We start from the raw sequence: 72,089 nt of genomic DNA, 5'->3' as shown, positions 1-72,089 counted from the left end.
GGATTTCAAATAAAGTAAAATAATTTTACAGTGAAAAGATTTAGAAGTGTTACTTGTATTTGTGTCTTTAATTAAACTTTGTGGCGTCTGACTCCAGTTCATGCCTCTGCTGAATAAGAAAGGAGGGTTTGACGTTGACCAGACTGCACTGCCCCTGATATTTGTGAGCTCATCCTTTATATTCAGTGGTTTCTCGCCCTTTGATGGGCTGCAGTGTGGCGGATATCACGTTGGCCTCACACGCGAAAGGTCCCCGGTGGATCCGTTTTCTCTCACTCAAAGTTATCTATTTATTGGTTAAATAAAGAGCAATTCAGGATTAAGGGAGCCCTTTTGCCAGGAGAATAAATAGCAAATAAAAACAGCAAATTCTGCAAATCTCAGCAAATCAGGCAGCATTTGCCAGGAGACTCAACTCGCCTCCGATTGTTCCCATTTGGCAAGTTTAAACAAAATGTTTCTGCCTGGGATCGAACCAGGGACCTTTTGCGTGTAAAGCAAACATGATAACCACTACACTACAGAAACCACTGGTACAGCAGCCCCAACAGAGGGGAGTTGACCAGTGAGCTCCCTCTGCTGATCGGGAATGAGGAGGCTCACCTGAAACAACTTCTGTCCCACACTGCAAGTTCTCAATCCATCTCCTCCACTGCCCTTTACAGAAATGTCACGGATCACCCAGCCACCGTGTTCACTTCCACATCCTCACAGTGGGGCCACAGAGGCTCCTACCGTCTCCCCGCGATCAGTGAACTCACCCAGTTTGTATAATTAAACCCGGAACACGTGCCCGGCAAAGGGCAGGAGAAGCCAGATAGTCTGTAAGCTCGGTCTATCGCAGAAAGTATTGGTATTCATGGTGCTTACAGCAATTATTAATCGTCTCACAGACCTCAATTATTTTTATGCGATGAATTGATCGAGTATCGTTACCACGTCAGTGCGGCAGATCTTAACCCCTCGACCACCAGGGAACAGTTATGATAGATGTTGATATATTTATATATATTTATATAAGAACCTGAATATCAACGGCTAGCTACCTTGACCTCATGGCGAACAGCAGTGCATCTAACTTTGAGTGAAGTAAATTGTTCCACAATGAAACCCATTTCATCTTTTGTTCCCTTTTAAACGCTAGAAACTGAGACAGGGGGAATACATAGAGAAATAAAAGCACCGGGATATAGACAAGAGGAAGAGAGAAGGGGAAAGATACTGTCCCCACCCAGAACTAATGCAGAAACCCCTCTGCTGCGCTCGGGGTGGCCACCCGCAGCCTGGATACACTAACGGGAGAACACCAGCGGCAGGTCGGGGCCATAAAAGGAACGGCGAGCGGCCCTGGGAGCAGCTTGGAGGTCCCGGGAGACTGCTCCAGGGAGCAGCGCGAGCTGGTGCAGCAGGGTGGCGGCAGCGAAGTGTGATGTCATCAAGGTCCAGGTCAGTGATTGGAGCGTGGGCAGATACAGCAGGAGCGGCGAGATCGGGACGAAGGAGCGGCGAGAGACTGTGGAGGGATGTGATCGGGGCCCAGGGGAGGCATGAGTTCAGGGCCAGGGGCCCAGGGGCCCAGGGGCAGCACAGACCAGCCCACACTGTGATATGTGTGCACACTGGGTCCGTGCAGCAGAGCTGGTCTCCAGTCGTCGTGTTTAACCCTTGCCACTGGACGAAAACTTCGAACTGTCAAGCCCGTGTGATGGCTGGGGTGCAACGGCCAGCACACGTTAAAAAAATCCACGCACAGGCATCTTCCACCCTTCAATATACATTTCAGGGCCTGGAATATTGAAACACCTGTGAACTCATCCTTCTTTGGCGAGGAAGCAAGTCATCCTCTCTTCGAGGGACTGCCTATGATGATGATGAACTGGATTTGCTGCAGTCCGCGGGCAGCAGGTGATGAAAGCGGGCGTGAGAGGGTGAGTGACAGGTGGGCACTGCTTCTGATGCTGTCTGACCCACGCTGGGAGTGGCCGGGGATTTTAAAGCCCTTTCATTGCACCAATGCAGGGTAAATGAAACTGTGTTTCAGGAACCTTCATGTTTCCAAACATGGACATTTTGCACTGTAGACCTCGTGGTGCAACGGTAGTGTGTCTGACTCCCGATCAGAAAGCTGTGTATTCAAATCATGTTGGGATCATTGTTCTTCAAAAGTTGCAAACTTCTTTGCTGTTTGGCAATAACCTGACACTTGCTCCAATGTTTTTTTCCCTGGTGTCAGTCACAGATATGCCAGATGCCTTCATTTACTTCATGTCACAAGACACAAAAGTTCAAAATTTAAATGAACTTACAGTCTGGATGGCCGAGCCGTCGAAGGTGCTGCGTTCAGTTTGCAGTCTGCTCTTAAAGCGCGGTTTCAAATCCCTTTTCTTATTTTTAGTCATTAAGCAAAACTCATTTGCTTGGCACCACGACCAGCTCCTTAAAAGTGGGATTCAGCAGTTCACCTGCTCGCTTAACATTTCTGTCTGACCGGGTGCTGAAAGTGGCGATGTTTCCGCAGTGTCGCGGTTAACACGTTCGCCTCACACGCGAAAGCTCACCGGGTGGGAATATTTTCTGGAGCTTTCTCCTCATGCATGCTCAGGGCGAGATTGTTCTCCTGTGAAAGGTCATATGATCAGAAACATGTAAGGATTAGGAGCTGGAGTAGGCCATTCGGCCCCTCGAGTCTGGTCCACCATTCAAGAAGATCCTGGCAGTTCTTCGACATCAAGTTTAAACATCTGGGGCGGAGCCAACAGGCGCCTGGCTGCAATCAGTGACAAAAACGTTTGCTTTAGCAGAAGCACAGCGAGCTCAGTTGATACAGCGTGAGATTTTTAATATCAGATTCTCGGGTTCGAACACCAAGTTTGTTGATTACTTTTTAACTACATTTTATGTTGCTTTCACGGGAATACATCGTTAATTAACCGATGATCTTCTTTTGCACAAATAAAGAAATTCTAACTGAAGGAGATTCCATAATTGGATAATTTATCTCTGCTCTGCAAGTTAACTCTTAAACCATAAACCATTTTACACACTGCTTTCGGGGTCTGGTTCAAAATGTTCATTGCTGGTAACATTAACAGGAGACTGGGGAAACAGTGAGACTGACTTTAGAGCAAGGGTCTGGTTATTGTGAAACACCAAAGAAAATATACATTCTGAAAGAATAACATCGAAAGGAAATGACACCCGACACCCAGAAAGAAGTGTTACGACAGAAGATGAAATGCTGCATCCCTTTCTGCAAAAAATTCCTTTCACAAACATTTCTCTGACCGAAGCTGCACAAAACAAAAATGTTCGTTTCCAAGTCATTAAACTCCCGAATTTCCGCTTCACCAGAATCTCCTGAATCAGATGCCTCTAGTTTTGCCGACTCAATCCATGTCCCTTTGCAATGTTCTGCTTCCACCCACACTATGAAATGTGCCGCTAACTTATAGAATCATGGAATGGTTACAGCACGGAAGGCCATTCGGCCCGTCGAGCCAGTGCCGACTCTCAGCGAGTCCCACTCCCCCGCTCTTTCCCCATAGCCCTGCAATTGTTTTTCCTTCAGACACTTATCCAGCTCCCGTTTGAAAGATAAGATTGAGTCTGCCTCCACCACCCTTTCAAGCCGTGCATTCCAGATCCGAACCACTTGCTGCTAAATGGTCATCTCCTGTTGCTATGTGTAATGTCTGGGAAACACGAGATCAATTCCTGCCACACTCACAGACTTCCTAAATATAGCACCGTCTTTCTATTCTCATAAAACCAGCTCCTGAAGTGTAGGCCAGCTGTGTAGGTGAAAGCTCTGGTTATGTTCCTAACATCACTTCAATTGCAGTGTTTCCGTAGTGTAGTGGTTGTCACATTTTCTTCACCCGCGAATGATCTTTGGTTCGAAACTTGGCGGAAACATTTTGAAAACCCGTTTAATTAAATATTAGAAAAAATGGATTTATTCGTATTAATGTTTCAATATTAACAAAACACAATGTCCCACAGCCTTGTTAAATTTTCTGATATCTATGTTCAGTTCTGTATACACTCAAACTCGACAGTTCAACTGAATGCTCATAAAAGTATTGGAGTGGGAACTCACTGGATAACAGCACAGCTGGCAATGTTTGCAGAATATATTCGTGACACCAAAGCACACAATGACAAGCTGGAACTGTGCGGCACAGTATCCTCGGGGAAAACAGTTGAAGTCCCTGAGAGGGCTTAAACCACCAACTTTTTGGTTAACACCGAACACCCTAACCCATTGCGCCACAGAGACTGACACAAGTGCATACTGCAAGAAACCCCAAACCAGGGCGTCCGTCAGTTAAAGCTTCAGATTGCTCCGATCAGTTGGAACTTGTCCACTCTCAGTTGCACTTTTCCCAAATAAAGGGTGGGACATTCATTGTGGATGTGTGGAAGCAGTCTGATCCCGCACACTGCAGACACTTCCATGTCACTGCCAACCAGCTCTCCCGCAACCGGTGTGATCTACCTTCCAGCCTTCTGGTGCCTTGTCTGTGACAAAGTATTCTGATTGTCCCGAAGCCTTATTAGGTTTGAATTCCTTTTCAGCTCCTGACTGCGGATATTCCTGTGATTAAACGGGAACTAAATGCTTGCAGGGACAGTTGGATTCACCATTTCGTTGCTTGGTGAAATTTCAAAGATTGAAAGTGACGCACATCAACCCCAAACCTCGTCACCTACTCGCTAACCGCTACACGCTGCTCCCGTGAGATGGAAGCCCAGTTGCTGTTTCAAGCTTGAATGCAGGTACAAGCAGAACTCTATCAAAGAAAGTCCAAGTCCCTGAGGCACCTGATTATTTGCACCAAACTCCTTTGTAAAGAGTTGAGGTTCGTGTGGGGTGATTTGGGCACATCTTTCCCCATACTACAACACTTCAAACATAACTCAACGGCTGTAAAGCGCTTTGGGGCGTCATGAGTTCCTGAAAGGCACTGCAGAAATGCAAGTCTTCCTTTGCAAAATTTCTATGCAATTTCAAAACTCGCCGGCAAAATAATGGACTCGTCCAGGATTGGAACCCAGGACTTCTCACAAATTTCATTTAACTTCGACTCATCTAAAGTCACACCTTTAGATCAATGAACCAACTGCTTGACAATCATAACGGTAATGTATAGCCATTATAAAAGCAAGTTTTTGTGTGTGGCTGCTCTTGATTAGAGAAGCACGTGAGACCGAATCAGTGACTTTGCTTTTTCGACCTGTCTTCTGAAGCGCCGCACGATCCCACTCCGACAGTCAATGAGCTGTTGAGACGTTAGTGTATCCAGGCTCTGGGTGGCCACCCCGAGTGCAGCAGAGGGGTTTCTGCATTAGTTCTGGGTGGGGACAGTATTTCCCCTTCTCTCTTCCTCTTGTCTGTATCCCTGTGCTTTTATTTCTCTATTTATTCCCCCTGTCTCAGTTTCTAGTGTTTAAAAGGGAATAAAAGATGAAATGGGTGTCACTGTGCAACAATTTCTCTCGCTCAAAGTTAGATTCACGACCGTTGTGCCATGAGGTCTAGACAGCTTGCCGTTGACATACAGGTTCATATATAAATATATATTTTTATATTTATACAAATTATCGAAGCTGTTCCCTGGTTGAGTGGTTAAGATCCCGAGCATTAACCCTTTCCATTCTCAATCAGTTCATCGCAGAAACATAATTGAGGTGTGTGAGAGGATTAATGATTGCTGTAATCGCCGTTAATAACCCCACTACTATCTGTTACAGAATGAGCTTGCACACTCTCCTGCTTCTCCTGCCCTTTGCCGGACACATGTCCCGGGTTTAATTTTACAAACTGGGCGAGTTCGCTGACCGCGGGGAGACGGTAGGAGCCTCTGTGGCCCCACTGTGAGGATGTGGAAGTGAACACGTGACATTTCTGTAAAGGGCAGCGGAGGAGAAGGATTGAGAACTTCCAGTGTGGGACAGAAGTTGTTTCAGGTGAGCCAACACATTCCTGATCCTCCTCTCTTCTTAGGTAATCCCGGAGTCGAGGATGACTTGCTTCCACATTAAAAATCAGTGGTGATCAGCACAGAGGGAGCTCACTGGTCAGCTCCCGTTTGTTGAGGTCCATGTGCCAGAGGTTTCCCTAGTGTCGTGGTTATCACGTTTGCTTTACATATGCAAGGTCACCGGTTCGATGCCGGGCGAGAACATTGTGTTGAAATTTCCTATAGGGGAACAATCGGAGGCGAGTCTTGTCTCCTGGCAAATGCTAACTGACCTGCTGAGATTTCCAGCATTTGCTGTTTTTATTTGCTCTTTTTTGTCCTAGCAAAAGGAATCCCTTATTCCTTAATTGCTCTTTATTTCACCAATAAATAGATAACTTTTAGCGAGAGAAAATGGATCCACTGGGGAACTTTGGCGTGTCGGAATAACCGGTGCTGTTAAATTTGACAAAAGTTGCACCAGATTCCTGGTGTCGCCAGCGATGAGGATTTTGAACCAGACTCCTAAATCACAGTGTGTAAAATGGGATATGGTTGAACAGTTAACATGCAAAGCACAGAACAAATGATTGAAGTATCGACTGTCCCTCAGTCAGCATTTCTTTCATTGTACAAAAGAAGATGACGGGTTAATTAATGATGCTTTCCCGTGAAAACAACACAAAAGTTAAACAAAAACATACGGTGACTGGCAGGTGAGCGCTTCTTCTGATACCTGGTGGGAATGGGCAGGGATTTTAAAGCCCCTTGTATTGCGGAATCTTCATATAGACGAACATCTCACACTCCCTGTGTAGACCTTGTGGTGCAACGGTAGCGCGTCTGACTCCAGATCAGAAGGTTGTGTGTTCAAATCACGTCAAGGTCACTGCTCTTTTGGGTAATCCCGGAATTAATATTTTATTTGCTGTTTGGCAAGAACCAGACCCTTGCTCCAAGGTCTGTCTCACTGTTTCCCCGGTGTCAGGCAGAGAAACACCTGTTGCCCTCATTTATTTCTTGTGACAAGACACAAAAGTTCAAAATCAACCTGCAGGTGGCCATACACAGCACTGGATAGTCAGGACAGCCGAGCGGTCTAAGCTGTTGTGTTCAATCTGCTCTGAAAGTGTGGGTTTGAATCCCACTTCTAGCACCTTTTATTTTTAGTCATTAAGCAAAACTCATTTGCTTGGCACAACGATCAGCTCCTAAAAAGTGGGATCCTGCAGTTCACCTGCTCGCTCAGCATCTCCGTCTGACCTGGTGCTGAAGGTGGAGATGTTTCCGCAGTGTGGCCGTTCACACGTTCGCCTTACTGTCATGTATCTCACACCACTCTACAGTTCTAAGTCATTTTGAACATCTCTTTCAGCCAGGTGTGGGTACCTTCAAAGGGGCTAAAGTTAAAATCTACATCACACAGGATGCCAGACCGGTCCATCACAAGGCTAGAGCTGTGCCTGATGTGATGAGGGAAAAGATTGAACACGAACTGGACCTGCGGGAAGGCATTATCTCATCCGTGGAATTTAGCGACTGGTCAAGTCCCATCATCCCCGTCATGAAGCCTGATGGATCCGTACAAATCTGTGGGGATTACAAGTCTACCATAAACAGAGTCTCCCTGCAGGACCAATACCCGCTGCCCAGAGCAGAGGACCTATTTGCCACGTTGGCTGGAGGAAAACTTTTTTCGAAACTAGATGATACATCTGCGTATATGACGCAAGAACTGTCCGAAGAGTCTCAGCTACTCACCACCATCAACACACATCGAGGCCTTTTTATGTACAATCGATGCCCATTCGGCATCAGGTCGGCAGCTGCTATATTCCAGCGCAACATGGAGAGTCTGCTCAAGTCCATCCTGGGGACGGTTGTGTTTCAAGATGACATACTCATCACGGGCAGGGACACCGACTCCCATCTCCGCAATTTGCAGGAAGTACTAAGTCGATTGGATCGAGTAGGCCTAAGAGTTAAGAAATCCAAGTGTCTGTTTCTCGCGCCTGAAGTTGAATTTTTGGGCAGAAGGATTGCCGCTGATGGAATCTGCCCAACAGAATCAAAAACCGAAGCAATTCGTCTGGCACCCAGGCCCTGGAATATCTCGGAACTGCCTGCCTTTCTCGGGCTATTCAATTACTTTGGGAACTTTATACAGAACTTGAGCACGCTGCTGGAGCCTCTCCACATGCTACTCAGAAAGGGATGAGATTGGTTTTGGGGGGACGCCCAAGAACGCGCCTTCAATAAAGAACTCAATCTTCTATGTTCCAACAGTGTTTTAGCCTTTTTTGACCCAGGTACAAAGTTAGTTCTTACATGTGATGCGTCAGCGTACAGGGTCGGGTGCGTTTTACAGCATGTCAATGATGCGGGTAAATTACAACCCATTGCTTATGCCTCCAGGTCACTTTCGCGGGCGGCGTGCGGGTACGATATGGTTCAGAAGGAGGAACTCGCGTGCGTGTACGGTGTCAAAAAGATGCACCAATACCTTTTCGTGGCCAAGTTCGGGTTAGAAACCAACCATAAACCCCTCACGTCCCCGCTACCTGAGTGCAAGGCAATAAACGCCAAAGCCTCGGCACGCATTCAGCGGTGGGCACTCATGCTGGTGTCTTACGACTACACAATAATGCACAGACCAGGCACAGACAACTGTGCCGATGCACTTAGCAGGCTACCCCTGGCGACCACAGAAGGTTCGGACGAACAGGACTGTGAGATGGTCATGGCAATCAGTGCCTTTGAATCCACAGGTTCGCCCATGATGTCGCACCAAATCAGAGCCTGGACGAAAGATGCATTTTAACTGGTGACTGGGCAGAGAGCCGCGATGCCTGCCCCGAGGAGATCAAACCTTTCCATAGGCGCAGGCATGAACTATCACTACAGGCAGACTGCCTGATGTGGGCAGCCGAGTAGTTATGCCCTTGCGAGGCTGAGAGGCGTTTGTCCGGGAGCTCCACCGCGAGCACCCGGGGATCGTCCTAATGAAGGCCATAGCCAGATCCCACGTCTGGTGGCCTAGCATTGACGCGGACTTGGAGCTCTGCATCCGTCGGTGCACCATTTGTGCCCAACTCAGTAATGCCCCCAGGGAGGCCCACCTAAGCCCCTGTCCCTGGCTCACAAAAACCGTGGTCGCGGGTGCATGTAGACTATGCGGGCCCATTCATGGGCAAAATGTTCCTCGTAGACGTTGATGCATTTTCAAAATTGATCGAGTTCACCATTTTAAACTCGAGCACTACATCCACCACTGTGGAGAGCCTGAGAACCATGTTTGCAATGCACGGAATTCCTGACATATTGGTCAGTGATAATGGTCCGTGCTTCACTAGCGCAGAATTTCAAGAATTTATAGTTGACCACGGCATAAATCACGTTAAGACGGCACCGTTAAAGCCGGCCTCCAATGGCCAGGCGGAGCAAGCAGTGCAGATCATTAAACAAGGCATGCTCAGAATCCAAGGTCCCACGCTGCAGAGCCGCCTGTCGCGACTGCTGCTGGCATACAGATCTCGTCCACATTCGTTGACTGGGGTTCCCCCCGCGCAACTATTGATGAAATGAACCTTAAAGACCAGGCTCTCGTTAATCCTCCCAGACATACATGAAATTGTTGAGGCTAAGCGACGGAAGCTAACTGAGTACCATGACCTAAATTTTAGGGGGAGGTGGAATGAGATAGGGGACAAAGTGCTTGTGCTAAACTATGGCAGAGGTCCCAAATGACGTACAGGGACAGTAACAGGCAAGGAAGGAAACAGGCTACTGGTTTTACAAATGGACAATCGCCAAACCTGCCGGAGGCATGTAGACCAAGTAAAAAGTAGATTCACCAACAATACTGCAGGACGAGAGGCAGACTACAGTATGGAACTCACACCACACCTGGTGGACAGACAGAGGGAACAACCTGTGGAAAGGGCAGTCTCAACAGACAGCCCAGTCGAGATACCAGCAATCACACTGAAAGAAAAACAGGCACCAAGGCAAACAACTGAACCACAACTAAGACGCTCCACGCGAGAGCGTAGACCACCTGAGAGTCTGAATCTAGAAAGACAATAAGACCTTGGGGGAGTTTGATGTCATGTATCTCACACTACTGTATATAACTGTATCTTACCATGCTATACATGACTGTAACTAGATATGACCTGTAACCACAAGCATACGTTACCACCAGAGGTGCACTTGTTGGAGACACTGCATACCTGTTCCACACAGGTATATAAAGGCAGGTCTCAGGCAAGTGTGGCACTTGAGAGCTGTGAAATAAAGGTGCAGGTCCAGAGTGACCTTGACTTCAGCATGTGCCTCGTCTGAGTCTGTACTGCAGGGTCAGGACTTTACACTTACAAGCGAAAGCTCACCGGGTGGGAATATTTTCTGGAGCTGTCTCCTCATGCATGCTCAGGGGCGAGTTTGTTCTCCTGTGAAAGGTTATAAGATCATAAACATGTCAGGATTCGGAGCCGAAGTAGGCCTTTCGGCCCCTCGAGCCTGGTCCGCCATTCAAGAGGATCCTGTCAGTTCCTCGACAGCAAGTTTAAACATCAGGGGTGGAGCCAACAGGCGCCTGGCTGCAATCAGCGACAAAAAGGTGCATTTGACAGAAGCCCGGCTCGGTCAATCGGTCGAGCATGAGAATCTTAATCTTGGATTCAGGGGTGTGAGCCCCACGATAATTGTTAAAACATGTCCCATTTTACACACTGTGCTTTAGGGAACTGGTTCAAAATGTTCATTGCTGGTAACATCAACAGGAGACTGGGGAAATAGTGCAACTGACTTTAGAGCAAGGGTCTGGTTATTGTGAAACAGCAAAGGAAATATCAATTCTGGAAGAATGACATCGAAAAGAAATGTGACCCCGACACCCAGAAAGAAGTGTTAAGGCAGAAGATTAAATGCTGCATTCCTCTGTGCAAAATATTCCTTTCACAAACATTTCTCTGACCAAAACTGCACAAAACAAAAATGTTCCTTTCAAATTCATTAAACTCCCGAATTTCCGCTTCACCGGAATCTCCTGAATCAGATGCTTCTTGTTTTGCCGACTCAATCCATGTCCCTTTGCAATGTTCTGCTTCCACCCACACTATGAAATGTGCCACTAACTTATAGAATCATGGAATGGTTACAGCACGGAAGGCCATTCGGCCCGTCGAGCCCGTGCCGACTCTCAGCGAGTCCCACTCCCCCGCTCTTTCCCCTGAGGCCTGCAATTGTTTTTCCTTCAGACACTTATCCAACTCCTGTTTGAAAGATAAGATTGAGTCTGCCTCCAGTACATTCCAGATCCTAACCACTCGCTGCTAAATAGCCAGCTCCTGTTCCTATGTGTAAAGTCTGGGAAACACTGGATCAATTCCTACCACACTCACAGCCTTCCTAAATATCACACCGTCTTTCTATTCTCGTAAAACAAGCTCCTGAAGTATAGTCCAGCTGTGTAGGTTACAGCTCTGGTTATGTTCCTAACATTACTTCAAATGCAGTGTTTCCGTAGTGTAGTGGTTGTCACATTTGCCGAACACGCGAAAAGTTCCTGGTTCAAAATTGGGTGGAAACATTTTGAAAACTTGCTCAATTAAATATTGGAAAAAATGGATTGATTCATATTCGTGGTTCAATATTAACAAAACACAATGTCTCACAACCTTGTAAAATTTTCTGATATCACTGTACAGTTCTGTATACACTCAAACTCTACACTTGAACTGAATGCTCATAAAAGTATTGGAGTGGGAACTCACTGGATAACAGCACAGCTGGTAATGTTTGCGGAATATGTTTGTGCAGTCAAAACGCGCAATGACAAACTGGAACCGTGCAGCACCGAATCCTCAGGGAAAACACAGTTAAAAACTTCGCTTCTGGGTGGGCTTGAACCACCAACTTTTAGGTTAATAGCCCAACGCGCTAAACCATTGCGTCACAGAGACTGACGCAACTGCACACTGCACGACATCCAAAACCAGGGTGTCAGTCAGTTAAACCTTCAGATTGCTCCGACCGGGATGGAACTTGTCCACTCTCAGTTGTACTTTTCCCAAATAAAGGGTGGACATTCAGTGTGGATGTATGGAAGCAGTCTGGTCCCGCACACTGCAGACACTTCCATGTCACTGCCAACCAGCTCTCCCACAACCAGTGTGATCGACCTTCCAGCCTTCCGGTGCCTTGTCTGTGACGAAGTATTCTGATTGTCCCGAAGACGGTATTACGTTTTAATTCCTTTTCTGCTCCCGACTGCAGATATTCCTGTGAATAAACGCGAAGAAAGTGCTTACAGGGTCAGTTCGATTGACCGTTTCTTTGCTTGGTGAAATTTCAAAGATTGAAAGCGACGCACATCAACCCCAGAAAATGCTGGAAACACTCAGCAGGTCGGGCAGTATCTGTGGAGGTGGGGAAGTGGGAATAATCGATGGGTTTGTTTGCGGCTTTGATCTGCTGCTGGGAAGTGAGGCAGCGCTGCAGGATGCTTTTTTTCGAGGTGTAAGCAGAGATTTCCGTCGTGTAACGGTTATCACGTTCGCCACACATGTGAAATATCCTCGATTTGAGCACGGACAGAAACATTGTTTTGGAGAATATTTTTCTGTGGAATACATTTTTTAAAAGTAGCCCCAGGTTCCTTGTATCATGATCGATGGGCATTTTAACTCACTCTCCTAAAATACAGTGTGTGTAAAATCAGATAGGGGATAAAACTTCATCAATGATTAAAGTTCCTTAACTCATTAATGTTCAGTTCTTGAATTTTCCATCAATTCATTTCAGAAACATAATTGAAGTGTGTGAGAGAATTAATAATGGGCTTTAATCGTTAAGGACCCCATTACTTTATGTTATACACCCAGGTTACACACTCTCTTGCTTCTGAAAGAGTTGAGGTCCATGTGGGGGTGATTTGGGCACATCTTTCCCCACATTACAAGTGTGTCAGGAAACCAACCATCCAAAGCCCTTTCATTAACCACAGGGGTTCCCGCAATTGTCTGGTCTCAAAGCGGTTTTAGTCCTTGTCAATATCTCTTGTCCATTTCCCGATGTTTCCCGATTCTGTCGGTCTCCCTGGCTCTCTTCAATCTGTGTGTGGCCACCTACGGATTGGATTTCAATGAATACCTGTGTTTGTGTTTTCAATAACAACAGAAAATGTTTCTTATATATTTCTTATGTTCTCTCCAAATCCTCGATATCCTTCCTAAATTGTGGTGCCCAGAACTGTAAACAGGATCCAACTGAGGCCTAAGCAGGGATTTATAAAGCTTTGGTGTAAGTTCCTCACCAGTGTAATCTATTTCACGTTATAAAGCCAAGGGTCCTGTATTCTTTTTTAATAACCTTATCAACTTGTCTACCCACCTTCAAATATTGCTGTGTGTAAATCTCTCGGTCACTCTGTTTCTGCATCCCCTTTAAAACAACACCATTTAGTTGAAGTTTCCAAAGATCACCACCGTGTGTTTCCCAGACCTTACACAGAGGGACATAGGAACAGGAGGAGACCATTTAGCCCCTCGAGCCTGTTCCACTATTCAGTGAGATCATGGCAGATCTGATCTTGGCCTCAGCTCCACTTCCCTGCCATCTCCGCCTAACCCTTGACTCCCATTACGTTCAAAAATCTGTCTACCTCCACCTTAAATATATTCAATGACCGAGCCTTCACAGATCTCAGGGGTAGAAATACAAAGATTCACGCCCCTCTGAGGGAAGAAATTCCTCCTCATCCCCATTTTAAATGCGCAACCCCTTATTCTGAAACTATTATCCCCTCGTTCTAGATTCCCCCACGAGGGGAAACATCCTCTCTGTATCTACACTGTCTAGCCCCCTCAGAATCTTACACCTTTCAAAGATATCATCTCTCACTCTGCTAATCTCCAATAGGTAGATCCCAACCTGTTCAACCATTCTTCATAAGACAACCTTGTGAACCTTCTGTGAAATGCCCCCAATGTAAGTTTATCCCTCCTGAAATGAGGAGAGCAAAACTGTACGCAGTACTCCAGGTGTGGTTTCACCTGTGCTCTGTACAGTTGTTGCAGGACTTCCGTACTTTTATATTCCATCCCCCTTGAAATAAAGGCCAACTTTCCATTTGCCTTCCTAATTACTTGCTGTATCTGCATGCTAACTTTTTGTGATCAGGAAGGCCAATGGTATCTTGGCCTTTATTGCAAAGGGGATGGAGTATAAAAGCAGGGAAGTCCTGCGACAGCTGTATAACGTATTGGTGAGGCCACACCTGCAATACTGCATGCAGTTTTGTTTTCCATATTTACGAAAGGCTATACTTGCTTTGGAGGCAGTTCAGAGAAGGTTCACTAGTTTGATTCTGGAGATGAGGGGGTTGACTTATAAGGAAAGGTTGAGTCGGTTGGGACTCTACTCATTGGAATTCAGAAGAATGAGAGGTGATCTTATCGAAACGTGTAAGATTATGAGAGGGCTTGAGAAGGTGGATGCAGAGAGGATGTTTCCACTGATGGGGAGACTAGAACTAGAGGGCATGATCTTAGAATAAGGGGCCACCCATTTAAAACTGAGATGAGGAGAAATTTCTTCTCTCAGAGGGTTGTAAAACTGTGGAATTCCCTGCCTCAGTGAGCTGTGGAAGCTGGGACATTGAATAAATTTAAGAGAGAAATTGACAGCTTTTTAAATGATATGGGGATAAGGGGTTATGGGGAGCTGCAGTGAAATGAAGCTGAGTCCATGATCGGATAAGCCATGATCTTATTGAATGGCGGAGCAGGCTCGAGGGGCCGTATGGCCTACTCCTGCTCCTATTTCTTATGTGCTTCTGTAAAAGGACTCCCAGATCCCTCTGCTCCACAGCATTTTGTAACCTCTCCCCATTTAAGTAATTATTAGCTTTTTTTGTTTTACCGACCAAAGTGGATAACCTCATATTTCCCACATTATACTGCAGCTGCCAATTTTTTGCTCACTCACTGACCCTAGCTATATCGCTTTGCAGATTGTTTGCGTCCTCATCACAACTTGCTTTCCCACCATATCTTTGTATCAGCAGCAAATTTGTCTACATTACAAACATACAGAGCCCAGAACAAATTATTTTGCACCCTGGCGATGTTTTCCCATTGCCTTTGAAGGCGTATATCGCAGATTACCCAGAATGAAACCGTACATTTAAGATTTATACTATGAGGGAAAATTGCACCTTATTTTATTAGTTCGAGGTGTTTCATTAATTGATTTGACATGCTGTATTTGTTTGAGGTGCTGTGGAAAAATGGATCCTTACTCATTGCTGACTCTAAGTTAGAACAAATGAGTGTTCGACAGTAAAATGAGCACTGCACTTTAATTGAGAATTACATATCCAGAGTTATAGTAGGTAGCCGCATACCGCAGTGAAGTAGAGCAGACCCGAGAGACTCAGCTAACATTTGGAAAGTAATCACTGAATTAACACAGAAGAGTGCAAAACATTCATCAGAACAATATACAATCAATACAATGTGTCTGATTGTGTTTGAAGGAACACGGCCATTGGAGAGAGAGCATCATTTCCAATTACATTATATAATAAGTCTGATCAACATTTTCCAGTTTTGGGACGTTTAGCTTCAATTTCGGAATTTTGCATTTAAACATATTCTATGTCATGAGGGACTTAAATCAGCGGCCGTAATGTGTTTGTTCAAACAACTGAAACTAATTTCAACTCTGTTGCATCTTGACTGTCCCAGTGGGGAGCCCATAGATTATAATTGAAAGGCTCCAGGAATATTTCAGAGTTTAATTCAGAGAGATTGCCTAAAGCATGAAGAGGCAGCATCGCTTTACACAGAAAATGCCTGATACGTCCTTACTACAGAGTATAAATACACATGAGGCCCATGCTTGAGAGAATGTCAGTCTGTGACCTGTCCTTTATTCCTTCGCACTCAAGTGATGAAGGTGGGTGGAGCTTCCCCTTTTATACCTGAAGGTCCAAGTTAGGAGTATCTCCCACCTAGTGGTCAGTGTTCTCACGGTGTACAACTTAGGTCAGTTTATACATGGGTTACAATGCTGGTTGAATACATGACATCACCTCCTACTCCAACGTCTTATTGGGATCACAGTTTGAGTCTCTCTAGTGGTTTACGCTCCCTTGTAGAGCGCCTGAGTTGGGGCTCCAGTTGTTGGGCGCCGACCTGAGCGTCTGCTGTTTGCAGTGCTCAGGCCTGTCCGGACTGCCCACAGTGACTGTGCTCTCCTCCCTTTGGTTCCGGTGTCCGGTCACCTGTGGTGGAGTGAACTCTATATCGTTCTCTTCCTCTGCTTCTTCTATGGGGTTGCTGAACCTCCTTTTTGTTTGATCCACATGTTTGCGGCAGATTTGTCCATTCGTAAGTTTAACTACCAGAAACTTATTTCCCTCTTTGGCAACCACATTGCCTGCGAGCCATTTGAGCGCTGCAGCGCAGTTGAGGATAAAAACAGGGTCATTTACATCAATACATCATGCCCTCGCATTCCTGTCATGGTAGTAATATTGTGACTGGCGCCTGCTCTCGAAAATTTCTTTCATGTTGGGGTGTATAAGGGATAATCGGGTTTTGAGCGTCCTTTTCATCAGTAGCTCTGCGGGTGGAACCCCTGTGAGCGAGTGTGGTCGGGATCTAAAGGCCAACAGGAGGCGTGACAAGCAGGTTTGTAGGGAACCCCATTGGAATCTCAGCATCCCCTGTTTGATTATCTGCACTGCTCGTTCTGCCTGGCTGTTTGAGGCTGGCTTGAACGGTGCCGTTCTAACATGGTTAATTTCATTGCCTGCCATGAAGTCCTGGAATTCAGTGCTTGTGAAGCATGGGCCATTGTCACTGACCAAGATGTCCGCTAGACTGTGGGCGGCGAACATTGCCCGTAGACTTTCTACCGTGGCAGAGGATGTGCTTGAATTTAAAATGTCACACTCGATCCATTTGGAGTAGGCGTCTACTACAACCAAAAACATTTTCCCCATGAAAGGACCTGCGTAGTCCACATGAATGCGTGACCAAGGCTTGGCCAGGGGCTAAGGGGGGCTTCCCTGGGCGCATGGCCCAGCTGGGCACATGTGTTGCACCTGCGAACACAAAGTTCCAGATCTGCGTCTATCCCTGGCCACCAAACGTGTGACCTGGCAATTGCCTTCATCGTGACAATGCCCGGGTGCCCATTGTGGAGTTCTCTGATGAACACCTCTCTGCCCATCTGGGGCATGACTACGCGGTTTCCCCACAGTAGGCAATCGGCTTGAATCGAGAGTTCATCCCTGCCCCTGTGAAATGGTTTAAATTCCTCAGGTCATGCCCTGTACGTGGCTGCCCAGTCCCCATTCAGGACACATTTCTTGACTAGCGACAATAGCGGGTCTCTATTTGTCCAGACTTTAATCTGACGGGCTGTCACTGGTGAGCCTTCGCTTCCGAAAGCTTCAACAGCCATGACCATCTCAGCACCATGCTCGGTAGCCCCCTCAGTGGTGGCAAGTGGGAGCCTGCTGAGTGCATCGGCGCAGTTTTCAGTGCCCGGTGTGTGCCGAATTGCGTAGTCATAGGCAGCTAACGTGAGTGCCCACCTCTGTATGCGGTCCGATGCGTTTGCATTTATGGCCTTGTTTTCGGCCAAAAGGGACGTTAGGGGTTTGTGATCTGTCTCCAGCTCAAATTTCCTGCCAAACAGGTACTGGTGCATTTTCTTTACCACATATACACATGCGAGCGCCTCCTTTTCTACCATCCCGTAGCCCCTTTCTGCCTGGGACAGACTTCTGGAGGCATAAGCTACCGGCTGTAACTGACCCTTGGCATTGACATGCTGCAACACACACCCGACACCAAGTTTCTTACATGGGTCATATAGCGTTAACAGATTGTTGGAACATAACAAATTGCGTGCTCTATTAAAAGCCCTTTCCTGGCTGTCCCCCCAGACCCATTCACGACCTTTGCATAGGAGCACGTGCAGCGGCTCCACCAGCGTGCTCTATTTGGGAAGAAAGTTGCTAAAATAATTCAGGAGCCCCAGGAATGAACGCAGCTCCGTCGTGTTACGGGGTCTGGGTGCTCTCTGGATCGCTTCAATCTTGGATGCAGTTGGGCTGATCCCGTCTGCTGCTACCCTCATCCCCAGGAATTCTACCTCTGGAGCTAGGAAGATGCACTTCGCAGTTTTCAGGTGCAGACCTACCCGGTCCAGTCTGCGTAGCACCTCCTCCAGGTTGTGGAGGTGTTCTTCAGTATCGTAACCCGTAATGAGGATATCGTCCTGAAAAACCACCGTCCCTGGAATCGACTTGAGGAGGTTTTCCATATTTCGTTGGAAGAGCGCGGCGACCGAGCGAATCCCGAACGGACATCTGTTGTTCTCAAACAACCCCCAGTGTGTCGTGATGGTGGTCAGCTTCTTCGACTCACTCGCCAGCTCCTGGGTCAGGTAAGCTGAGGTCAGGTCCAATTTTGAAAAAAGTATGCCACCGGATAGCGTCGCAAAGAGGTCCTCCGCTCTCGGTAGTGGGTACTGGTCTTGGAGTGACACCCGATTGATGGTGGCCTTGTAATCGCCACATATCCTGACTGACCCATCCGCCTTGAGCACTGGCACAATCGGGCTCGCCCAGTCACTGAATTCGACTGGCGAGATGATGCCTTCCCTCAGGAGGCGGTCCAATTCGCCTTCTATCTTTTCCCGCATCACGTGCGGCGCCGCTCTGGCCTTGTGTTGTACTGGCCTGGCGTCCGGGTTTATGTGAATCATTACCTTGGCCCCCATGAAAGTGCCAATGCCGGGTTGAAATAATGAGTCAAATTTGTCCAGGACCTGTGAGCATGATACTCGCTCCACAGAGGAAATTGCATTGACATCGCCCCATTTCCAGTTCATGACAGCAAGCCAACTCCTCCCCAGTAGTGCGGGACCGTCCCATGGGACAATCCAGAGTGGCAACCTGTTCTCTGAATCTTTGTGGGTCACGACTACCGTGGCGCTGCCTTGCACCGGAATGATCTCCTTGGTGTAAGTCCGTAGCTGTGCGTCAATCGGCGATAATTTTGGCCTCCTGGCCTTGGATGCCCACAACTTTTTGAACTGTTTGATACCCATCAGGGACTGGCTGGCACTCGTGTCTAACACCATTGATACTGGGATGCCATTGAGGAGCACTTTCCTCAATATTGGTGGCGTCCTGGTGTATGAACTGTATACGTGCTCGACATGAACTCGCTGAACTTCAGCTTCCAGCGATTTCCCCCAGTGTCCATTTCTGCAATTTCTGCAGGCATTTTGCTCATCTCTGCAAACTCCGGCTGAATGTATGCCTCCACGCCACCAGCATGAGTTACGGTTTGAAACAAAAGGTCCCTTTCCAGTCGATCGTCCCTGACTGCCCCTGTTATTTTTCTTGAGTGCACTATTAACAGGTGTTGATGGCCCCATTACTGGCCGTATTGTCCCTTGCAATGGCGTGAATCACTGCTTAGCTTGCCATTGTCTCTGTCGAACTCCCCCTCTGGGTTCGACTACATGTTGGGGCATGCCTGACTGCCCTTGTCTGCCTGGAGAACTGTGTGCTGCTTTAACAATGTTGAATCTCTGTCCCAACCATTCCTTAACACAGTACCTCTCGTCTGTTCTGCTAGTGGCCATGCTCGCGTGGTTTAAATCCCAGTTTCTTGTTGCCATTGATAGGTCCTTACTTCACAGTATAAATGCACACAAGGCCTATGCTTGAGAGTAGGTCAGTCTGTGACCTGTCCTTTATTCCATAGCACTCAAGTGATGAAGATGGGTGGAGCTTCCCCTTTTATACCTGAAGGTCCAGGTTAGGAGTGTCTCCCACCTAGTGGTCAGTGTTCTCACGGTGTACAACTTAGGTCAGTTTATACATGGGTTACAATGCTGGTTGAATACATGACAATGCCTGCGACATTTTCCATCATTGATAAAATATTCTACGTGATCCTTGCAGTCACTGCTCTTCCTGGTCAGTGATTATAGTCATTGACGTTGTGTAACTCTGTGTGTGATCCATATTTGGCCTTGTTCTGTATCTGACAATGTAGTGATGACCATTAAATGATAGGGGCAGTGACATAATTTCAAAAAATCGGAAGTCCACATTAGCCAAATTCCCACTGCTCATTTATGCCGTTCCTTTAACAGAAACCGTAACTCTGTACTCTGCAGACATGCAAATGATGAAGTTATTGCTGTTGTTGGAACACTTTGTATACTTGCACCTGCCCTCGGCACTAAAAGCTCTCTTTCTTACTGGGATTCGCTGTCACAATAGAGTTGTGAGAGCTGAGAGGCACTGGGCAGACTGCAATATCTGACCGGACTGAATCTGTATTACTGGGACTATCTGTCATTGTACAACTGTATTGAGTGTCGTTCATTGACTGGGGTCGAACATCTGACCATAGTGGCCATGTAATTACTGGAATTCTTTGAGGATACAACGAGCATGGTGGATAGAGGTGTACCGATGGATGTGGTGTATTTAGATTTCCAAAAGGCATTCGATAACGTGCCACACAAAAGGTTACTGCAGAAGATAAAGGTACGCGGAGTCAGAGGAAATGTATTAGCATGGATAGAGAATTGGCTGGCGAACAGAAAGCAGAGAGTCAGGATAAATGGGTCCTTTTCCGGTTGGAAATCAGTGGTTAGTGGTGTGTCACAGGGATCAGTGCTGGGACCACAACTGTTTACAATATACATAGATGACCTAGAAGAGGGGACAGAGTGTAGTGCAACAAAATTTTCAGATGACACTAAGATTAGTGGGAAAGCGGGTTGTGTAGAGGACTCAGAGAGGCTGCAAGGAGATGTGGATAGGTTAAGCGAATGGGCTCAGGTTTGGCAGATGGAATACAATGTCGGAAAGTGTGAGGTCATCCACCTTGGGGAAAAAAAAACAGTAAAAGGGAATATTATTTGAATGGGGAGAAATTACAACATGCTGTGGTGCAGAGGGACCTGGGGGTCCTTGTGCATGAATCCCAAAAGGTTAGTTTGCAGGTGCAGCAGGTAATCAGGAAGGCGAATGGAATGTTGGCCTTCATTGCGAGAGGGATGGAGTACAAAAGCAGGGAGGTCTTGCTGCAACTGTATAAGGTATTAGGAAGGCCGCACCTGGAGCACTGCGTGCAGTTTTGGTCACCTTACTTAAGGAGGGATATACTAGCTTTGGAAGGGGTACAGAGACGATTCACTAGGCTGATTCCAGAAATGAGGGGGTTAACTTATGATGATAGATTGAGTAGACTGGGTCTTTACTCCTTGGAGTTCAGAAGGATGAGGGGTTATCTTATAGAAACATTTAAAATCATGAAAGGGATAGACAAGATAGAGGCAGAGAGGTTGTTTCCATTGGTGGGGGAGACTAGAACTAGGGGGCACGGCCTCAAAATAAGGAGGAGCCAATATAAAACCAAGTTGAGAAAGAATTTCTTCTCCCAGAGGGTTGTGAATCTGTGGAATTCTCTGCCCAAGGAAGCAGTTGAGGCTAGCTCATTGAATGTTTTCAAGTCAAAGATAGATAGATTTTTAACTAATAAGGGAATTAAGGGTTACGGGGAGAGGGCGGGTAAGTGGAGCTGAGTCCACGACCAGATCAGCCATGATCTTATTGAATGGCGGAGCAGGCTCGAGTGGCTAGATGGCCTACTCCTGTTCCTAATTCTTATGTTCTTATGTTCTTATGTTCTTATGTTCTTATAACACGGCGATGAGAATTGTACAGTGTACTGCAAGTGTGGTCCAAAGAAAGTTTGATACCAGTTCAACAGAACTTCACTACTTTTCAACACTATCCGTCTTGAATTAACCCTTGGTGCTCCATTTTCTTTTTATGGATGTATAACCCGCATCACGACCTTTACTGTGTATTTGTATTTCTACTCTGAGATCCCTTTGCTCCTTGACCTCACTTAGATTCTTATTCTCACGTAGTATTTGACCTTATCTTTCTTACCAAAGTACATGACCTCACTCTGTCTGTGTTGGATTGAATTTGCCAATTCAATGTCCAGTCTACAAGATTATTAATGTCTTGTTGTAGTTTGTTGCAGTCCTCCTCAATAATGTCTATCAGCCCCACCCCAATTTGGCCTCATCTGAAAGTGTAGAAATTGTTTTTTCGATTCCAAAGTCTAAATGGACAATTTAAATTGTGAACAGCATTGGTCCCACACTGATCCTCATGGGAGCCCACTTTACACCTTCTGCACTCAGAATAACAGTCCTATACTTCTGCTTTCTGTCTTGGAGTCAGCTCGCTATACATTCCACGACTTGTCCCCTAACACCGCAAGCTCTGACCTTATTCATTATCCTAATATGTGGTACCTCATCAAAGACTTTTTGCAAATTTAAGTATATTATATCGACCACATTACCCTGGTCTACTCTCCCTGTTACTTCTTCAATGAAATCAAAGAAGTTGGTCAAGCAAGACTTTTGCTTTTGAATCCACGCTGATTATACATAATTATATTTTTGGTTTATAGATTATCTTCTATTCTCTACTTTAGTAGGGATTCCATTATTTTCCTACCACCGAAGTTCCACTGACTGGTCTATAGTTCCCCGGACATGTTCTATCTTCCATCTCAAATATAAGTATTACGTTAGCTATCCGCCATTCCTCTGACACTACACATTTTTCAAACTAATCATTAAATATTTGTAATAGTGCTCCTGCTATCTCTTCGCTGAATTATTTTAAAGTGTATGGATGTAATCCATCCAGACCAGGTGTTCAATCCTCCTTTCATTTGGTTCGTTCATTTAATATTTCTCCTCTCTACTTATTGCAGTTATATAATTTCCCATACATTATTCCACCGATATGTCCATCTGCCCTGTGTCCCTGGTAAATACAGAGGCAAAGTAATTATTTCATATTTTATGTAATTTTTCCATCGCTTCATGTGATTTAATATTGTTCATCGATTTGTGGCCCTATTCCCATCCGACATTCTTTTTTAAATGAATGTGCCTGTAGAAAGTTAGATGAGCGATTATTTTATCAGCCACCTAATAGTGGGAAGGATAAAGAGGTGTAAATTTAGGTAAAATGCAGAAAGATTCAAGATCTGTCGTGATAATGTGGGACTTCAACGTAAACTGGGAAAATAACCATGCAAAGGGAAAATGCAGGGGAGGATTTCCTGAAATCTGTATTCGAACTTTCTCCATCAGTATGTTTCCAGCACGATGGGGAAGAAAGCAGTTCTGGATCTCGGAAATGGATTAAGTAGAGCATGTTTCTGTGGAGGAGCATTGAGGAAACAGTGATCACAAAATCATTAGGTTTAGAGTAGTTATGGAAAAGGAGAAGGTATAATCATGTGTGAAAAAACCCAACTGTAGGAGGACTAATTTTTTGAGTTGAAAGGGATCCGGCCCAGGTAGATTGAAACCAAAGATTTCTCAGTAAAACATTGGGAGACATTCAAAAAGGAGATAGATCGGGTAACGACTAGACACGTTCTCATGCAGGGTGCAGAAATAGCATGCATGATAGCTAGCTACAGCTCGGTGGATGAATGAAGATCAACTAAAACACAAAAACGGAAGCTTGTGATAAACTTCAGGCTGATATTTCAGTAGAGAAACAAGCAGAATACAGAATGTACAGAGAAGGACTATCAAAGGAGGAGGAAGTAGAATCAGCAGAAAAACAGGATATTCGCCCATAGTACTTATCTGAGGAAGGACACACTTGCCTTGGAGGTGGTGCAACAGAGGTTCAACAGATTGATTCCTGGGATGAGAGGGCTGTCCGATGATGAGAGATTGTGTAGAATATGCCAATTCTCTCTGGGGTTTCGAAGAATGTTGCTTTCACAGGAAAACATCATTAATGAACCCATTTTCTTCTTTTGCACAATGAAAGAAATGCGAACTGAGGGAGAGCTGATAATTTAATCATCTGTTCTGTGCTCTACATAAGAACACAGGAACCAGGAGCAGGAGTCAGCCATTTGGCCCTTCGAGCCTGCCTTCTTTTGCACTGAAACAAATTATAACCGTGAGTTTAAATTAGCAGTGCGGGATATTTATCGGGCACCTTTCAATGCTTCACAAAACCATTCCTTTCGCTACGGCCACCCGGGATCGTTTCCCGGTTTGGGAAGTAACTTTGATATCACCGTTTGTAATTGAAGTGGAGTAATTTTATTATGTTAGATGGATGTCCCAAAGCACTTCAGAGTGGTGTCAAAACAAATGAGTTTGCAATTAAAAACACTGAATGTCAGGAGTGGGATTTTAACCCACGCCTCCCGAGGAGACTGCGACCTGAACGCAGCACCTCAGACCGCTCGGCCATCCTGACTGTTCGATGCTGCAGTTACAAGTTATTACTCGGGAAAGTTTCAGACCAGGCGCTTGTTCAGTGTTGCTGGAAGGGCCAGTGATCGGGATATCCTCTCCCCCGGGGTTTTCCTGAGCCTGTGCTAGGTGCACGGGGAGGTTTGGCCCGGGTCTGAGGTAGCTTGCATCCCAGGGATGAACAATAACCCTCTGAGCTCTGGCACTGGGGACAAGCGAATAATTAATGAGCCGTTTGTGGGTTTCAAATGCAACTTAGATCTGATGGAAGAAACCGATAGTGTTGTTTCACAGAATGAAAGAAATGCAAAGAGGGACAATCGAAATTTCAATAACTGAACTTTAATAATTAGTGAAACTTTAACCCTTGATGAAGTTTTATCCCCAATCTGATTTTACACACTCTGTATTTGAGTAGATTAGTTTTAAAATGTTCATTGCTCATGCGACAATGTACCCTTAATTGCTTTTGTTCAATTTTATTGCAGACAAGTTTTTGCTTCACAAATAATGTTTCCGCCCAGGCTCGCAACAGAGACCTTTCGCGTGTAAGGCAAACATGATAACCGCTACACTACGGAAACTGCTGCTTAGCTCAGTGCCCAGAGAGAAGTGTTCAGCAACAAGCTGAAATGCTCAATCCCTCTCTCTGCAAAAAGTTCCATTCACAAACAATTCTCTGACCGGAACTGCACCAAACAACAATGTTCTCCTTTCTAAGTAATTAAACTCCCCAATTTCCACATCTACAATTTTAAGGACAAGGACTGAAAGCGCTTTGCGAACAGAAATTTGCCGGAAACCCCTGTGGTTAATGAGAGGGCTTTTGATGGCTGATTTCCGTACACACTTTGTGTTATGTATTTAACCCTTGGCGATCTGTATCACACCACCACCAGAGGGCCGACCTGTTGGAGTCCAAAGGGATTCCAGCATCCATTGGGAGCATGGTATATAAGCACTCTGGAGTCTTATTAAAGGAGCTAATGTCACACTTACTCATTGTTCACAGTACTCAGTTTCATTCTTTATTATGAGCGTATCAATTGGCGACGAGACAATGAACAACCACGCGAAAATGCAAGTAACAGTTGGTATAACTTGATAACAGCACAGCTGGCAATGGTGGCGGAATATATTCGTGCAGCCAAAACGCACAATGACAACCTGGAACTGCACGGCACCGAATCCTCAGGGAAAAACAATTAAAGGCTTAGTCCCTGAATGTGCTACGATCCACCAACCTTGCAGTTAAAAGCTGAACGCACTGATCCATTGCACCACAGAGACTGATAGATGCACATATTGCAAGACATCCCTGTGATATCTTCACAGAGCGCAGAACACACAGCTTCCTAACATGCAGGCTGCTCTCTCGGAACTCTCCGGAAAGAGCCTGTTCTGTTTAATAATTAACTGTACAGTTTCAGTACACAATACGTCCACATCCACAGTGTGGAGCTACAAGCATTACATGCTTCCAGACATTAAAATCCCAAACAAGGGTGTCAGTCAGTTAAAGCTTCAGATTGATCTGACCGGCATGGAACTTGTTCACTCTCAGTTGTACTTTTCCCAAATAAAGGGTGGGACATTCATTGTGGATGTGTGGAAGCAGTCTGGTCCCGCACACTGCAGAAACTTCAATGTCACCACCAACCAGCACTCCCACAACCGGTGTGATCTACCTTCCAGCCTTCCGGTGCCAAGTCTGTGACGAAGTATTCTGACTGTCCCGAAGCCGGTATCCTTTGTCATCAATCGGGTTTTAAGTTGTTTCGGTAATTTTTACCAGCTGGACAGTCGAGGCACAAATTGTAGAGTGGAAAACTTGCGTGGACCCCGGTTTTCTTGTGGTTGATTTTCCTGGTTGTGTCCGTCGGTCGCGGTGGTCCGGTTGATGCCTGTTACCAAGTCAGTTGATATTGATGTTCCACTGATTGGTTTTTTGAAGTTCTTTTCTCCGATGTCGTGATGTCTCTTCCTGTGTTTTCTCGCCGTGTGCTCTCGATCTTGATCTTGTTGTTCCAAAGTAATGGTCAGAAAAATAGATTGCTCTTGGCACGATAGGCTCCCAGTTATACTCTGAGAGGCTGCTTAATCTTCGTGCCAAATCTAATGTTTCTTTTGTTTAAGTTTTGCTGCCCATTGATTTTAAGTGGTCTTCTTTGTATAAGTTTTGGCAGACTAGCTAACTGAGACTTGATTAAATGTTTTAATCTGGTGTTGATAGACTTTGGGATGGTGATACTCCTTCTTTATGAACTGATGAACTCTTGTCCATTGTAATAGCACTGCTTTGGCTTCGGGAAGTCTGGGCTGAGCCAGATATTTCCATACATGTTGAAAAGGTGTTGGAATATGGATGTGATATTTGGGTCCTGTGGGTGGGGTGGATAATGTTTCTTCCGTGGTCGATTGTTTAAATGCTAATGTTTTCTGGGAGCCTGACTACGGTTAAACAGCTCCCCAAGACAAACTGATTAGCTACAATAGCCAAACTCTAAATCCCACCCTTCTGTCACTGCAGCTTTTCCCCACAGGCCCAAACATGCCTTTTAAAATCCCAAACTTGGTTAAGAATTGTAGATTTCCTCCATATGCTTTTTAGAATCCCAAACTTTATGTTTAATAGTCCTAAATCGAATTTCTTTTTCAGTGAGTCCAAACACTGGGGGGTTTCCATGAATTTTGGAATCTACATTGGCAGTCCCTTGGAATCGAGGAAGACTTGCTTCCACTCCTAAAGTGAGTTCTTTGGTGGCTGAACAGTCCTATACGAGAGCCACAGACCCTATCACAGGTGGGACAGATAGTCGTTGAGGGAAGGGATGGGTGGGACAGGTTCTGCTGTCTAAACTTGATTTCTGCATGCACTCGGCGATGAGACTCGAGGTGCTCAGCGCCCTCTCGGATGCACTTTCTCCAGAAGGGTGATCTTGGGTCAGGGACTCCTGGGTGTCAGTGGGGATGTTGCACTTAATCAGGGAGGCTTTGAGTGTGTCCTTGTAGAGTTTCTGCTGCCCACTTTGGCTCGTTTGCCATGAAGGAGTTCCGAGTAGAGTACTTGCTTTGGGAGTCTCGTGTCTGGCATGCGGACTATGTGGCCTGCCCAGCGGAGCTGATCGAGTGTGGTCAGTGCTTCAAAGCTGGGGATGTTAGCCTGAATAAGGCTGTTGATGTTGGTGCATCTGTCCTCCCAGGGGATTTGTAGGATCTTGCGGAGACATCGTTGGTGATATTTCTTCAGCAACTTGAGGTGTCGACTGTACATGGTCCATGTCTCTGAGCCTTACAGGAGGGCAGGTATTACTACAGCCCTGTAGACCATGAGCCTGGTGGCAGTTTTGAGGGCCTGGTCTTCAAACACTCTTTTCCTCAGGCGGCCGAAGGCTGCACTGGCGCATGGAGTCCGTGTTGAATCTCGTCATCGATGCCTGCTCTTGTTGATAGGAGGCTCCCGAGATATGGGAAGTGGTCCATGGTGTCCAGGGCCGCGCCGTGGATCTTGATGACTGGGGGGTAGTGCTGTGCGGTGAGGACAGGCTGGTGGAGGACCTTTGTCTTACGGATGTTTAGCGTAAGACCCATGCTTTCATACGCCTCAGTAAATACGTCGACTATGTCCTGGAATTCAGCCTCTGCATGTGCGCGGACGCAGGCCTTGGTGAGGCCTCACCTGGAATATTGTGTACAGTTTGGTCTCCGAATCTGAGGAAGGACATTCTTGCTATTGAGGCAGTGCAGCGAAGGTTCACCAGACTGATTCCCGGGAGGGCAGGACTGACATGTAAAGAAAGACTGGATCAACTAGACTTTTCTTCACTGGAATTTAGAAGAATGAGAAGGGATCGCAGAGAAACATATACAGGTCTGATGGGATTGGACAGGTTAGAGGCAGGAAGGATGTTCCCGATGTTGGGGAAGTCCAGAACCAGGGGTCACAGACTAAGGACAAGGGGTAAGCCATTTAGGACCGAGATGAGGAGAAACTTCTTCACTCAGAGAATTCTGAACCTGTGGAATTTTCTACCACAGAAAGTTGTTGAGGCCAATTCGTTAGATATATTCAAAAGGGAGTTAAATGTGACCATTACGGCTAAAGGTATCAAGGGTATGGAGAGAAAGCAGGAAAGGGGTACTGAGGTGAATGATCAGTCATGATCATATTGAATGGTGGTGCAGGCTCGAAGGGCCGAATGGCCTACTCCTGCACCTGTTTTCTTTGTTTTTATGTTTCTATGTTTCTATGCAAAGCACAGAAAAAAATGGTTGAAGTATCGACTCTGCCTCAGTTAGCATTTCTTTCATTAGGCAAAAGAAGGTGACGGGTTAATTAATGATGCAATCCCGTGAAAGCAACACAAAAGTTGAACAAAAAAACATACGGTGACTGGCAGGTGAGCGCTGCTTCTGACACCCGGTGGGAATGGGCGGGGATTTTAAAGCCCCTTGTAATGTGAAACCTTCATATAGTCAAACATTTCCGATGTGCTGTATCGACCTCGTGGCGTAACGGTAGTGCGTCTGACCCCAGATCACGTCGAGGTCACTGTTCTTCAGGGTAATTCGGGAATTAATATTTTCTTTGCTGTTTGGCAATAACCAGACCCTTGCTCCAAGGTCTGTCTCACTGTTTCCCCGGTGTCAGGCAGAGATACACCTGCTGCCCTCATTTATTTCATGTGACAGGACACAAAAGTTCAAAGTAAACCTGTAGTTGGCCACATATTGCCCTAAATAGTCAGGATGGCCGAGCGGTCCAAGGTTCAGTGTTTAGGTCGCAGTCTCCTCTGGAGGTGTGGGTTCACCTCACACTTCTGACACTTCCTGTTTTTAATCATTAAGTGAAACTCATTGTTTGACACCACGACCAACGCCTAAAAAGTGGGATTTTGCAGTCCACCTGCTCGCTTAGCACTTCCGTCTGACCTGGTGCTGAAAGTGGAGATGTTTCCGCAGTGTAGCGGTTAACATGTTCGCCTCACATGCGAAAGCTCACCAGGCGGGATTATTTTCTGGAACTTTCTCCTCATGCATGCTCAGGGGCGAGTTTGTTCTCCTGTGAAATGTCATAAGATCATAAGCATGTGAGGATTAGGGGCCGGAGTAGGCCATTCGGCCCCTCGAGCCTGGTCCACCATTCAAGAAGATCCTGGCAGTTCCTCGCCAGCAAGTTTAAACATCTGGGGCGAAGCTGTAATCAACGACAAAAAGGTGCATTTTGCAGAAGCCCAGCTAAATCAGTCAGTAGATCATGAGATTCTAAATCTCAGGGTCAGAGGTGCGAGCCCACGTTTGGTGATTATTTTTCATCGAATTATATAATCAGAAGTTTACAGCACGGAAGGAGGCCATTTCGGCCCATCGTGACCGTGCCGGCCAATAACAGGCTCTCCAGCCTAATCCCACTTTCCAGCTCTCGGTCCATAACCCTGCAGGTTACGACACTTCAGGTGCACATCCAATCACTTTTTAAATGTGGTGAGAGTTTCTGCCTCTCCCACCCTTTCAGGCAGTGAGTTCCAGACCTCCACAACCCTCTGCGTGAAGAAATTTCCCCTCAAATCCCCCCTACACTTTCTACCAATGACTCAAGATTTATGCCCCATGGTTGTTGACCCCTCTGCTAAGGGAAATGGGCCCATTCTGTCCACTATATCAAGGCCCCTCTAATTGTATACACTTCAATGATGCCTCCCCTCAGCCCACTTTGTTCCAAGAAAAACAACCCCAGCCTATCCAATCTGTCCTCATAGCTAAGATTCTCCACTCCCGATAACATCCTCGAAATCTCCTCTGTAAGTCTCCAGTGCAATCACAGTCTTCTTCCTGTAAAGTGGTGACGAGAACTGCACGCAGTACTCCAGCTGTGGCCTAACCAGTGTTTTATATTCAAGCATAATCCACCTGCTCTCTTATTCTAGGCCTCGGCTAATAAAGGCCAGCATTCTGTATGCCTTCTTAACCAGCTAATCCACCTTGCCTGCTACCTTAAGGGATCTGTGGACATGCACTCCCAGGTCGCTTTGTTCCTCTATAATTCTCAATGTCCTACCATTTAATGTTTAATCTCTTTCTATCGTGTCTGTAAGCACTCAAGTAATGACTCCATGAGGCAAGGTATTGTACTTGAACTGTGGTGACCTGAGTCCATTTATTGCAGCTCCTGAGTGAGGGGACATTATGGTGAGCTCCGTTTTTTACCTAGTTACCTGTCGTGTACCGGCGACCACAAGATCTCCAGCAGTTGCACCCTCTGGTGGTACAGGCATCGTATATACAGTGTGAAGATACATCCAGTAGTCTTATGTAACTGTACATTGTGTGTACAGGGAGTATACTTATATTAAACAGACACAACATCACTCTCCCCAAAGTCTTGTGCCTCTGGCCTTTGCATTGTGTGCTCTGGCACGAGACTTGAGTGCCCAAAGCCCTTGCACCTTGTCGATGCTTTGGCTTGGTTCTCACCCTGTGGACTCCCAAGTCCTTATTGCCACGACATTGGGAAATGTTCAGCAGTGGATGGTTGGAGGTTGCAGTGGGGGTTGAGTGGGTTCTGGGTGTGATCCATGTGTGTCCATGGCTACATACATCCATTCCCCCCACTGCACCCTCCCCCCCCACATACATAGACCATGTGTGTGGCTCAACACCTGCATGTGCAGACCTGTACAGACAGAAAGAACAAAAAAACATCGGATTAGTTACATCACTGTTTGGGTTCTACAGTAGTGGAACAAGTACATTTTACAGGTAAGGTACATACGTGGTATCACAGTCTTGCCCCTGGGTTGTGTAGGTGCAGATGGGTGAGGACACTAGTTCCAGAGTAACCAGACTGTGTCCAGGTTGTCTGATGGTGGCGCTGTGTCCCCTGCCAGCTGGGTGGGCTCAGATCGCTCACCTGGCTGAGTCTCAGAGCCTTTGCCGTTGCCTAGTGATGGGCAGAGCCACAGGAGTGTGTGGCCTCCCTGTCGTCCTTTGAAGGGTGCGGTGTCTCCCTGCTGCTCTTCAGCGATAGTGGGAGCCTGGTCATCCCAGGTCCCGTTGGGAGGGCAGGAGTGTGATATCCGCTCGCTCCCAGTATTGGCCCTGGTGGCCAGAGAGTTAGAGCCGATCGGGGGCAGGGTACCGGTCGTGGTGCCTTTGCCGTCCGCTGATCACTGGCCCTGCAGCTGGTATGCTCCCTCTGTGTGTGGCCACACTTCCTGGGGTATCACATTGGTCCCGGAGGGGCAGGCTACATGATCGCGGGACCTGGGTGCTGACGGGAGGTTGCCCTTGGTTTTGTTGGCATGCTTGTAAATCCCAGCATCGCACGTCATCAATTCGTTTACTCTCACAATACATTGGTTCTGACCGCAATTGCCCGACTTATCATGATTCGTTACATTTACAAACTTGAAATTGTCAGTTACATCTTTTACATTTGTATCACCATCATCGCTGTATAAAGAGTGGAACTGTCCCTTTAATTGTGATGGGTTGCCGGTCTCCTTTAAGAGGGTCTTTCAATCTTTACCCCAATCCTGTTCGCCGTTCGGCATCACGTGTTGCTCCCTTGTGGTCTGGCTGCCGCCATCTTGACTTCAGGCCCTTCATCTCGTGGTCCAGACGCCATCTTCTTTCTCTCCATGAGGTAGGCTGCGGTGATCCTTTTCTCCCCAGGCTCTGCCACGGAAGACAGGAAGTTATCTTCTGCGTGAATTTTCTTCTCCGGAGTCCTGCCACTGGAGCCTGGAAGGTGAGGTCTGGTTGTTTGGGCTGGATCATCTCGCCGTTGGGTTGAGCGGTCTGTGTCGTCGCCTCACAGTCGAGTTGGGCGGTTGGTTTTTCAGGTGTTGTGCTAGATCCAACTTCGGGGCCATGGGGGATGTCGATCGCTGGAGGTTGGAGCTATTCCCAGCTCCAAGTGATCTTTTTCATCCATCTTCTTCCTAATAGCTTTGGACCATCCCCAGCAACGATCCACAAATGTAACCTGTGCATCTCGCCGCCATGGGACACCTGGACATCCACGCTGCCAACGACTGGGATGTATCGTTTGTGTAGGTGAGCAGTTTCACTTCGATCGGGATCATTTTAGGTCGTTCGATTGGATTGTCCCAGAGTTTCTCAAAGGCTGCCTGATTCATCAGTGACTGGCTCGCCCCTGTGTCCAACTCCATCGTGACTGGAACATAGTTGACTTCAACTTCCATTGTCACCGGGGAACTCTCGGTGGTGCAGGTTAACACTACGTACACCTCATCGTCGCTGGACTCCGGATGATCAGCCAACTCTTCATCGACTCGGTGAGTATGATTTCACTTGCATATTCGCTGGAGGTGGCCCTTCATGTTACAGCCTTTGCAAGTATAGTCTTTATAGCGGCACTGGCGGGCCCTGTGATTTCCTCCACAGCGCCAGCATGGGGTTGGCCGGTTGGCCACATGTGGCGGACTCAGGATTGTGGGACTCGGGGTTATGTTCTATCTTCCCTGAGAGAGACTGCTAGCAGCAGCCCTGCCTCTAAAAGGCACCTTTCGGTTCACAGTACTTGCCGGGTTAGAGTCCTGGGGGTGAGACATCCACTTGGAATCGCAGGCCGAGATCATGAACGCCTGGCTCACGTTAATTGCCTTCTGCAGGGTGACCGTGGTGTCAACAGAGAGCAGCCTGTGGAGAAGGCCCTTGTGACCGATTCCAATAACAGAGATGTCCCTTAGTGGTGAGGTGAGGTGAGGTGATCACTAAAATCACATGGTGCAGCCAATCGTCTCAGGTCTGCAGCATATTTTGCGATTTCTTGGCCTTCGGATCCACCGGTGGGGAGAGAACCGGTGTCTGGCTGTGAGGATGCTCTCTTTTGGTTTGAGCTGTTCCTGTATCAGCGTTACGAGCTCAAGATATGTTATTGTCTTCTCTGGGACTAGCAGGTCCCTGACAAGGCCATAGACGGTGGGCCCACAACTACTGAGCAGGATAGCTCTGCACTTATCAGCCAGCGAGGTCGGGTCGTCTCCCCCCATGTCATTTGCAATAAAGAAGTGTTCAAGCCTTTCCACAAAGGCCTTCCAATCTTCCCCATCGGCGAATTGTTCAAACGTGCCAAGGTTAGCCATTGTCACATGGAAATTCGTATTCTCGTCACCAGTTATTGTGTCTGTACGCACTCTAGTAATGACTCCACGAGGTAGGGTATTGTACTTGAACTGTGGTGACCTTAGTTCACTTATTGCAGCTCCTGAGTGAGGGTACAGTTCTGTGAGCTCCCTTTTATACCTGGTTACCTGTTGTGTACAGGTGACCCCGAGGTCTCCACCAGTTGCACCCTCTGGTGATACAAGCATAGTGCATACAGTGTGAAGATACATCCAGTGGTCTTATGTAACTGTACATTGAGTGTACAGGGTGTATACTTATTTTATACATGCACAACAAAGATCATCGGTTAATTAATGGTGTTTTCCCGTGAAAGCAGGATAAAATTTATCAATGATTTAATTTCTGCATTTGGAAAGACATGGGTTAATCACGGATAGTCAGCATGGGTTTGTTCAGGGAAGGTTTTGTCTGACTCACTTGATTAAATTTTTTGAGGAGGTAACCAAGTGGATCGATGAGGGCAGTGCGTATGATGTAGTGTATAAGGATTTTTGCAAAGCTTTCGCCAAGTTCCCACATGGAAGATGGTCACGAAAGTAAAAGCCCATGGGATCCAGCGCAAAGTGGCAAGTTGGATCCAAAATTGGCTCAGAGGCAGGAAGCAAATGGTAATGTTTGATGGGCGTGTTTGGGACTGGAAGGATGGTTCCAGTGGGGTTCCACAGGGCTCAGTGCTTGGTCCCTGACTTTTAGTGGCAACATCAATGATCTAAACTTAAATATAGGAGGTATGATTAAAACGTTTTCAGGTGACACTAATTTAATCCAGAGAAGTGTGAGGCTGTGCATTTGGGGAGGGCAAACAAGGAAAGAAACACACATTCAATGGTCGGACATTGAGAAGTGTGGAAGAACAAAGGGACCTTGGAGTGCATGTCCACAGGTCCCTGAGGGTAGCAGGCCAGTTGGATAAGGTGGGGAAGAAGACGCACGGAATGCTTACCTTTATTGGCTGAGGCATGGGATAGAAGAGCAGGTTGGTTATGCTTGAAATGTATAAAACACTGGTTCGGCCACAGCTGGAGTATTGCATGTAGTTCTGGTCACCGTATTACAGTAATTATGTGATTGTACGAGAGGGTACAGAGGAGATTTACGAGGATGTTGCCAGGTGTGGAGAATCTTAGCTGTGAGGACAGATTGGATCGGCTGGCTTTGTTTTCATTGGAACAGAGGAGGCTGAGGGGAGACAACATTGAGATGTATAAAATTATGAGGGGCGTAGATATAGTGGATAGCAGATGGGTCAACAATCAGGGGGCATATATTGAAAGGAATTTGGTAGAAGGTTTAAAGAGGATTTGAAGGTAAAATTCTTCATGCAGAGGTTTGTGGGGGTCAGGAACTCGCTGCCTGAAAGAATGGCGGAGGTAGATACCACAAGTAAAAAGTATTTGGATGTGCACCTGAAGTGCCGTAACCTGCAGGGTTATGGACCCAGAGCTGGAAAGTGGGATGAAGCTGGATCGCCTCTTGTTGGCCGGGGTGGAAGTGATTGGCCAAAATGGCCTCCTTCTGTGCTGCAAACTTCTCTCAATCTATCATTCTGTGAAAAATGTAAATATCCAATGTGGGTGTCGAAACCACGTCCCTGAGATTAAAAGTCTTATGTTTTACTGACTGAACTCGCCAGGCTTCTGCCAAACATACCGTTCTATCACTGATTGCAGACAGGCGCCTCTTGGCTCTGCCCCAGATGTTTAAACTTGCTGTCGAGGAACTGCCAGGATCTTCTTGAATGGTGGACCAGGCTCGAGGGGCCGAATGGCCTATTCCGGCCCCTAATTCTTACATGCTTATCATCTTATGAACTTTTCACAGGAGAACAAACTCGCCCCTGAGCATGCATGAGGAGAAAGCTCCAGAAAATATTCCCGTCTGGTGAGCTTTCGCGTGTGAGGCGAACGTGTTAACCGCGACACTGCGGAAACATCTCCACTTTCAGCACCAGGTCAGACGGAAATGTTAGCGAGCAGGTGAACTGCTGAATCCCAGTTTTAAGGCGTTGGTCGTGGTGTCAAACAATGAGTTTCGCTTAATGATTAAAAATAATAAATGTCAGAAGTTGGATTCAAACCCACACCTCCAGAGAAAACTGCGATCTAATCACAGCACCTCAGACCGCTCGGCGGTGTGTGTGGCCACCTGCAAGTTGATTTGGAACTTGTGTGTCCTGGCACATGAATTAAATGAGGGCAGCAGGCGTATCTCTGCCTGACACTGGGGAAACAATGAGACAGACCTTGGAACAAGGGTCTGGTTATTGCCAAACAGCAAAGAAAATATTAATTCTGAAAGAACAGTGACCCCGACGTGATTTGAACACGCAACCTTCTGATCTGGAGACAGACACGCTACCGTTGCGCCACGAGGCCTACACAATGTGTTTGAGATATTCCTCTATATGAAGCTTTCACAATACAAGGGGCTTCAAATTCCCCGCCCATTCCCACCAGGTGTCAGAAGCAACGCTCACCTGCCAGTCACCGTATGTTTTTTTCTTAAACTTTTGTGTTGCGTTTATGGAAAAGCATCATTAATTAACCCGTCAACTTCATTTGCACAATGAAAAAATGCTAACTGAGGGACAGTCGATACTTCAAACATTTGTCCTGTGCTTTGCGGAGCGGGCAGGGAAGTGGACCTGAGTCCATGATCGCATCGATCATGATCGTATTAAATGGTGAAGCAGGCTCGAGGGGCGTATGACCGACTCCTGCTCCTATTTCTTTTGTTCTTATGTTCTTCAGCATGTTGACCCATTTTACACACTGTATTGCCGATGTCACCAGGAATCTGGGGCAACTTTTGTCAAATTTAACAGCACCAGTTATTCCTTCCGTGCAGAGAAATTAGAATCAGTCGTGAAGATAAAATCCCATGGTGATCATTTTCAGATTCAACGCAGTAGGATTTCAAATAAAGTGAAAGAATTTTACAGTGAAAAGATTTGGAAGTTTTACTTGTATTTGTGTCTTTAATTAAACTTTGTGGCGTCTGACTCCCGTTCATGCCTCTGCTGAATAAGAAAGGAGGGTATGACGTTGACCAGACTGCAGTGCCCCTGATATTTGTGAGCTCATCCTTTATATTCAGTGGTTTCTCGCCCTTTGATGGGCTGCAGTGTGGCGGATATCACGTTGGCATCACACACAAAAGGTCCCCGGTGGATCCGTTTTCTCTCACTGAAAGTTATATATTTATTGGTTAAATAAAGAGCAATTCAGGAATAAGGGAGCCTTTCTACCAGGAGAATAAATAGCTAATAAAAACAGCAAATGCTGGAAATCTCAGCAGGTCAGGCAGCTTTTTCCAGGAGACTAAACTCTCCTCCGATTGTTCCCTTAAAGCAAGTTAAACCATCATGTTTCTACCCAGAATCAAACCGGGTACTTTTCACGTATAAAGCAAATGTGATAACCACTGCACTACAGAAACCTCTGGCACAGCAGCCCCAACAGAGGGGAGCTGACCAGTGAGCTCCCTCTGTGCTGATCGGGAATGTGTTGGCTCACCTTAAACAACTTCTGTCCCACACTGAAAGCTCTCAATCCTTCTCCTCCGCTGCCCTTTACAGAAATGTCACGGATCACCCAGCCACCGTGTTCACTTCCACATCCTCACAGTGGGGCCACAGAGGCTCCTACCGTCTCCCCGCGATCAGTGAACTCACCCAGTTTGTAAAATTAAACCCCGAACACGTGCCCGGCAAAGGGCAGGAGAAGCCAGATAGTCTGTATGCTCGATCTATCACAGAAAGTATTGGTATTCATGGTGATTACAGCAATTATTAATCGTCTCACAAACCTCAATTATTTTTATGCGATGAATTGATCGAGAATTGAAACCAGTTTAGTGCGCCGGATCTTAATCCCTCGACCACCAGGGAACGGTTATGATACATATAGATATATTTATATATATTTATATATGAACCTGAATATCAACGGCTCGCTACCTAGACCTGATGGTGCAACGGTAGTGCGTCTAACTTTGAGTGAGAGAAATTGTTCCACAGTGATACCCATTTCATCTTTTTTTCCATTTTAAACACTAGAAACTGAGACAGGGGGAATAAATAGAGAAATAAAAGCACAGGGATAAAGTCAAGAGGAAGAGAGAACGGGAAAGATGCTGTCCCCACCCAGAACTAATGCAGAAACCCCTCTGCTGCGCTCGGGGTGGCCACCCACAGCCTGGATACACTAACGGGAGAACACCAGCGGCAGGACGGGGCCATAAAAGGAACGGCGAGCGGCCCTGGGAGAAGCTTGGAGGTCCTGGGAGACTGCTCCAGGGAGCAGAGCGAGCTGGTGCAGGAGGGCGGCGGCAGCGAAGTGTGACGTCATCAAGGTCCAGATCGGTGATTGGAGCGTGGGCAGATACAGCAGGAGCGGCGAGATCGGGGCGAAGGAGCGGTGAGAGACTGTAGAGGGATGTGATCGGTGCCCAGCAGAAGCATGAGTTCGGGGCCAGGGGCCCAGGATTAGCACGGGCCAGCCCACACTGCGATATGTGTGTGCACTAGGTCCGCGCAGCAGAGCTGGTTGCCTGTCGTCTTGGTTAACCCTTGCCACTGGACCAAGACCTCGCTCTGTCAAGCCCGTGTGATAGCAGGGGTGCAACGGCCACCAAACGTTAAAAAAAATCCACGCACAGGCAACTTCCACCCTTCGGGATGTCGTTCGGATCCTTCATTGAAACACCTGTGAATTCATCCTTTTTCAGCGTGGAAGCAAGTCATCCTCGTTTCGAGGGACCGCCTATGATGATGATGATGATGGATACATTAACGTCCCAACAGCTCATTGACTGCAGGAGTGGGACCGTGCGGCGCTTCAGAAGACATGTCGAAAAGGCCAAGTCACTAATTTCGTCTCATGTGCTCCTCCGATCAAGAACAGCAACACACATTAAAAATGCTTCAACAATGGTTACATCTTATCTCCACATTTGCTAAGCAGGTGGTTTGTTGGTCTAGTGGTATGATTCTTGCTTCGTTGGTTGTTACTTGATATTTGCAGAAAAATCCTGGCTTCAAATCCCAGACCAGCCTTGAGATTGCATTGAAATTTTGCAAAGAAGGACTTGTATTTCTGCAGCGTCTGTCAGGAACTCATGATGCGCCAAAGCGCTTTACAGCCGTTGAGTTGCCTTTGAAATGTTGTCATGTGATGAAAGATGTGCCAAAATCACCTCAACTCTTTGCAAACGAGTTCATAGAATCAAAGAAGTTTACAGCACGGAAGGAGGCCATTTCGGTCCATCGTGTCCGCGCCGGCCAACTCGAGGCTATCCAGCCTAATCCCACTTTCCAGCTCGAGGTCCATAACCCTGCAGGTTACGGCACTTCAGGTGCACATCCAAGCACTTTTTAAATGTGGTGAGGGTTTCTGCCTCTACCACCCTTTCAGGCAGTGAGTTCCAGACCCCCACAGTCCTCTGCATGAAGACATTTCCCCTCTAAACTTTCGGCCAATTACTTTAAATTTATGCCTCCTTGTTTCCCTCTGCTAAGGGAAATAGGTCCTTTCTATCCACTATATCTCGGAACCTCATCATTTTATACACCTCAATGAGGTCTCCCCTCAAGCTCTGTTCCATGGAAAACAAACCCAGCCTATCTAATCTGTCCTCATGGCTAAGATTCTCCACTCCCAGCAACATCCTCGTAAATCTCCTCTGCACCATCTTCAGTGCAATCATGTCCTTCCTGTAATATGGCGACCAGAACTGCAAGCAGTACTCCAGCTGTGACCTAACCTGCCCCACCGACCCCATCTCTTGTATTCTATGCCTCGGCTAATAAAGGCAATCATTCCATATTCCTTCTCAACCACCTTAGCTACCTGGCCTGCTACTTTCAGTGATCTGTGGACATGCACTCGCTGGATTCTGGGGAGGACCCAGCAGATTGGAAAAATGCAAATGTAATGCCCCTATTTAAAAAAGGAGGCAGACAAAAAGCAGGAAACTATAGACCAGTTCGCCTAACATCTGTGGTTGGGAAAATGTTGGAATCCATTATTAAAGAAGCAGTAGCAGGATATAGAAACATCGAAACATAGAAAATAGGTGCAGGAGTAGGCCATTCGGCACTTCGAGCCTGCACCACCCTTCAATAAGATCATGGATGATCATTCAGCTCAGTACCCCTTTCCTGTTTTCTCTCCATACCCCTTGATCCCTTTAGCTATCAGGGCCACATCACCCTCTTGAATATATCTAACATCTGGCATCAACAACTCTGCGGCAGAGAATTCCACAGGTTAACAACTCTCTGAGCGAAGAAGTTTCTCCTCATCTCAGTCCTAAATGGCTTACCCCTTATCCCTTAGACTCCGACCCCTGGTTCTGGGCTTCCCCAACATCGGGACCTGTCCAGTCCCGTCAGAATTTTATATGTTTCTATGAGATCCCCTCTCAGTCTTCCAAACTCCAGTGATCTCTCGATCCCTTGATTCCCCGAGATTCGAAAAATCTGTCTAACGCAGCCTTGAATATATTCAGAGACTCAGCATTCACAAGCATGTGGGGCAGAAAATTCCAAAGATTCATATCCCTCTGAGTGAAGAAATTCCTCCTCATCTCTGTCTTAAATGGCCGACCCCTTAACCTGAGACTGTGGCCCCTGGTTCTAGACACTCCAGCCCGGGGGAAACAACCTCTCAGCATCTACCTTGTCAATCCCCTTCAGAATATTGTGTGTTTCAATGAGATCACTTCTCATTCTTCTAAACTCTGGAGAGTATCGGCCCATTCTACACAATCTCTCAACTTAAGACAGTCCTCTCATCCCAGGAATCAATCTGGTGAACCTCTGTTGTACCACCTCCCAGGCAATTATTTCCTTCCTCAAATAAGGAGACCAAAACTGTGCGCAGTACTCCAGGTGTGGTCTCACCAGGGCCCTGTACAATTGTAGCAAGACTTCCTTACTCTTGTACTGTGGGCTATATATTAGGTACTATGGGCCGAGTGCCCTGTTTTTTGGCTGTTTCGATGGTTGTATAAAAAGTTATTAAAATTGACAGTTGCTCGGGAAATATATTTGTATTTCCTTCAGTGTACTCCTTACTCTTCAATGGCTAGATTTTCCCCAAGCAGTTTTGTCGGCGCACTGACCTCAAGCGCATCGACTTTGAACGCTGGAAATGGCTCGCGGAAAAACTCGCCCCATCCTGGCCGCTGTGTACAGTCCCCGGAGTCCTGGCGTGGCGTCGATGGTGAAGTGGGGGGCGGAGCCAAATGCCTGCGCTGAAAACACTGCTGACACCTTCGCACATGGGCAGTAGGGAGAGAAAACTTGGCACTCTGCCATTTTTAAACAGTGTCAAACCCGATGAAAAGCACAGCAGCTTCTCAGCTTCTCCCCTCGCTCGGCGGGCACTCCCCCTATCCCTCCCCGATAAAACGCACAGCTCCAGCAGCTGCAACTTCTCCGGTCCACAAGCTCACACTTCTCCGGTGTGTAGAGGCAGTATTTCCCCTTCACTCTTCCTCTTGTCTATATCCCTCGGCTTTGTTTTCTGGATTTATTCCCCCGGCCTCATTTTATGTGTTTGAAAGGGAACAAAAGATGAAGTGTGTGACACTCTGGAACAATCTCTCACTCAAATATATCTATTTAGTGAAGTGAAATAAAGAGCAATTGAAGAATAAGGGAGAAGCCACTGTCACCCTTTTGACAGGAGAATAAACTCGCCCATGGCTGTTCATCCACAGAAAGTTTAAACATAATCTTCCTGCACGGGATCCTTCCGCGCGGAAAGCAAACGTGATAACGGCTCCACTGCGGAAACCGCTCTGACCAGAAGTTCAGCAAAGGGCAGCTGACCAGTGAATGCCTTCTGTGCTGATCGGGAATGTGTTGGCTCACCTTAAACAACTTTTGTCCCTCACTGACAGCTGTCAATCCTTCTCCTCCGCTGCCCTTTACACAAACATGTCACTGATCCCCACCCACCACCCAACATCCCCATCGTGTTATCTTCCATGTTGGCACAGTGGGGCCGCGGAGACACCTACTCTCTCCCCACGGTTAGTGAACTAAGTCAGTCTGTAAAATTAAAGGGGAACAAGTGTCCCGCAAAGGGCAGGGGAAGGGAGAGAGTCTGTAACCTGGTTTTAATTGTTTGTCAAAGGCTACCCATCCTGTTGTATATTTCCAGCAGTTTCCTAATTTCACAGGTGGAGATACCGGGGCTGGACCATGTTCCTTAAATACAATGAGGTCGGGATAAAAGTTCCTCACATACGCAGGGCAAAATAAATGATTGAAGTTCTACAATGGATTAATTAATGATGTTTAAATCAATGAATCTTTTTTTCCACATGAGATGCATGTAACTCTTCCTTCTAAGGTTTTAATTTTGATGGAAGTGCAATTTCCCTGGCCGGAAATCGACCCAGGGCCGCGGTGGTGAGAGCGCCTAATCCTAATCACTGGACCACCAGGGAACGCTGCTTTGCTGCATCGCTGCATCGTAATGCTTGGTGTCATTATTGTCCTTTTCAATCCACTTGTTTCACACCGAAACGCATCGTAACCGTGATCTGAATTTAACGCCACGTGATTCCTTGAAATCACCTCGAAATGATTGGGTAAAACCACTCCTTATACCACCGAAAAACAGCTTCGATTCCAGGTCAGGGCGGTAACTTTTGTAACAGCTTTTTTCAATTCAAAAAATAAGAATTCATTTAATCACCCTTAAATAACCGATAACCTTTTCTGGATGAAATAAATAATCATATAGTTACTGAGGGACAGCAGTATCTTTAATCATTCATTTTCTCTTTGCATGTGATGAATTTTTATCCCTATCTCATTTACATGCTGTATGAGAAATTGTAAGTGTTTATGACTCAGTTGTAAAACCATTGATTGTGTGTGTGTCTATTCTTGATAGGAGGAGCACTTGAGACCGAAGTTCCAGTTCGATATATGTATCAATAGAATCAATTTTCACCAGTTCCTTTAAACACAATAACATAATTTATTTTGATTGGACTGGATGGAGGAATATGATCCATGTAAAAAAATTGTTATCATTTTACTTGTGCTGAATGCTCATAAAAGTATTGGAGTGGGAACTCACTGGATAACAGCAAAGCTTGCAATGATTGCGGAATATATTCGTGCAGCCAAAATGCACAATGACAACCCGGTACTGTGCGGCACCGAATCCTCGGGGAAAAACATTAAAAGGCTTCGCCCGGAGATGGGTTTGGATTACCCAGCTTTCAGTTACCAGCCGAATGCGCTAAACCATTGAAACACAGATACACACTGCAAGACATGCAAAACCAGGGTGTCAGTCAGTTAAAGCTTCAGATTGCTCCGACCGGGATGGAACTTATCCACTCTCAGTTGTACTTTTCCCAACTAAATGGTGGGACATTCATTGTGGATGTGTGGAAGCAGTCTGGTCCCGCACACTGCAAACACTTCCATGTCACCACCAACCAGCTCTCCCACAACCAGTGTGATCTACTTTCCAGCCTTCCAGTGCCTTGTCTGTGACGAAGTATGTTTCAAAAGTTTTGGCGTAGTTGGTTCCATGGTGTAATGGTGAGCCCTCTTGACTTTAATCTAGTGATCTGAGTTCAAATCGCAGTAAAACCTAAATTCTTGTTGTCCCAGCTGCTGAAAATTTGGGACAAACAAGTGAAAGACACCTTGTGCTGGTGGGCAGTTTTGTTGCCTTTTTCATTGATGCTTGATCTACAAGTCCAGTTGTCAAATGGTGTGCTCAACCGTCAGTTATCTGCTACAAATCAGCGGAGGACAAATCACTTTGTTGTCCAATGCTGCCTTTGCCTGCACAATGTGCGCTGAGATTATCTGTGCAATATGCATTCCGCAGGATGAATAAAAGCAACGCTTTTTGAAATGCAGGCACTGCATGTTTTGCTCTCGACAAAACGTTGCATTTTCTTTTCATTAATTTTACATTAATGCATTGCAATGCCAACGCACTTTTTACGTGGCAAGATCGATAATTAGCAGAGCAGAATGAAGAGATCGCAAGGTTTCTGTTTAAAGAATGAACTCAGTCGAGAATATTTTGTGGATTCCAACAAACTAAACATTCTGCACCCTCCAAAGGCAGTTTTTGAAATTTGAAATTTGAAATCCGGGACAGACAGCACATTCCTTTTAAACAGATAGGTAATGATCCGATAATGATAGCACACCATTTTGGAGAGACAGAGAATGACCCCGGGCAGGCCAGCACATCACCTTAAAAGGGATACAGAAACACAATGAACAAAAACAAAACATTCAGTAAAACTCAACAGGTCGTGAACAATCCGTGGATGAATTTCCCGGGCTCACGTTCAGTCAGATGATCATTCCGATATTTTAAGAAAAATATAAAGTTTACAGATTTTTCCACGAAAATAGCGCCTGGAACAAAATAGGCAGCGAGGAAGGACAAAAGGGGATGCCTGTGATACAGTGGAGCGTAGGAGTGATTGAATAATAAATGGCACAATGCGAAAAGGCAAAGTGGGTGGTAAGCGGGCAATAAAGTAACAAAGGATGGACCAGAGGATATGTTCGTGTGAACAGCAGAACCATTAGCAGACAATGGGAGTGGTGCTTATGATCCGATACATTGAACTGAATGTTGAGGCCAGAACACTATAACATGCCTGGAATGTAGGGTTTGAACCCCTTTTAATCAGACCGGGCAGCTTGGCCACCCAGGATTGATTTCCTGCACGGTTCAAATTCGGCAGCCAAGGGACTAAATCCAAAGCCAGCTTCTCACATCTTTTCAGCGCGAGAGAAACAGGACGCACTCATATTCAGGGCAGAGTCTGCTTCACGTTGAATTTGAGATTGACGCTGAATGTCTGCTTATCCCGATGGAGGTGAGCTCATGCGTGCAGAAAGGAAGATACACTGATCAAGTATTTGCCGGAATCAAACCGGGGTTTCGGTTGTCCAATGAGATAAAGAGCCTTGTACATCAAAGAGACATGAACTTTACTCAGTTCGGTGAGTTTCACTTTGTTCCTGGGAATCTCAAGGATTTTTGGACGCTGTGTGAATAACGGAGTGCAATCACATGTTTTAATTTGAAACATGTCAGTTTTCTAACATGTCGACCGGCTAAGAAGTCGCTTTTTGACTAAAAGTTGGCAGTGCTCGTCCGGGATCTCTCGCATTTCAATTATTAAAATCCCAAAGCGAGAATCATACCCCTAGACCAACGAGTCGCCGACAGTGAGGTATGTAGCTCTCAGATTCTGACGTTAGTTTGCTATTCGGCCCATCGTGCCTGTGCTGACTGTCAGAGACCGATCTCATGAGTCCCCCTCTCCATCGTCCTGCTAATGTTTTCCTTTTGATGAAGTGATTATTTTTTGAGACATTACTTCACCAACGATCTGCATCCTTGTCAGCAAAAAGGTGAATTTGGCAATGAGGTTAAATGTGATTGAATAAAAAAAAAACGAGTGGAAAATGTTTAACACAATAACGACGAAGCTGGGGGCATACTGGATCAGCAGTCCATTGCCTGAATCTCTCAGTCACCTTGTCTTCTATTAACTGCAAAGTCAGACATCCATCCCCTACTTTTTGCATTCAAACAGAAATAATGTGCACGCAAGTCTACTTCACCGCTTGTTTTGCCCGTGCAACCAGATCGACAGTGATGAAAATTTGCCATTAGCTTCTTAAAGCAAACAGCCTTCCTTTACTTCAGGTGAGTGACTGTCCGAGATGGTTGGTTTTGAGGCAGAATCAAAACAACGAATATAAAATTTCACGCGGCGCGTTAGCTGACCGCAGCAGGGCTCGAACCTGCAATCTTCTGATAACATCACAATTGCAATCGAAGTCAGACACCTTATCCATTAGACCACGCGGCCGCTCCATTCGGTGCCAAATTTGTTGTTTTTTATATTGAGAGCAAATTTGGGACAAGGATTATATCAAGGTGTGGATGTCTGAAAACATGAGCATATTTTGAGTAATTAACAGATGCGCTGCGATATGGATATACACGGACACAGGCAACGTCAATGTAGCTTGAAACACAACAGTTTAACAATTCGGTAATCACAGCTGATAATCACACTCCTTTTTAAATGTACAGGATGTTCCGGATAATGAGAAAATAAGTTTTAAAGGGGCAATTGATGAACCGGAACTGACAAACATCCCGTTGAAACAGACACCGAATGATCCTGGACAGGAAGCACATCCCTCTTACACAGCTGTAGAATGGACCTTCACGGACGGCAGTTCCCTTTCAGAAGAATAAAGTGGGATTTCTATCATTCCTGAATGCAATTGTGCTGTGCGTGATTGAGCGCGGTTCTCATGAGCATGCGGGACTGGGACGGTTGTTGAAGGCACAGGTGATAGACAAGCAGGAAAGAGGGAGGGAAATAAACCCAACCCAGACAAAAAGACAATTTAAAACATATATATATATTTATCATAATAAGAAAATAAATACATTTACAATTTTATTGCAAAAAATTTAATTTGATTTGACTGAAATAAATAAATAATTGTTTCTTAATCTATATATTTTTGATTGAACGAAGTCTGTGCGAATGCATGAAATCCACTGGAAATCAGGATTTGCAGTCAGTAAATACCCAAACACAGTAAGCCCATGGTGTAAGACAAGCCACGATGGAAGATGTGGGCAACAATGGCCATCTTTTAAAGTCGCGAGTGCTTTTCTGCACGTTAGTTTGCTCTTCGGCCCATCGTGCATGTGCTGACTCTCAGAGACCGATCTCATGCGTCCCCCTCTCCATCGTCCTGCTAAGATTTTCCCTTTGATGAAGTGATTATTTTTTGAGACATTACTTCACCAACGATCTGCATCCTTGTCAGTAAAATGGTGAATTTGGCAATGAGATTAAATGTGATTGAATAAAAAAAACGAGGGGATAATGTTTAACACAATAACGACGAAGCTGGGGGCATACTGGATCAGCAGTCCATTGCCTGAAGCTCTCAGTCACATTGTCTCCTATTAACTGCAAAGTCAGACATCCATCCCCTAATTTTTGCATTGAAACAGAAATAATGTGCACGAAAGTCTACTTCACCGCTGGTTTTGCCTGTGCGACCAGATCGACAGTGATGAAAATTTGCCATTAGCTTCTTAAAGCAAACAGCCTTCCTTTACTTCAGGTGAGTGACTGTCCGAGATGGTTGGTTTTGAGGCAGAATCAAAACAAAGAATATAAATTTTCATGCGGCGCGTTGGCTGACTGCGGCAGGGCTCGAACCTGCAATCTTCTGATAAAATCACAATTACAATCGAAGTCAGACACCTTATCCATTAGACCACGCGGCCGCTCCGTTCGGTGCCAAATTTGTTGTTTTTTATATTGAGAGCAAATTTGGGACAAGGATTCTATCAAGGAGTGGATATCGGAAAACATGAGCATATTTTGAGTAATGAACAGATGCGCTGCGATATGGATATACACGGACACAGGCAACGTCAATGTAGCTTGAAACACAACAGTTTAACAATTCGGTTATCACAGCTGATAATCACACTCCTTTCTAAATGTACAGGATGATCCGGATAATGAGAAAATACGTTTTAAAGGGGCAATTGATGAACCGGAACTGACAACCATCACGTTGAAACAGACACCGAATGATCCTGGACAGGAAGCACGTCCCTCTTACACAGCCGTAGAATGGTCCTTCACGGACAGCAGTACCCTTTCAGAAGAATAAAGTGGGATTTCTATCATTCCTGAATGCAATTGTGTGTGCGTGATTGAGCGCGGTTCTCATGGGAACGCGGGACTGAGACGGTTGTTGAATCCACAGGTGATAGACAGGCAGGAAAGAGGGAGGGAAATAAAACCAACCCAGACAAAAAGACAATTTAAAACATATATATATTTATCATAATAAGAAAATAAATAAATTTACAATTTTATTGCAAAAAATTTAATTTGATTTGATTGAAATAAATAAATAATTGTTTCTTAATCTATATATTTTTGATTGAACGAAGTCTGTGCGACTGAATGAAATCCACTGGAAATCAGGGTTTGCAGTCAGTAAAAACCCAAACACAGTAAATCCATGGTGTAAGACAAGCCACGAGGGAAGATGTGGGCAACAAAGGCCATCTTTTAAAGTCGCGAGTGCTTTTCTGCAGGATCAGACAGAAGCTGCGTGTGCTGTGAAAGAGGTCAAATGTAATATAACCAAAGCAGGCAGAATAGAAAAAGCGCATTAATTGTGAAAGTTACAAAGTAGGGAATGTATGTAAATATAGGCATATATAAATATTTATACACGTACAAACATAAACAAATTCAGTCAGTCAGCCTTGACTTATCTTGTCTTGATTTGATTTGTATTTGAAAATAAGGGGGAAGGAGTTTAACATGTCACACAGCCCATCCGCAAGCTCTCGCTAAAATCGCTATGTTTTATCCAGCTTTTACCACTAGGTCGGAATATTCAGCTCAGATTTGCGGCGTTGCAAAAGCTTACCGGCCCGCCTTCTAGTTTCACTGAAATTATGATGTCAATCGTCATGCAGCGCTCTACCATCACCCCGGAGGGAAAATTAGGCCCTAACGCCTCATTATACGCCCTCCCCTGGAAACGGCTTAAAAACCAGACATTCGCAGGGTGCAGCAGGCAGTATTTGCGGCGTATTTAAATAGATTGATGAGGATCCGACATCGCAGGTCACATTGACTGTAACAGTTGTACACAGCACACTAGCTGAAGTTCTGACTTGAAAGCGGCAGTTTTGTTTGACATTACAGTGTCCTAACAACGTCAGTGGTGTGAGTTAAAGATCTCATGATCTCAGGTGCGAAGTCTGACTTTTTCGACGTGCAGTGAAAATCAGTAATTTAAGGAAAGATCATGAGGCGTGAACTGGCTAGAATAGACTGGCAAATGATAATTAAAGGGCTGACGGTGGATAGGCAATTGCAACCATATAAACATCACATGGATGAACTTCAGCAAGTGAACATCACTGCCTGGAGTAAAAATAAAACGCGGAGGGAGGCTCAACCGTGACTAACGCGGGAAATTAATGATAGTGTTAAATCCAAGGATGAGGAATATAAATTAGTGAGCAATATCAGCAAACCTGAGGACTCGGAGGAATTTAGAATTCAGCAGAGGAGACCAAAGGGTTTAATTAAGAGTGGGAAAATAGAGTATGAGAGGAACCTTGCCAGGAACATAAAAACTGACTGCAAAAGTTTCTATATATATGTGAAGAGAAAAAGATTAGTGAAGACAAACGTAGGTCCCTTGCAGTCGGATTCAGGTCAATTCATAATGGGGAACAAAGAAATGGCAGACCAATTGAACAAATACTTTGGTTCAGTCTTCATGAAGGAAGACACAAATAACCTTCCAGAGGTACTAGGGGACAGAGGGTCCAGTGAGAAGGAGGAATTGAAGGATATCCTTATAATGCAGGAAATTGTGTTCGGGAAATTGATGGGATGAAAGGCCGATCAATCCCCAGGGCCTGATACTCTGCATCCCAGAGTACTTAAGGAAGTGGCCCTCGAAATAATGGATGCATTGGTGATCATTTTCCAACAGTCTATCGAATCTGGATCAGTTTCTATGGACTGGAGGGTAGCAAATGTAACACCACTTTTTAAAAATGGAGGGAGAGAGAAACCGGCTAATTATAGACCGGTTAGCCTGACATCTGTCGTGGGGAAAATGTTGGAATCAATTATTAAGGATGAAATAGCAGCACATTTGGACAGCAGTGACAAGATCGTTCCAGGTCAGCATGGACTTATGAAAGAGAATCATGCTTGTCCAATCTTCTGGAATTGTGTGAGGATGTAACTAGTAGAGTGGACAAGGGAGAGCCAGTGGATGTGGTGCATTTGGACTTCCAGAAGCCTTTTGACAATGTCCCACATAAGAGATCGGTCTGCAAAATAAAACCACATGATATTGGGGGTAACATACTGACGTGGATGGAGAATTGTTTGGCAGACAGGTACCAGAGAGTCGGATAAACTCCCCATTTCAGAATGGCAGGCAGTGACTACTGGAGTGCCGCAGGGCTCAGTGCTGGGACACCAGCTCTTTACTACATAAATTAATCATTTAGATGAAAGAATTGAGTGCAGTATTTCTAAGTTTACAGATGAAGCTAAACTGGCTGGCGTTGTGCGCTGTGAAGAGGACGCTAAGAGGCTGCAGGTTGATTTGGACAGGTTAGGTGAGTGGGCAAATGCATGGCAGATGCAGTATAATGTGGATAAATGAGAGATTATCCACTTTGGTGACAAAGCAATGAACGCTGAATATTATCTGAATTGCGGCAGATTAGGAAAAGGGGAGGTGCAATGAGACATGGGTGTCATGGTACATCAGTTATTGAAATTTGGCATGCAGCTATAGCACCAATAAAGAAGGCAAATGGTATGTTGGCCTTCATAGCTAGGGGTTTTGAGAAGTGGAGCAAGTAGGTCTTACTGCAGTTGTACAGGGCCTTGGTCAGGCCTCACCTTGAATATTGTCTTCAGTTTTGGTCTCCTAATCTGAGGAAGGACTTGCTTGCTATTGGGGGAGTGCAGCGAAGGTTCACCAGACTGATTCCAGGGATGGCTGGACTGACATATGAGGAGAGACTGGATCAACTGGGCATTTATACACTGGAGTTTCGAAGGATGAGAGGCGATCTCATAGAAAGATATAAGATTCTTAGGGGACTGGACAAGTTAGATGCAGAACGAATGTTCCCGATGTTTCAATTGTGAAAATTTTGCAACAATCCTACCCCAAAACCAACAAGCCGCCGACAGCGAGAAGCGTAGGTCTCAGACTCTGACGGTAGTTCACTATTAGGCCCATCCTGCATGTGCTGTCTCTCAGAGATCTATCTAATTCGTCCCCGTGTCCATCGCCCTGCTTATGTTTCCATTTGATAAATATATTATTAATTTGAATCATTACATGATCAAGGTGCAGCATCGTTTTCATGAAATGTTGAATTTGGCCATGACATTAAATATGATTGAAAAAGTAACCGAAGGAGTCAATTGTTTAACCTGTACAGCATACTGGAATAGACGTCCATCGCCTGTCGTTCGCAGCCACCTCGTTTCCTATTAACAGCTACGTCAGCAATTGAATTTGCTTCTTTTTTGCAGTCAAACAGAAATAATGTTAAAGAAAGTCTACTTCACCGCCTGTTCTGCCCGTGCAACAGGATCGATATTGAAAATGTGCCATTACCTTCTTAAAGCAAACAGCATTCCTTTCCTTCAGGTCAGTGACTGTACGAGATGGCTGGTTTTGCGGCAGAATGACAACAAAGAATATAACATTTCCCGCAGCAAGTTATATAACGCGGCACGACTCAAATCTGAAAATTTCCGATAACGTCGAGGTTACAATCGAAGTCAGATGCCTTATCCATTGAGCCACGCGGCTGCTGCCATGAGGAAAAAAATTGTTGTTTTTTATATTAGGAGCAAATTCGGGGCAATAGCTCTGCAAAGGAGTGGGTTTTGGAAAAGATGAGCATATTTCAAGTAAATGAACAGAAGCGCTGCGATCTGGGTGCGCACTTTAGCTGGGCTTCGAACATGGAACACAACAGCTTAACAATTCGGTCATCACAACTGAAATCAGACTCCTTTTCAAAATATACATAGTGATCCGGGACTATGCGAAAATCTGTCTTGAAGAGAAAGATTGTGAACCGAAACCTACAACCATCCCGTTTAAACAGACACAGAATGATCCGGGACTGCAAGCACATCCCATTTACACCGATGTAGAATGACCCTTCACTGATAGCAGTTCTCTTTTAAAAGAATAAAGTGGGATTTCTATGATCGCTGAAGGCAACTGAGCTGTGCGTAAATGAGCGTGGGTCTCAGGACCACGCGAGGCTGGGAAGGTGATTGAAGCCCCAGGTGATAGACAGGCAGGAAGGACGGAGGGAAGTAAAACCCTCCAGAAAAAAACCAATTTAATGACATTTATCTACTTAATTTTTTAAGAAATATATTGATAAGAATTTCAGTTAACAAAAATTGAAATTGATTTGATTTCAATAAATATATCATTAATTAATCATGTATTTATTTTTTGATCGAACGAAGTCCGTCTGTGTCTCGATGTTTACCATTGGAGATAAGGGTGTGCACGCAGTAAATACCAACAGGCACTGTCAGCCCATGGTGGAAGACAAGCCACGAGGGAAGATGTGGGAGGCAACGGCGATCTTTTAAAGTGACATGTGTCTGTCTTCTGTTTTTCAGATGTGCAATGTCAGCATCCGACAGCAGCTGCTTGTGCTGTGAAAGTGGACAAAAGCAATCGAGTCCAGTGCAGGCAGATCAGAAAAAGCATATGTGTTGTGAAAGTTAAAAAGCGGGGAGGTATACATTGTACATAAGTATACACTCACACACACACACACACACTTATATACTTATAAATTTATATATATATATATATATATATAAAAACAAAGTCAGTCAGTCAGTCATGTCTTGTATTGTCCTGTTTTGATTTGATTTGAATTTGAAAATAAGGTGGTTAAATTCATCATGTCACAAAGCCCACACGCAAGCCCTGGCTGAAATCCGTATGTTTCTAACTTGTGTTTTTTGCATTTTTTCAGATGTGGAATGGCAAGATCCCACAGTAGATTCTTCGCCTGTAAGATATTCCACGAAGGAGTGTTCAAGCAAAACGGCAAGTCTTCAAATTCCATGTAATGCCTTTTTTCACACATGATATGAAATGCCATGCACGATCGCACAATTTGTTTGCACTCTCTCCCTCTCTCTCTTACACAAACTCACAAACAAACTAAAATTCCTACACCCTCCAAAGGCAGTTTTTGAAATTTGAAATTTGAAATCAGGAATAGACAGCACATCCCTTTTAAACAGACACAAAATGATCTGGGACTGATAGCATATCCCTTTTAAACAGACACAGAAATTTGCGGGACTGTAAGCAAATCCCTGTGAAGCAGATACAGAATATTCTTGGACTGAAAGTTCTTTAATTTTAAAACAGCCCAGAATAACCCGGGACTGAGAGCAAATCGCTTTGAAAACAGACACAGATTGATCCTGGACTGACAGCATATCGGTTTAGACAGACACAAACTGATGGGTGACCTCTCGCATTTCCACTGTGAATATCACAAAGAGAGATTCATATCCCTCGACCAACGAGCAGCCGCCAGTAAAGTGCGTAACCCATTCTATATTAAAGCGGCATATTCTGACGGTAGTGAAGAAAGCTATTCGGCCCAACGTGGCTGTACTGTGTCTCTGAGAGAGCCGACAAATTAGTTCCCCTCTCCATAGTCATGCGAATAACAACATCAGAATGTAAATTTTACCTTTGATGAATATATTGGGCCTGAAGTCATTGTGCTCGGCTTACCCCAGGCGCTCGGCTGCAAATAGTGAAAACGTTCCACACCTACCTTTTGCTCCTGCACCCTCCGCATCTGAGACCTTCTCTTCCCGCGATTCGCAGTGCATTCACGTCTTGGAGTTGCGGAGGGAGAAGCTGGATTCACGTGGCTCTGGACAGCCAATGAAGGTACAGTATTATCATTGGTAATAATAGCATCTGGGAAGTAGGGATTCTCAGTATTACGAATGAAAACGCCCCCATCACCCAAACACACATAAAAGTAAAAAAAAAACACCTCAGGTATGTAATATTAATTTAAATTTAAGTTAACAAATGTGTTGGAAAAAAATATATTATTCGGATTTTTTTAAATGTTGATATTTAGGGTTTAAAATAAACCTTCCTTAGTGGACAGAGTTTTCATACATAAAAATGTTATTACATTTTATTTCTATATGTTTTTATATTTTTTACATGTTATAAAACACTTACGCTGATAAAAGCAGGCTATGCACCTTCTTTTCCCAGGCGCAAGCAATTTAAGGACATTCGCTGGGCAATTGATGGGCGAATAGTACATACTCACGCGATTGTCATTCTCCTGAAAAAGCGTTGTGTCTGACAAGCAAGAATTTGACATTGGAAAACCTGGTTTTCAGTGCATGCACCTCGCACGCCAAAGAAGGGCTTTTGTGGGTCCTTGCCGGTTGCGTAATTACTCCGTGCAGACCCAGTGAGGCTGGAATTACAGGCCCTATATTCATTTGAGACATGACATAACCAAAGTACAGCATCCTTGGCAGTAAAATGCAAATTAGACCATGAGGTTTTATGTGATTGACAAAACAACAAGAGGCTTCAAACGTTTTGCACAATAAGGACGAGTATGGGATTCGGAGCCACGCATGCCGATCACAATGGATTAGCAGTTATTCGCATTAAACTCTGGGCCACCTCCTCTCCCGTTTGAATCAACGCTAGGCATTCAATGCCCTGCTTTTTGCATCCAAACAGAAATATTCTGCAAGAATGTTCACTTCACCGCTTGTCCTGCCTATGCAAGCAGATCGACAATGTTGAAAATGTGCCATCAGCTTGTTAAAGCAAACGGCTTTCATTACTTCAGGTTGTGTACACACGTGGAATTAAATGCACCAGATACAGCAGAAGTAGGAGCTGCTGAAACAGCGGAGTTAGGATATTCATAAAAAGAATGAATTGGGATGGGGCAGCAGAAAAGGGGAACTAGGAGCTCCGGAAACACAGGAATTCGGAGATCCGAAACAAGGTAATTAGGAGCTCCAGAAACATCAGCATTGGTTGATCTCCAGAAAAAACGGAATGAGAGTGCCCTAGAATGATGGGAAATAGGATCAAGAAACAGTTGAATTCGAATCTCCAGAAACACGGAGAATTAGGATCAACAGAAACAGGGGAATTAGCACCTCCAGGTACGGGGAAATTAGGAGACCGTAACAGAAACCTGAAAATTAGTAGAGAGCTCCATAAACAGGGAAATTACGAGACAGCTACAGTTAAAATGGAATTCTTAGCTCCAATTACTGGGAAGTTAAAAGAGGGCATCATAATCAGGGAAAGTAGGAGCGCCAGACATAGGGTAATTAGAAAGAGGAAAATTAAGAGCTCCAGCACTTTCAGTTATAAAGCAGGGTAATTAGGAGCAGCAGAAAAGGAGAGTTAGCAGTTGAAAAAAGAGGTGAACTAGGATCACCTGATACAGGGGAATTATGAGGACCAGTGACAGGGGCATTATTTACTCCAAAACATGGGACAAAGATGCTACTGAAACAGTAGAACGAGGAGCTGCAGAAACAGTGTAATTGGAGCGCCAGAAAGAGGATAATCTGGAGTTCCTGACATAGGGAAATGAGGAGCATCTGAAACTGGAGAATTAGAAGCTGCTGAAATAGATAAATGAGAAATGCAAGAAAATGGAGAATTCGGATCTCCAGAAACAGACCCATAAGGAGTTCCTGAAACAGAGGGATAAGGAGCTCAAGAAACAGCTGAATTAGGAGCTCCAGAAACATTGGGATAAGGAGCTCCAGAAAAAGGGGAATTAGAAGTTCCTGAAACAGAGGGATAAGGAGCTCCAGAAACAGGGGAATTAGGAGCTCCTGAGACAGAGGGATAAGGAGCTCCGGAAACAGAGGAATGAGGAGCTCTTGAAACATGGGGAATTCAGAGCTCCGGGTACATGGAAATTAGGAGTTTCAGAAACAGGGGAATTATGACCATCAAAAACAGGGGGATTAGCAGATATTTCAGTACTTGCACCTCTAAATATCAATTATCAGGCACATTTTCTAAGTATAATATACTCTGATCCATCTTTCTTAGGTTCAATATGAAATAATTTACACTTTGTCACTGGGACCTATATCTGCATAGTTATTTTCACAAATACATAAGAAGCGTCTCTTTGCAACGTTATGTTGCAAGACACTATTTACAGTGCCAATTACATTTTTATTCACTAAAATTGGACGAGAGAGCGGAACTGGAAAGTGCCTCCCCGTTTGTTTGTCGTTCTCTGTCTCCTCACGTCTGTCTTTCTTTCTATCTCCCCATCTGTTTCCAACACTCTCTTACCCAACATGTCACTCCGCGTCTTTCGCGCCACTTGTGTAACCCCCGTCTGTCTTTCTCTGTGCACCTCCCGCCTGTCTCTCCGTCTGACTCCCACTGTCTTTTGCTTTCCTCTGCTGTTATCTCTATTTCTGTCTCCCCATCTGTGCCCATCAGTCTCTCCCCCTCCTTCCCTCTCCCGTCTGTCTCTCGAGTCTGTCCCTTGCAGTTCTCCGTCCGTCTGGCCCCGCCGTCTGTCAACCTTTCTCTCTCACTGTCTGTCTCTGTCGTTACCTCCCTGTCTCCCTCCTGTTTAGCTCCCCCGTTTGTCACCCTCTCTGTCTCCCCAGTCTTGCTCTCTCCCTCCTTAACTTTTCTGTGTCTATCTGGTTCGTCTGTTCTATTTCTGTCTTGGCCGTTTCCCTCTGCTGTATCTCTCTCCCCTTCTACATCCTCCCGTCTGTCTACCACCATCAGCCTCACACACTCTGTATCCTTCTTTTACATTTCCAGTCGGTTATCTACACCACACGGTCTCTCGCTCTCTCTCTATCACCTCCTGTAGGTCTCTCTCTCTCTCTGTCCCCCCGCCCCGCCGCACTCTATCACCTTCCAATCTCTCGCCTGTCTTTCTCTCGCTCTCTCTGCTGCCCCTCTGGCTCACCAGTTTTCCGATTCCCGTCGAGCACCGTCTCAGCCTTTGTCTTTGTGACATATCATCTACCTTCCGCAGCCTGTCGCAATGCACCATTCTTCCAGTCAATCACTATCCCAACACACCCAATTTGTTGCTCTCTCTCTCTGTCTCTCGCTCCCCCAGCTCTTTTTCTTTGTCTACCACGTCATTTTCTCCCTGGCTTTTCTATTTCTGCCCATTTCTCTCCCGCGTCTGACCCACTCTAACCCTCCACACCTGTACACACTTCTTCATCAAACCCGTCTGTCCCTGTCTATCAATCTCTCATTATCTCTGTCACCGTCAAATGTTTATCTCTCTTTACCTCGCCGATCTGTCTATCTGACTCCGCCTTCTGGTTCTCTCCCACTTTCTCCCCACGTCTGTCTCCTCACTGTCTCTTCATCTCTGTTACTTTGTTTGACCCATCTATTACCCCGCCGTCTGCCTCTGTCTCTATATCTCTCTCTGTCGGCCTCTTTCCCTGTCTCCAAAGTTTAAAAAAAAATTAATTCAGAAATGTGGGCGTCGCTACCAAGGCCTTCCTTCCTTTATTGCCCTTCTGAAACTGCCCCGTAGAAGGTGGTGGTGAGCCGACTATTTGTAACCGCTGCAGTCCGTGTGGTGAAGAGACTCCCGCAGTGCCGACTTTGTTGCTGCAGTTTGATTCAACTGAATGTCTCGCTGGGCCATTGTAGTGGGCATTGAAGTGTCAACCACATTGCTCTGCGTCTGGAATCACGTTTAGCCCAGACCAGGAAAGGAGGGCATATTTCATCCCCTAAAGGACATTAGTGAACCAGATGGATTATTATGACAATCCAGTATTAACATGGTCATTTCTGATACTAGCTCTTTCAATCCAGATTCATGAAATTAACTCAATTTAAATTCTGCAGCTGCCGTGGCAGGATTTCAACTTGCATCTCGGCGATCTTCAGACCAGGCCTCTGGATTAGTAGTTCAGTAACATTCCCACTCTGCTACCCTGTGGTTTCTCTCGCTCTCTCTCTCTCGGTGTTTTCCAGGTCTGTCTCCTCCTTCTTTCTCCACCACCTGCCTCTCTCTGTCTTGCCATCTGTCTTTTTCCACCGCCAGACTCCATCACTCTATCTCTCTCCCCAACCTCCTACCCGTGTCTGTCTCTCGCTCTGATCCGCCGCATGTCTGTCTCATTCTGCCTCCTCGTATGTCTTTCTGGTCCTGTCTCTCCTGTATGCCTCTTTCTCTGCCTCTGTCTCCTCATCTGTCTGCCGTTGCTGTCTGCCCCATTTGTTTCTCTCGCGGTTTCGCCCTGTTTGCCCCGATTGTTTCACCAAACTCTCTATTTATCTGTCTCTTACACGTCTGTCTCATCCCTCTCTCCCACTCTCACTGCCTCACCCCACCGTCTGTCTCTCTCTCTTTATCTCGAACTCAGCCCAGTGTGTTATCTTTCTGGCTAACGCCCTTCTGTCTCCCCTGTCTGTCAATTACTGTCCCCTTCCACCATTCAACCCCGTCTGCCTCTGTCTGTCGCTCTCTATCTGCATTCGTCAGTCTTTCATTTCTGCCTACCCTGTCTGTAACGCACTTCCCCCTTCCATCATTCTCCGCCGCCTGCCTCCTCCCTTCTGCCTTCCACGTCTATCTCTCTTTTTGTCATCAATCATATCTCCCACCTACCCAGTTTGTCTCCATCCGTTTCTCACCTGTCGGTCGGTCTTGCCGCCCACTCCCCTCAGTATTGTCGCTCTCTATATCCCCCAACATAATTAACTCACTCTGTCATCACTCCGTGGCATCGAACAGGAAATTAGAGGTGCATGCAATAAGGGTGCAGCATATAATGGGTGACTTTAATATGCAAATAGATTGGGCGAACCAAACTGGAAGCAATACGGTGGAGGAGGATTCCTTGAGTGCAGATGGGATGGTTTTCTAGACCAATATGTCGAGGAACCAAGTAGGGGGGAGGCCATTTTAGACTGGGTGTTGTGTAATGAGAGAAGATTAATTAGCAATCTCGTTGTGCGAGGCCCCTTGGTGAAGAGTGACCATAATATGGTGGAATTCTGCATTAGGATGGAGAATGAAACAGTTTATTCAGAGACCATGTTCCAGAACTTAAAGAAGGGTAACTTTGAAGATATGAGGCGTGAATTGTCAAGGAGAGATTGGCGAATGATACTATTTTCCCTGTGATGGGGACACCCTGCGCAGATATGTGAAAAAGCTGGTTTTGATAAAACTCCAGAGACCGCATGGCAGTGCGCTGGGACAAAAGACCTGTCAGTCATCCATTGACAAAAGAGCTGTTGGCTAGGAAGGGGGGCCACTGACAAAGCCACTCTAATTTGTAAAAGCACTTCTCACCTCCATCTCAGAAGGAGACACAGAACAATGACCCACCAGCCTGGCCAGCCAAGGAGGAGCTGGGTCTTTCCCAACACAAAGGCTCAGAGAGATGCCCAGACTAAGGGCCATCAGCCCAATGCATGGGTGGGATGGCCCATCACTGACTAAGTAACCGTGCTTAGAAACAAAGGGGTTTTAAAGTTTTGCGGGAAAGATAGGGGTAGCAAGACTCCCAGAAAGACAGGGTCCTTTCCACTTTATTTTTAGCTTGGAGCTTGGTGTGAAGCTTGCAGCTTGTAACTTATGTCGAGAGAGAGCCCGCTCTCCCTCTTGCTCTCGCTCCACCGATCGATGCAGCAGAGGAAGGGGCCGCAGTACTGCAGAATAAGCCACAGAGACTGAAGACCAGGCAGTGACTTCCCACAGCTGAGCTGAGCAAGGAAACGGGCTGCGTGTGGTGGTGAATATGGTCGCGAGTGTCCCAAGCCAGTAACCAGATATCCCAGGCCAGCTGGATAAGGGCTCAGGGTTTTCTCAGAAGTGAAGCTTTTCAGGGCTATTCTGGGGAGGGTAATTCATTGGTAGGGGTGGGGTTAGAATCCACCAGGGAATTACTGCGTGTTACTAGGTTTATTTCTGTACTGTATGTATGTTGTTTGTAACCGGGATTTTAAACTCCACAGAGACATTTCGTTTAGCAGTGCATGTTTTAGCCAGTGTATGTTACACCAAATAAATATACTATGATTTATCACCGAAGCAGCCCTTTCCGTGACTCATTTAATTTACACTCTGAATAATAATTCCCAGATCTAGAACTTTCGTAAGGTGGGGGCAATTCAAACCGTCCGTCTGGCAATTGAGCGAGGATCACAAACACTTTCAATATTTACGAAAGGATATACTTGCTTTGGAGGCAGTTCAGAGAAGGTTCACTGGGTTGACTCCGGAGATGAGTGGTTGACTTATGAGAAAATGTTGAGTAGGTTGGGCCTCTACTCATTGGAATTCAGAAGAATGAGAGGTGATCTTATCGAAATGTATAAGGTAATGAGGGAGCTTGATAAGGTGGATGCAGAGAGGATGGTTCCACTGATAGGGGAGACTAGAACTAGGGGGCATAATCTCAGAATAAAGGGCCGCCCATTTAAATCTGTGATGAGGAGGAATTTCTTCTCTCAGAGGGTTGTAAATCTGCCGAACTCACTGCCTCAGAGAGCTGAGAAAGCCATGACATTAAATAAATTTAAGACAGAGATAGCTTCTTAACTGATAAGGGAATAAGGCTTATGGGGAAGTGGCAGGGATGTGTCCATGATCGGATCAGCCATGATCATATTAAATGGCGGAGCATGCTCGAGGAGCCATATGGCCTACTACTGCTCCTAGTTCTTAAGTTCTTATGTTCTGAATAGCGACACACACAAAAATGCTTTGATCATGGTTGCACCTAATCTTCACGTTTGTCAAACAGTTGGCTCCTTGGTCTCGGGCTATGATTCTCCCTTCGGAGTTGTTCATTGAAATTTACGAGGGATCCCAGAGGAGCCCTGATATTGCTCGCAAATTTTGAAATTGCATCGAACTTTTGGAAAGAAGGACTTCCATTTCTGCAGTGCCTTTCAGGACCCATGTCACCCCAAAGCGCTTTAAGGCCGTTGAGTTATGTTTGAAGTGTTGTAGTTTGGCAAAAGATGTTCCCAGATCACCAAACATGAACCTCAAATCTTTGCAAAGGAGTTTGGTGCAAATAATCAGGCCTCCCAGGGACTTGGACTTTCTTTGAATAATTTCTGCTTGTTCCCGCATTAAAGCTTGAAACAGCAACAGGGCTTCCATCTCACGGGAGGTTTGGGGTTGATGTGTGTCGCTTTCAATCTTTGAAATTTCACCAAGCAAAGAAACGGTGAATCCAACTGTCCCTGTTAGCATTTAGTTCCTGTTTAATCACAGGAATATCCGCAGTCAGGAGCTGAAAATGAATTCAAACCGAACACCGGCTTCGGGACAATCAGAATACTTTGTCACAGACAAGGCACTGGAGGGCTGGAAGGTAGATCACACCGGTTGTGGGAGAGCTGGTTTGCGGTGACATGGATGTGTCTGCCGTGTGCGGGACCAGACTGCTTCCACACATCCACAATGAATGTCCCTCCATTTATTTGTGAAAAGTACCACTGAGAGTGGACAAGTTCCATCCCGGTCAGAGCAATCTGAAGCTTTAACTGTCTAACACCCTGGTTTGGGATGCCTTGAACCTTATACTTCCATCAGTCTCTGTGGCGCAATGGGTTAGCGCGTTCGGCTGTTAACTGAAAGGTTGGTGGTTCGAGCCCACCCAGGGAAGAAGTGTTTAACTGTTTTTCCCCGAGTATTCGGTGCCGCACAGTCCCAGCTTGTCATTGTGCGTTTTGGCTGCACGAATCTATTCCGCAAATGTTGCCAGCTGTGCTATTATCCAATTAGTTCCCAATCCAATATTTTATGAGCATTCAGTTCACGTAAAACGATAACAATTTTTTACATGGATCATCTTCCTCCATCCAGCCCACTCGAAATAAATTATGTTATTGGGTTTAAAGAAACTGGTGGAAATTGATTCTGTTGATACATAGAAAGAACTGGAACTACGGTCTCAAGTGCTCCTCCTATCAAGAATCGGCACACACACAATCAATGGTTTGACAACTGAGTCATAAACACTTACAATTTTAAACCATTCTCATACAGCGTGTAAATGAGATAGGGATAACACTTCATCACATGTAAAGAGAAAATGAATGATTGAAGATACCACTGTTCCTCAGTAATGATATTATTATTTATTTCATTCTGAAGAAGGTTATCGGCTAATTAACGGTGATTAAAAGAATTCTTACTTTTGCACGTTGGCTGCATGTCGTCAATATAATTAGGTTTTGAATTTAAAAATGGTGTTCTAAAATTTATCGCCGAGACCTGGAATCAAAGCTGTTTTTCGGTGGCATAAGGAATGGTTTTACCCAATCATTTAAAGATGATTTCAAAGAATCACGTGGCGTTAAATTCACATCATGGTTACGATTTGTTTTGGTGTGAAACAAGTGGATTAAAAAGGGCAATAATGTTAAATACAGAGTAATGCTACCACTACACAGTCACATCAAAGCCTCCCAGTGCAGGTACAGTACACGTTAGACACAGAATAAAGCTTCCTCTACATTGTCCCATCAATCTCTCCCAGGACAGATCCAGCACGGGGTTAGATACAGAGTAAAGCTCTCTCTGCACTGTCCCATCAATCTCTCCCAGGGCTGGTACAGCACGGGGTTAGATACAGAGTGAAGCTCCCTCTACACTGTCCCATCAATCTCTCCCAGGGCAGGTACAGCACGGGGTTAGATACAGAGTAAAGCTCCCTATACACTTTCCCATCAATCTCTCCCAGGGCTGGTACAGCACGGGTTATGTTAGCACAAATCTTTTTCTGGAAGAATCACTCGACATTCGGGGTCGGTTCCAATCCCAAAATGGCCTTTATTACACAGGTGGGGAGAGAGCCTCTGGTCCAACTCCAGGCATTCCACTCCACCGAACAAAGAAATTCATCGATATTTATATGTTTTACAACAGTTCATTACAATTACTTAGCCCATGTCAGCTGGACACAATCCAATCATAAGGACTATAAATTACAAATCGATTCGACTGGGACAATGGAATTGGCCCCCAGGCACCAGGGGACTGTCTGATCACCTCATGTTTTAGCTGGGGCTTATTCATGGCCTCGTGAGATTCTCCAGATCCCCTTATCTCTACTGTCCTTGGGTTCTGTCTGCACCTAACCTCCTTATCATTATACAGTCACAGGAATTTCTTTGTTCAGTATTCTGCTGGGACATCTTGTCTGTGGTTTGTTGATTAAGGACGTTCAGCTGAGCTCGCTCTTTCCAGTCTTCCTGTACATGGAACTGCAGTGTCATCAGCTACCCAAAAATGTATCCAAGCTAACTGTTAGCTGAATTCCCCTAGTGCTTTGCAGAATCCCTGGCAGCCATTTTGTATCTGGTTACCATTTTACACATACATATATGCATACATATATTAAGCAGGTGCCTTTGCCTTTGCCCTACAACAATCCCCCCTTTCGGTAATGGACTAATCCTAGTCTCCTTTAACCGACAACATTATTTTTTACTCGACTTATATTTTTATGTACCACCCGGTACTTCCTGTCACAACGTGCTGGCCAGTCACGTGGTTCAGAAGTCCCAGTTGCTTAGATCAAATTGATATAGTTCAGATTCCCCTGTCCCACTGCTGGACAAGTCACTTTATTTACTTGAGCCCTTGTTCTGATACTCCTTTGTCGTGCATAATGCCTGCAGGATCGACAGGCCATGACTCTCCATGTTCGTAGTAAGACCAGCTGTATCCCTACCAGTATGTGTGATATTATTCCAATCCAGGGGTGGATATTTACGTTCATGCCCCAGTCCCTGACCCTCCTCCACCAACTCTGGTTTTGTAATTCTTGGTCAGTATCCTTCTCCAGTATTTCAATCTTTGCCTGTAGTTAGTTGTAGAGTCTGACACACTGGCCTACTCTGAGTCTTAGTCCCCTTAATGACCTTCCTGAGTCTGCTCTGCCGTTCTAATAATCCCTTCATCACCCCTTCAAGCTGCTCCACCCTTTCATTTAGCCTTTGTATGTCCAGTGAGTTTACTGTGGAGGTTCCAGCATTAAAACGGTCGCAACATCATTAACTATTTCCCTCTTAGTCCTATGAACTGGCTCCTGTCCTTGGAATCTACTGGCACCCATGGCATCGGCAGCCTGCTTTATTCCAACTTTACTTAATACATTATACAAATTTCTTGCCTGTTCTGTACAATATTCCGGCATCTGTATACCTGAGATATTGATCAGGACAGGCACAATTTCATGCTTGACATTATCATACAATAGTTCACCCTCATTGGACAGCACAATCCAATTTTCCGGTCCCCTTGTAATTGTTGGACATGACAATTCCATGGGGAGTGTGGTGGTTCTTATGGGGCGTGGTGTCGGAGGGGGTGAGAAGCATACATACAACGATATTGCGGCAGCCTCTACCTCCTCATAGTATCCACACAGTCCCACCCCCTCTTTGTGGGTGACTAACGGTTGTGGCTGGGCAGGAGGCATGCAAATTATTCCTAAGGTACATTCATCGGGCCGCCCCGGCCTCCCTTCGTCTAATGCAACTGCTCCTTATACCCGTGGAGCATCGCACACATACTCTATTCTTATCCGGATTCATTGCAGCCACGCGTTAAAATAAGTTCTGTCCTTGCTCCAGTCCTTGACTGCTGGAATGCATATTTCGTCAGTCAAAGTAAACAAAACCCTATAGTTGATACAGTTGTGTCTTTCTTGCGTGTGCTGCATCTCTCGTAGTCCGTCTGTATTATCCAGTGCTTGTGTGTGCCTCAAGGTTCCCAATATCATGAGTCCCCAGAGTCGAAGTCACCACTGCGGTCCCATCGCTGTGATGGTTTTATCTGCAAATTTTAAACAGATAGCCTGGTCGTCACCAGGTGTTAGGTTCTGGTCTACTTGTGTCGCCGTCACTCTGTGGAATCGGAGGTAAGGGTTAGGTTATCCATATTCTTTATAGTCGTAACACCTCGATCACTTCATGTCTCTATCTGGGCTGCAGTCTGTTTTGTATTTGAGCCTGCTGTGCTCGAGCCTGCACGATGACCCATCTAAATATTATCCAAACTCTAATCAACACCAATGCCACCATTATTCCTCCAAACATCGCAGTCTGCTTTACTGTTAGATGGGCAATGGCGGACATTTAGAGACCGCATGGATGAACTACAACAATTGTACATTCCTTTCTGGCGTAAACATAAAAAAGGGAAGGTGGCTCAACCGTGGCTATCAAGGGAAATCAAGGATAGTATTAAAGCCAAGGAAGTGGCATACAAATTGGCCAGAAATAGCAGCGAACCCGGAGACTGGGAGAAATTTAGAACTCAGCAGAGGAAGACAAAGGGTTTGCTTAGGGCAGGGAAAATGAAGTACGAGAAGAAGCTTGCAGGGAACATTAAGACGGATTGCAAAAGTTTCTATAGATATGTAAAGAGAAAAAGGTTAATAAAGACAAACGTAGGTCCCCTGCAGTCAGAATCAGGTGAAGTCATAACGGGGAACAAAGAAACGACGGACCAATTGAACAAGTACATTGGTTCGGTATTCACTCAGGAGGACACTAACAACCTTCCGGATATAAAAGGGGTCAGAGGGTCTAGTAAGGGGGAGGAACTGAGGGAAATCCTTATTAGTCGGGAAATTGTGTTGGGGAAATTGATGGGATTGAAGGCCGATAAATCCTGATGGACTGCATCCCAGAGTACTTAAGGAGGTAGCCTTGGAAATAGCGGATGCATGGACAATCATTTTCCAACATTCCATTGACTCTGGATCAGTTCCTATCGAGTGGAGGGTAGCCAATGTAACCCCACTTTTTAAAAAAGGAGGGATAGAGAAAACAGGGAATTATAGACCGGTCAGCCTGACATCGGTTGTGGATAAATGATGGAAACAATTATTAAGGATGTCATATCAGCGCATTTGGAAAGAGGTGACATGATAGGTCCAAGTCAGCATGGATTTGTGAAAGGGAAATCATGCTTGACAAATCTTCTAGAATTTTTTGAGGATGTTTCCAAATAGTTGTCAAGGGAGAACCAGTTGATGTGGTATATTTGGACTTTCCGAAGGCTTTCGACAAGGTCCCACAAGAGATTAATATGCAAAGTTAAAGCACAAGTTATTGGGGGTAGTGTGCTGACCTGGATTGAGAACTGATTGTAAGACAGGAAGCAAAGAGTCGGAGTAAATGGGTACTTTTCAGAATGGCAGGCAGTGACTAGTGGGGTACCGCAAGGTTCTGTGCTGGGGCCCCAGCTGTTTACATTGTACATTGATGATTTGGACGAGGGGATTAAATGTAGTATCACAAAATTTGCGGATGACACTAAGTTGGGTGGCAGTGTGAGCTGTGAGGATGATGCTATGAGGCTACAGAGCGATTTGGATAGGTTAGATGAGTGGGCAAATGCTTGGCAGATGAAGTATAATGTGGATAAATGTGAGGTTATTCACTTTGGTGGTAACAACAGAGAGACAGACTGTTATCTGCATGGTGACAGATTAGGAAAAGGGGAGGTGCAACGAGACCTGGGTGTCATGGTACTTCAGTCATTGAAGGTTGGCATGCAGGTACAGCAGGCGGTTAGGAAAGCAAATGGCATGTTGGCCTTCATAGCGAGGGGATTTGATTACGGGGCAGCGAGGTGTTGCTACAGTTGTACAGGTCCTTGGTGAGGCCTCACCTGGAGAATTGTGTACAGTTTTGGTCTTCTAACCTGAGGAAGGACATTCTTGGTATTGAGGGAGAGCTGCGAAGATTCACCAGACTGATTCCCGGGATGGCGGTACTGACCTATCAAGAAAGGCTGGGTCAACTTGGCTTGTATTCACTCGAGTTCAGAAGAATGAGAGGGGACCTCATAGAAACGTTTAAAATTCTGACGGGTTCAGACAGGTTAGATGCGGGAAAAATGTTCCCAATGCTGGGGAAGTCCAGAACCAGGGGTCACAGTCTAAGGATAAGGGGTAAGCCATTTAGGACCGAGATGAGCAGAAACGTCTTCACCCAGAGAGTGGTGAACCTGTGGAATTCTCTACCACAGAAAGTTGTTGAGGCCAATTCACTAAATATATTCAAAAAGGAGTTAGATGTAGTCCTTACAACTCGGGGGATCAACGGGTATGGCGAGAAAGCGGGAATGGGCTACTGAAGTTGCGTGTTCAGCCATGAACTCATTGAATGGCGGTGCAGGCTAGAAGGGCCGAATGGCCTACTCCTGCACCTATTTTCTATGTTTCTATGTCTCCCCTCCCCCTAGTCTGTCTCTCTCTCTCCCTTTCAAAATCTCTGTCTCGCTTTCTTTCTCTCAGGACTGTCTCCTCTGCATCAAAACCACCTGTCTGTCTCTCTCTTTCTGTGACATGCACGTAACTGTCTCCCCCTGCCTATCAATCTCTCTATCACCTTTACCAGGTGTAAGATTTTGAAGGAGATCTTCCAGGCAAGAGTTGAGAAAATCGCGCAAATCTCCGACCTCAAGCACCCTTCTCTTGGAGATGCGTTGGATCTGTCACAAGGCATTTTGACTGTCCCAGTGCCAGTTTTCGGCGCAGGCACGTCGCGCTCTGAGAAGCGCACTTGAGGGGCCTCGACGGGTGCGTGCTTTATCGTACGTGCCCTTATGGACCTCAATTGTTGGAAGTTTGGCAGGCTCTCTGTTGCCACGTATTTCCATCAGTCTGAAACAGAACGTGACAAGTAGTCAATGGCGATTGCAATAATTATAAATCTTTCACAGCATGTGATGAAATTAATTTATTAAGCTTCATTTTAATTTAATAAATCCCGGAATGGGCGTCGAACATGTGCCGACAAGGAGCGAGCGCTGCATCCTAACCACTAGGTGGCGGTCACAGGGGTGAGTAAACATTGATGTCGAGAACTCGTGAACCAGTCAGGCGGCCTCTGTGAGAATGTTTAAAGGGAGAATGTTGAAAGTAAACTCGTCGCAACAGCAATGGACTGCAATTAATAAAAACAGCCAATACCTGTGTTTTACTCCGGCAGACATGGCGGAAATTAAACGTGGAAGTTAACCGTTTTGAAGATTGAATGTCTTTTGGAACTGGCTCGTTTTATTAATTGTATAACATATATTTATCTTAAATACTTGGATATTTCATTGCAGTCCTCTGCTGTTGCGACTTTACCAGAACAACAACAACAATTTAGCTCCCAGATTAATGCGTGGTAACCGCATTGGTTTCAATACTCACAAACTGGTGCTTTGGGATTACAATATCGGACCGTATCTGGATTGCATTGTTGACGCTTCACGTCAATCAAATTTAATCACAACGCCGTCATCAGTAAACTTTCCATAGATGCCGCCTGACTGGCTGAATATATCCAACATTTTCTGATTTCATTTCAGATTTACAAGATTCGCAGTTCTTTGCTTCTGAAACGAAAAAGTAACATATGTTGACGTCATTGGGGATTCGAATGTCAGTACCTTTCTGCACGGCAAACGTGAGTCATGCGTGGTGTGTATCCTCCCTTCTGCCAGGTAAAGAACATCACTGAGTGGGTGCAGAACATTTTCAGGGGCGAAAGGGAGCAGAATAAGTCGTGATCTATGTGCTAACCAATGACATAAGTAAACAAGGGGATGAGTTCCTTTAATCAGATTTTCAGGTGCAATTGAGGAAATTAATGAGCAGGACCACAAAGGAATTCTATGGATTATTCCCAGTGCCCCGCGCTATTGAGTTTAGAAATCGCAACGTATGTCTGGATAAACGGTGCACGAGGTTGGGCTACAGAATCCTGGGGCATTGGGACCAGTTCTGGCGCAGGAGGGACCTTTTCCAGTCGGTCGGATTGTACATCAATAGAGTTTGGACCAATGCCCTCGCGGGAAGTTTAACAACTGGGGCGGGTGAGGGGTTGAACTAATTTGGCAATGGATATGTGTACCAGGATGAAACATCTGTAGATGTTGTGATTATGCCTTTATTCACAAGTCCAGATGATTTTTATATTTTAATGATAGCAGTGAACGTGGCCTCAGACAGCGCACATCAGCCCATCCTTGGGAAACGATAAACCCCGGTTCGGCTAAAACTTCCCTTACACTGAGCACAAGCAGAGGAAACACAGGCACAGCAGAATTTGCTGAGGACCGCAAGGAGTAAAATATTATTTGATCAGAGATAGCTCTAAATATATTTTGGTGTCTCTGTGTTAAGTTGCAAATTGTTCTTTGGGATCTAAATATATTTTGTATATCTGTGTTAGTGTTTATGTATTTGAATGCAACAAAGTTATTTATAATAGTATTGTGGTGCATCTGTGTTTGTTATATATGTATTTTCTGTGTATATCTTTGTATCTATGTTACCTGTAAACACCTCGCAAATAAACGTAAATACAATTATAGCACGGAGATACTTAGAGATAAATTCATAAAGAAAACAGACATAAAAACAAATACATTTAGAATAACACATATATGAACACAAATAATTTGATTTTCAATGTTCCGCAAAATTTTATTTACAACTCACAGATAGATGCACAAATATATTTATAAATTTGCCGCACGGACTTCCAAATTCATTACAAATAACAAAACATTATACAAAAAAATAAAACACGTCTATGGCGAAAATCTATGGAGTCTCAATAACTGAAGGTTTCTTGCAGAGAGTCGGCACAGACACGGTGGGATGAACAGCTTCCTTCTGTGTTGAATGATTCGATGATTCTTTGCCTTCTTCCTCGTTAGACAGATGGAACAGGCAGCTATAAGAAGGGAGTTCTAAGACCCCAGGCTGTGAAGCTCTAGTGGCGCAACCGGTTAGCGCGCGGTACTTATAAAGCAGTACAGGCCCGGGAAATGCCGAGGTTGTGAGTTCGAGCCTCACCTAGAGCAGCCAATGCTTTTGCATGTGATGATTGTACTTTTCAGAGTTTGAGGCCGTTTCCTATTTATCGATCTCTCTTGTCTCTTCCGCCATGTACCAAGCTGCTGTCTGTCTCTCTTGCTGCGGTTATCTCAGTGTCAATCTGGGGGTTATTTCTGAATGAGTACCCGTGCCTGTTCCCCACAGGAAATAAATGAGGGGATCAAACAATTCCTCATCTGGCACTAGGGAGCGAATGAACCAACATTTATTAGACGATATAGTTTATTGTAAATATAACATTCCCTCTGAGTGAGAAAGGTTCAATTATGTACAAAACCAAACTATGATCACAACGTGTTTCCAATAAGCCGCCTTTTAATATATTGTCGCAAGCGCTACCATTGTAGATCAAGGAGTTTCATAATTAATAAACATAGAAATCAAGCAATGAAACGGTAGAGATGGTTCTGAGAATGTGGAATGCCCTCGCCCAGAGCAACATTAAAAACAAGGTTTAAAAACTGGCAGCTTGCAGGAGGAAGGGAAGAGAGGAAATAGAGCCACAGAAAAGCCACAGGAGTTTCGGAAGCTTCGGGCGTTTTTCTCTGACCACAGCATAGTTGCGCACGGCACGTATATTGTTGCTGTTAAATATGAATAAAATGCTACGTTTGTTTGCAGCTGTTTCTGTTTCTGTCCCTTTTAACTAATTCTTAATTCCATTTGTCTGCAATGATTCCATAAATCTTCATATCCTTGCCTAACAAAAATCGATCAATGCGAAACTTGAAAATGTCAATTGCCCCAAGCTCGATAGATTTTTAGGGGAGGAATTATAAGACAGGTTGAATAGGCAGCTGTATGGTGGAAGCACTAATACCACACAGCATCAGCACATAACTCCAGCGACGGAATTGGATATGGCGCAGTACTTATATGACAGTGTAAGCACCTAGAAATGCCGAGGTTGTGAGCTCGAGCCTCACCTAGTACAGCTGATCGCTTTGCTTGGGACATTTCGACAGTAATCGAAGGTGCAATTGATGTATCCCCAAATGTTACCTACATATTCACTGTGTTATTCCAGCACACAATATTGCAACGGAGGATGAAAAATTTACATATATGTGGGATGGAGTGGAGGCGTTTTGACATTTAATCAATAACTCTGATGTAAATAATAATGGGCCGGAAAAACACTCGATTTCAAAGAGAAGATATGTAAACGCTTTGGTTATCTCCACATAATTCCTGCACCACATTCAAAAGAAACAATGATTTTCCTGAACATTTCACTAAAAATGTTGTGCTCAGTATTGCAATGGCTCGTGCATTGGACTTCTCGCTGATTCAGATCCACAGAAACATTCAAACTTATTGATTCGATTCGCATCAAAGTCCAAAAGTAAATTAATAGAATGGTTACCGCTGAGCAGGAGGCCATTCGTCCCATCGAGAGCGTGCCAGCTCTCAGCTAGTTCCTCTCCCCTGTCCTCTCCCCATAGCCCTGCAGGATAGGATTGGCTTGTTCCGGGGCTGGAAAGTAATTGTTTGCAGCAAACCACAACTGTCTGCGATAGCCGGAAGGTTTAATGTTTTGGGCCTGAAATCCACTCAGGTTTACCTGCTCTCCGCTACACTGTTTGAAGCTCCGTTCAGTGCTTGAATAAGTAAGAGCTGCAGCTGCCGGGCTGCATTTCCCTCTTGCAGAGCCTGAGAGATCCGCCAGGGCAGGAGGCACGTTTAAACTGTCGCCCAATTATCCTTTACGCATTACAACATTTCAAGAGAGCAAAAAGATTCCCCTCAAGCTGCAATGATCTTTTCTGTTATTGTCTTCGCATGCTTCTTTCTATCTCTCCTGTGTCTGCCTTTTATATTTCTCTGCTTTTCGCTGATTGGATTCTCACTTTGAAATGGACTGCCTGGGCTGATCTAACCAGCAACAAGGTCAGCAATGGGTATCGAAAGACGTGGACTATAGGACAGGAATGGTGTAAATTATGGGCAAATATACTCACAGATATGTCCCTTCGCGCTCGCAGTGAAATAAAGCAGCACCGCATATAGTTGTCTTAACGTAGAGTGTGCCTCAAGTGGATGCCGACACAGACGACAATATAAAGCTATTAATGCTTCAAAATCTTATTTGATAATACAGGTCACGTTTCAAAACTAGTTTTGTAAAGACATTCCAATATTGTTGTATTGGAATAGTCAGCAATGTTCGCACGGCAGTTGGATGCCAGTTGGAAGCTGGCTGAAAGAACACGCAGAACATTCACTTTCTGCTGAGTCGACCATGAGCCTCCATCTTGAAAATGGTTCTCCAGTCCCACGAAGAGGGGATTAAGCATCATGGGAGTTGGATGGGACTCTGCCCACGTGTATAGCAGGACGTGTAGGCGGCATTTATACTTCCTTAAAGAACAGTAATGACTCAGTTCCAGAATTTGCACGCACCACTCGCAATTCGGCACAAGGATGAGCCGAGCCGATCACGTGGAGTTAATACAATTCTTCCAGTCAGTAAATTCAGTTGGCATATCAAGAAAAACGTAAGAAATCACCGTGACTTAGTCATTGAGCGCGCAGCATAATGGATAAGGTGTTTATTTCTGATATGTACCATAATGGTACCAGGAAATTACAGTTTTGATAAGATTTGGATTCAAAGCCTAATTTATGTAATATTCAGTCAAATGCTTGGAAGGTTTATCAGCAACAAACGCTTAACAAAGTAAATTGACAGAATCGATTTGCACTCCATCGCCTTAACCTCTCGTCTGCCATCTAGCACAACTCAACTATTCCATTTCAGGCTTTTTACATCCATACACAATTACGCTGCAACAAGTCCCTGTCACGACCTGTCCTGCCCGTGCACCCAGATCAACAATGTTGAAAATGTACAATCAGCTTCTGTAAGCAAACGGCCTTCAGTTACTACAGGATGCCTGTGAACTGTCTCCTCAAAAGATGAGGTGCGGGCCCCTTTTAAATAGACCAGGCAGCCTCGCCAAGCCGGTTTCAAAATGACCAAAATCGAACTCT

General features: G+C 45.4%; 7 non-coding genes across 7 annotated transcripts; 3 read left to right on the top strand and 4 right to left on the bottom strand.

Moving 5' to 3' along the window:
* Nucleotides 1–455: 455 nt before the first annotated feature.
* Nucleotides 456–528, bottom strand: trnav-uac (transfer RNA valine (anticodon UAC)). The gene has a single exon. It is a non-coding gene; the product is annotated as a tRNA-Val (tRNA).
* Nucleotides 529–6,780: 6,252 nt separating this feature from the next.
* trnaw-cca (transfer RNA tryptophan (anticodon CCA)) lies at nucleotides 6,781–6,852 on the top strand. The gene has a single exon. It is a non-coding gene; the product is annotated as a tRNA-Trp (tRNA).
* Nucleotides 6,853–35,791: 28,939 nt separating this feature from the next.
* trnaw-cca (transfer RNA tryptophan (anticodon CCA)) lies at nucleotides 35,792–35,863 on the bottom strand. The gene has a single exon. It is a non-coding gene; the product is annotated as a tRNA-Trp (tRNA).
* A 9,425-nt stretch (nucleotides 35,864–45,288) lies between these two features.
* On the bottom strand, nucleotides 45,289–45,377 carry trnar-ucg (transfer RNA arginine (anticodon UCG)). The gene is given in 2 exon segments: nucleotides 45,289–45,324; nucleotides 45,341–45,377. It is a non-coding gene; the product is annotated as a tRNA-Arg (tRNA).
* Nucleotides 45,378–46,739: 1,362 nt separating this feature from the next.
* On the bottom strand, nucleotides 46,740–46,828 carry trnar-ucg (transfer RNA arginine (anticodon UCG)). The gene is given in 2 exon segments: nucleotides 46,740–46,775; nucleotides 46,792–46,828. It is a non-coding gene; the product is annotated as a tRNA-Arg (tRNA).
* Nucleotides 46,829–60,768: 13,940 nt separating this feature from the next.
* trnan-guu (transfer RNA asparagine (anticodon GUU)) lies at nucleotides 60,769–60,842 on the top strand. The gene has a single exon. It is a non-coding gene; the product is annotated as a tRNA-Asn (tRNA).
* Nucleotides 60,843–68,967: 8,125 nt separating this feature from the next.
* On the top strand, nucleotides 68,968–69,061 carry trnai-uau (transfer RNA isoleucine (anticodon UAU)). Its single transcript has 2 exons — nucleotides 68,968–69,005; nucleotides 69,026–69,061. It is a non-coding gene; the product is annotated as a tRNA-Ile (tRNA).
* The last annotated feature ends 3,028 nt before the right edge of the window (nucleotides 69,062–72,089 follow it).

This window comes from Pristiophorus japonicus, unplaced genomic scaffold, assembly GCF_044704955.1.
Source record: "Pristiophorus japonicus isolate sPriJap1 unplaced genomic scaffold, sPriJap1.hap1 HAP1_SCAFFOLD_210, whole genome shotgun sequence".
Classification (NCBI taxonomy): Eukaryota; Metazoa; Chordata; class Chondrichthyes; family Pristiophoridae; genus Pristiophorus; species Pristiophorus japonicus.
The sequence above is the reverse complement of the archived record's forward strand: the minus strand, read 5'-3'. Positions and strand labels throughout refer to the sequence as shown.